The sequence below is a fragment of the Drosophila suzukii genome, unplaced genomic scaffold, assembly GCF_043229965.1.
Source record: "Drosophila suzukii unplaced genomic scaffold, CBGP_Dsuzu_IsoJpt1.0 scf_13, whole genome shotgun sequence".
Classification (NCBI taxonomy): Eukaryota; Metazoa; Arthropoda; class Insecta; order Diptera; family Drosophilidae; genus Drosophila; species Drosophila suzukii.
Genome location: NW_027255900.1, coordinates 572,473 through 644,561, shown reverse-complemented (window position 1 = coordinate 644,561; position 72,089 = coordinate 572,473). Strand labels below are relative to the sequence as shown.

At 41.1% G+C, this 72,089-nt stretch overlaps 5 protein-coding genes and 1 long non-coding RNA gene across 6 annotated transcripts; 1 reads left to right on the top strand and 5 right to left on the bottom strand.

Annotated features, from left to right (window-relative positions):
• Positions 1 to 16,794: 16,794 nt before the first annotated feature.
• LOC139354683 (uncharacterized) lies at positions 16,795 to 22,280 on the bottom strand. Its single transcript, XM_070998925.1, has 4 exons — positions 22,079 to 22,280; positions 19,967 to 22,012; positions 19,468 to 19,903; positions 16,795 to 16,951 (listed from the first exon to the last, which is right to left on the bottom strand). The coding sequence occupies exons 1-4, from the start codon at positions 22,278 to 22,280 to the stop codon at positions 16,795 to 16,797; spliced, it is 2,841 nt and encodes a 946-aa protein (XP_070855026.1).
• A 41-nt stretch (positions 22,281 to 22,321) lies between these two features.
• On the bottom strand, positions 22,322 to 23,191 carry LOC139354682 (uncharacterized). The gene has a single exon (XM_070998924.1). The coding sequence runs from the start codon at positions 23,189 to 23,191 to the stop codon at positions 22,322 to 22,324; it is 870 nt and encodes a 289-aa protein (XP_070855025.1).
• A 2,662-nt stretch (positions 23,192 to 25,853) lies between these two features.
• LOC139354681 (uncharacterized) lies at positions 25,854 to 30,675 on the bottom strand. Its single transcript, XM_070998923.1, has 3 exons — positions 30,586 to 30,675; positions 26,132 to 27,854; positions 25,854 to 26,068 (listed from the first exon to the last, which is right to left on the bottom strand). The coding sequence occupies exons 1-3, from the start codon at positions 30,673 to 30,675 to the stop codon at positions 25,854 to 25,856; spliced, it is 2,028 nt and encodes a 675-aa protein (XP_070855024.1).
• A 41-nt stretch (positions 30,676 to 30,716) lies between these two features.
• Positions 30,717 to 31,586, bottom strand: LOC139354680 (uncharacterized). The gene has a single exon (XM_070998922.1). The coding sequence runs from the start codon at positions 31,584 to 31,586 to the stop codon at positions 30,717 to 30,719; it is 870 nt and encodes a 289-aa protein (XP_070855023.1).
• A 19,978-nt stretch (positions 31,587 to 51,564) lies between these two features.
• LOC139354665 (uncharacterized) lies at positions 51,565 to 52,967 on the bottom strand. Its single transcript, XR_011605573.1, has 3 exons — positions 52,746 to 52,967; positions 52,029 to 52,176; positions 51,565 to 51,919 (listed from the first exon to the last, which is right to left on the bottom strand). It is a non-coding gene; the product is annotated as an uncharacterized lncRNA (long non-coding RNA).
• Positions 52,968 to 62,466: 9,499 nt separating this feature from the next.
• Positions 62,467 to 63,857, top strand: LOC139354679 (uncharacterized). The gene is made up of 2 exons (XM_070998921.1): positions 62,467 to 63,202; positions 63,274 to 63,857. Exons 1-2 carry the CDS (start codon positions 62,467 to 62,469, stop codon positions 63,855 to 63,857), a joined length of 1,320 nt encoding a protein of 439 aa, XP_070855022.1.
• Positions 63,858 to 72,089: the final 8,232 nt, after the last annotated feature.

Below are 72,089 nucleotides of genomic sequence, written 5' to 3'. Positions count from 1 at the left end.
TATGTATAATTCAATTCCAAATATTGATGAAAAAATAACCTCTTCCACATCGTAGACAAGGTTATTACAATTCCAACTGGATCATATGAATTGAATGATATCACCGATTTCATTTACAATAAACTAAAAGACTATAACCTTGAAAATACATTTAAAATTCAAAGCAATAATAATACACTTCAAGTTGAAATAACTACCATGCGAGAGTCAGTTTACTTTAATAAGGAAAGATCGGTTGGACAACTGTTTGGTTTTCATCAAAAAGTACTAGAACCACTTCCTACAAAAACCTATCGATCAGATCAGACCGTGAACATTTTAAAAATTAATACAATTCGTTTGGAATGTAATATAATCAGCGGTTCATGTGTAGATAATACACCGAATCATACATTACATGAGTTTGGCATTAATGTTCCGCCTGGGTATAAAATGACAGTGACACCACAACCTAATTTATTTACCAATCAACTGTGACGAAATAAGCACACTATCTATACGCAAAGTTGATCAAAACGGTGATTTGGTGAATTTACGTGGTGAAAACGTTTCGATTCGCATGCACATTCGGTTAATAGAATGATTTTTTATAATAAAAGACGTAGCTTAAGTCCTCAGCCAAGAATTATTAATTGTAAAGCTATAGAAAGAGGATCAACAGTAAAAAGAAGCTCACTTACTTTGAAAAATAAAATATTTTTAAAGTCGTTAGGCTTGAAGCTTCGAGTATAATATAAAAGGTGGAAAGAAAAACAATGAACGAAATTTTAAATGTTCGAGAAAAGGTTTACTCAGATGAGAGTATTTCGAAGGAAGAGTTTCATACTTATTCATCTATAGTCAAACATTTAAACCAAACGATGAAATTCGAATTACTATTCAAAATAAAGACTTTTACGTGCTTCCTCACGAAAGTTACCTTAATTTTCAAGGAATTATTAGAAAAGATTCACCGAACGGACCTACAACTGATAATGATACCATTTTTTAAAAATAATTGTATGGCCTTCTTTTTGATGAAATGAAGTACGAAATAAATGGATGTGAGATTGATAAAACACGATTTGTCGGTATGAAAACAACCCTAAAAAAAATTGGATAATAAAAGAGTTTTGTTAAATTGTAAACATGAATTAGTGTTGATGCTAACTAAGAATCTTGGTCATGTGTTTGAACAAACCAGAAATGAACAAACTTTAAAGCTGGATTTTGCAAAAATTAAGATGTACGATAATCAGTATGCTCACCTATATGAAATGTATACAAGATTTTAATCTAGTTACTATAATCGTGAATCACAACCATTTTTGACCCCAAATTAGTTTAAATTGAAGGCCCCTATTATTGTGGTTGATCTTTCATATCAAAACGAATCAGTGAAAACTGGTCCTATTGATGTAAGAATTTCAATAGAACTGAAGACACCAAGTCATGAAAATACCCAAGCTTACTGTCTCCTCATACATGACCGTTTAGTTGAAAATAACCCATTAAACGGACTAGTACAACGAGTTGTTTAACATTAGAGAAATGTTGAAAGATACTGTTTCGATTGATGTTTAAGGTATCTTTGATTATAATAATAATTTTATTCTAAAGGAAAATGGAATTGTATTCGAAAAAGACCCACAATAAACTTCTGACTTTTTATTTCGAGTTAAAATTACAGGTACGGAGATTGGAAAATATTTCCTTGACTGAGATATGTCGGCTACTTGCGAGTTGTTGCGCGGTGGTGATTTCAACCCCTATTATGGGAACGTATTAGAGCGAGCAGTCAGCCATGAGGTCGTTGGCTTGAGGCCCATGATCTTGTCAATAAGCGTGTGCCTTCTGGGTTGTGCATGTGTCCCTTTTATTGCGGTCAGGTAATTGACAGTTGCGCATGTTCTGATAGCTCTTGCTTGAATCCCTTTTATGACATGTTTATGACCCATTTGTGGAAAGGAGGGAATCTTAGACAATTTACCAGTTAAACGTTCTGGCGCGAAAACAAAAAAGTGTATTTGAAAATATTCCACCTCTGAGAATCATTAACTTGTGAGATTTTTTTTATTGGGGTTCTTTTGATTTCTAAATTAGTTTTACAATCATAGGAAACATTATTCCCCAACATGATCGGACATGTTCCTCTAAGATAACCATCTTTGAATACTTTGGGTGTGCGACCTTTCACACGTGCACAGCAACACCTGTGATAATGAGGCAAAAGGGTACGTGATTACACCTTTCCCCAACATGATCGGATATGTTCCTCTAAGATAACAACCTTTGGATACTATGGTTGTGCGACCTTTCTCACGTACACGTTTTTCACCTGACTATTAATTGCACATAATGAGGGGAAGGATACATGATCAATATTGTCACATGGGGATGTGGGGGCGAGGGGGGCAATTAATTTTACTTTTTATAGACATGATCGTGACATTTTTATGACTTCAAAGCCCATTAAAATCAGTTAATTTATTGGATTATGCTAATTGTCCCAGAACCCGCATACGTTAATGAGGGGGGAGGGGGGGGCCGGGGGCCATTAAAATGCTAATTGTCCCAGAACCCGTCTTTCCCTACTACTATGGCACCCCCGGACGGATCGTGGTCAACCCGAGACCAGTTCAAAAGGTACGCCCGCTACTCGCCACCGACGAATGGCGCTGGCGTTTCCGCCGGGATTCAGATAGCTCCGAGTCCGACACAATCGCCAATCGCCCAGGATTCCTGGACAAGGGACCGCGTCGACGACACGCCCCATGGCCAGCGGAGGAGGCCAGCACCAACGAGGAGGCACTCGAGACAGATCTCGAGGACGACCCCGAATTACTGGTCCGTGTTCCACCGGGATGGACGACCCCGGACGGATGGATGCCAGCCGCCCTCCTGGAACGCGTCCAGCAGCGTAGCCGCCACTCTCCAGGCCAAAACCTCCGTTTCTTGGAAGAGGTGGGTGACACACGCTTTCGAGTCCAGATCTCGCGGCAGGGTCACCGAGTGTTCATCTTTCCCCGTCCCCGAAGAAGGGATGGAGTGTGAGGAAGCCCCACGTTTTTGTAGACTTAAGTAGATATAAGGGTACATTAGTACATTAAGGATAGACATAAATGGTGTAGCCAAATAAGAGAAAGACAAAGACCCACGGAGGGCACTAACCCATAAGAAATCTACACACGCACAAATCACGCTCTGCAGGAGAGAGAGGGGAGAGAGGCCACGAAGGGCGCAATGATCGACAGCAGCTGAAGCTCAAAACGCAGCCGAAGCTAAAAACGCAGCCGAAGCTCAAAACACGTGGTTCTCTGCCCTGACGACGACAGCGCAGCAGCCGACACGGTCGTCGGCAGAGGACTGCAGTCGAAGCTTCCCGACTTGTCGAAAGGGACAGTCGCTAGTAAGCCGGCAAAGGTTCGCAGAAAGCGTGGAGATAGAACACCCCAGAGGATGCGGAAGGAGTAAACGTGGGTGAGCTGGCCGATGGCCCGAAATCCCATAAGTGGAAGTGGGAGTGGGAGTAAAATAAGAAGAAAATAAAGGGTTCGAGAGTGTCCGGGAATAGTGCCCTCGTGCTTACCGGGACGAAAAGGGGAAGAGGGCTCGCGGATGACGGGGCCCCTCCTTCCTCAGACCGCCGGAGAAGTGTTTTCCCTCACCTCCGGATCGGGGAACTGGCTCACGGGTGACGGGGCCAGCCTTCCTTCTCCGGAAGTTTTCCTTCGCCGAGATCGGAGAACGCGCCCCGTGTGACGGGGTCTGCTTTCCCATCTTCGGAATTCCTGCTGAGGCCGGATATCCGATTTCCGGGTGACGGGATCTAATTTTCCGGACCTCTGTCCTTGGGCTGGAGATCGACTCATGGTTGACGGGGTCCATCCTGTCCTTTTCCTTTTCCCCCTCCTTTAGAACGACCCGAAAGTAGTCTTCGTCCGTTATCTTGTCTGTCTTGAAATAGAAACATTTTCTGTGAAGACAAACAGGCGTGACCGAGTTTCACCCCAGCTCTAGAACTACTTTACAGCTTTAAAAACAACCCAACACCTAAGAAACATTAAATGGTGAGAATTATTTTACAATTATCTATGGGAACCAAGCGAAAATCTGCTTTTGGAATGAAGCTTAATAACCGATATATTTCTTACAGAGGGTGGAGTCAGAAAGTTAACTGTATACAAATATATATAATATATAATTAATTATGAATTTAAAGAAATATGTGTACAATAATAAAATAAATAAAACAAGGAAGAACGCTGTAGTCGAGTACCTGGACTATCAGATAGCCGTTACTCAGCTAATGGGATCAAAGGGAAATGGAGATATGCAAGCAGAAAAGCGAGATTGAAATGCGCCACCTACCGACGGTAGACAGATTTAAGCGTTATGGGCGTTAGAGTGGCCGTGGCGCTCTGCTGAAACAAACTTGCGCTGCGCAGGAATGTCAGGAATCTGTATTGTAGCTTGTACAGTTTCCGAGATCTCAGCGTTCATACGGACAGACGGACCGACGGACAGACGGACATGGCTAGATCGACACGGCTAGTGATCCTGATGAAGAATATATATATACTTTATGGGGTCGGAAACGCTTCCTTCTGCCTGTTACATACTTTCCGACGAATCTAGTATACCCTTTTACTCTACGAGTAACGATATCAATAAGAGACTATGACAATTTATAACACTTGTAACAGTTAGTTACCATCTAAAACCAAGTACTTTACAGATACTAGATACAGATACAATTACTGTACAGGTACTATACAAAGAGTATCCATCCAAAAACAAGACTAAACAGAAAGTAACCATCAAAATACTGCTAGGTAACAACTAAATACAACGTGTCCAACGTGTCAAATCCATGTCAGTTGACTACTACCCTAAAAAATGTTATATCTCTGGATAGTCTTCAAAGTCAATATCTATTAAATTCTGGATGGAGCAGTGAAAACGAAATTTCAACTGAACCCCACTTTAACTTTTATGTACCATTAAAAATATTTGTTGGGATTTGCTGAGGATTATAGAATTTTTTTGATAAAATGTAAACATTTATGCTGTCTAAGAATCTAAGCCACGTGTTAAAACAAATCATAAATGAACAAAACTTTTAAACTAAAAATGACGAATATAACTGGGAAAATTCCCTATGTAACTCCGAGCGATTTTGCAAAAATTTAGAAATACGATATTATTAAAAGTGGTGTAAAGCTACCAATCGCATTCCGGAGTTGGTATTATTATGCTAACCCCAAATTGGGGTATGGACGTCAACACAGCTGAAATGTGAAATTGTCGGCTAACCGCGAAAAACCAAGATTTGTAATAATTGGATTTACACTAAATGGAGAACTTATCAGAACTTATGTTGAAAGTTCACTTGAATTCAGAGTCATATCCATAAGATAATCTGAATGTTGATTTAAGTAAGAATCAGTATGTTCACCTATATCAAATGTATACAAGATTTTAATCTATTTACTAATATCGTGAATCACAACCATTTTTGACCCCAAATTAATTTAAAGTGAAGGCCCCTATTACTGATCTTTCATATATAACGAATCCGTGAAAACTGGTCCTATTGATGTGAGAATTTCAAAAGAACTGAAGACACCAAGTCATGAAAATACTCAAGCTTATTGTCTCCTCATAAATGACCGTTAAGACGGACTAGTACAACGAGTTCTTTAACATTAAAAAAATGTTGAAAGATTCTGTTTCGATTGATGTTCAAGGTTTCTTACATAATAATAATAATTTTATTCTAAAGGAAGTTGGAATTGAATTCGAAAAAGATCCAAACTTGAATAATAGTTTTTTAATAGAACCACCATATGATTTTACTTTGCTAAATACAAAATCTGAAAAGTCTGAAACAGTTTTCCACAAACTCGAAAGTATCTAAGGACAATTAGCAGCGGAAAACAAATTGTTTCTATAGGTGTGGTTAAGAAATAATTTCTACAGAGGTTTTTTGGGAGTCGTCAACTCATTAATATCGGGGAAATGGACTGTCCGTCATTAAACAGGTTTAAAGGAAACCGGATTCCCTATTGTGATACACACCCTAAGGGCGGGGTTTGTACTCCTAACAATGCATACATGTGGGGTTTTTAAAAGTTTTTTAGGATATTTAATTTAAGTTTAAGATTATTATTTACTGCTTCACAAAAATATAATGTCTAGAGGTTTTTATGAGTTTAATTAATTTCGCATCTTTTTTCAAACTCTGTGTCTCGTCCTTTTTGCTCTCGTCGTCGTCTTTTATTCGCTACCGTCTTTATTGCAATCCTCTTTATGTTTTCGTTTCGATTTTTATATTTTCGTTACTTATCCAAATAAACTCGTCGTTACTTTTCAAAATAAACTCTCGCATAGAGCAGACACTCAGTTCCCACATTCAGCCATCCTGCGAAAGCATTCGTCTCGAATGCTTAGTTGTTAGAGTCGTCAGATCTGCTTGCAATGTTGTTGTTTGTTCGCCAAGGTTTCATATATTCGGCAGAACTAGAAGACTTTCCATTACCGTAATTGTAGTTTCCCAGTTTCTGAACGTCATAGGACTTGTTGGATTTAACTTTCCTTACTTGATATGGACCCAAAAACTTTGATTTTAGTTTCAGGCCAGTACCGAATTGAGTTCGTTTAATGGCAACTAAGTCACCCTGCTTATACTGGGTTGTTTTTATGCGTCGTAAGTTGTACGTCTTTTTTCGTTTTCTTTCTGAAGTTTTAAAATTTGTAGCTTTGATTTTTCGCGGAGATCATCGCGACCATCTTTAAAAGCGTTCATTGTTTCCTTTTTAAGCTTCGGCCAAAGAGCTAGTGGGATGGCTCAGAGGGCGCCGAGCTGAAGGCTACTGGTTCTCCAGGGTAGCTACGAATAAGCGTGGAAGTTGGACACGTCCCGGCTACCGCCAAGCCCCCAACACGAAGCGTAAATAAGTAGCCCCGGAAAGTCAGCGGGTAACTGCGCCGTAGGAGTACCGTCGTCGCGCTTGTGCTGCCGCCTCCGACAAATAGCTCACACATACCCCCTTCCCACACTATTTGGACCTACCGTCTCCCTACCCACACAACTCATCTTACCCCGGGCTTGACTAAGGTGTCACTCGTACCGTGCCGAGAGTCAATCTGGCTGGGAGCCTGAGGTATCAAAAAATTCAGTCTCAAACGGTGAGCTCAGGCAAGTGGCGACCGCCTGTTCTAAGTCAGCTTTACCCGGGTACAGCGGATCTCTGCCCGGGTGGACCTGTCCCTTCTCCGCAGCTCGTGGGAATTAACATGGAGAATTCAATTAATAACAACAGGATAAGCCCAAGCCTCCCACCAGCGTAGGTGTGGCTAACCAGCTACTCCAACCTAAGGGGATCGCCAAAGCCGGTCTCGTGGTGAGTACCAGGGCAAAGGAATTTAAGAGGATACCACCTAACTAGGCAGGACCTCTTGAACATAAGAAAGCTTTCCGGATCCTCAAACGGCTGGCCAAAACCCGATACGTGAGAATCAGAAGTCAAAATTGGATTACCTAAAAATCCAAGGGGACATAGCCAGGGCAAAGGCGGTAATTTCAGACTTCGACATCGCTATGACTACCAGCAACAGCTGCAATCGAGAGAGGTCTATGGAGACAGCTCTTCCTTTGCGGAAGTAGTAAAGGATTGGAAGATCATTGGAGTCATTGACCAGAGCGATGAAGGCGGTAGGATCCCAAAGAACCAATGGGGTCTGGTTAGACGGGCCCTTGCGTCAGTGTCCTTGAAAGTGCTGGACGAAAACCCAGGTCCGCCACCCGATTGCACAGATGCAGAGTGGTACCAGGGCAATGTTAAATTGATCGCCTGCGAAGACGAGAGATCGGCAGCACTTTACACTGCTGCCATTAACAAGGTCGGCCGGGGCCATGTTGGCAGTTTGCGAGGCCGCAGACATCCCGTCTCGACCCTCGGAACCAAAGGCTATACTCAGCCTGCTGACCAGGTTCCACCAAAAGCTTATAACAGACGGTTGGCAGGTGGTCAAGGTGGAGAAAACCAAGCGCGTCACCATGAAAGTGGTAATTCTCTTCAACCACTCTCCAACTACTTGGAACCCCTCACCATGAAAGTGGTAATTCTCTTCAACCACTCTCCAACTACTTGGAACCCCTCGCAGCCCAACAATACCGGGTGAACTACGGTTTCGATAAGGTGCAACTACGCATCAACTACGACCCAGATATGCTAGTGGGAGACAACCTGGCTGCCTGTGCGTTATACGAACCCCCGAGCGATAACGAATTCGAGCATGAGGAGGCCACCCTCACTGGCTACGTGTGAACCGACTCGGAGCTGACAGAGAGCCTGAAGCAGCTGTGCACTCAGGACATAGTCCTGTGGTAGTTTTTATAGGTGTTATATTTTCCCCTTCGCGGCACCTCTATCAAAAATAATAAGGGAGGGATTGACAAAAATTGAGCTTTGCTGTGATAGTTTTACGATGGCGTCATTTGATGAGGTTGATTTGGTTGGGTACGGTACAGCCAACAGAATTTTGTGAATGAGTCAATAACGGCAAAAATGTGTGTATAGTCCTTACTTGTTGAATGAAGGGGTCCAAGAAAATTTACATGGAATGTGTGCAGCGGAGCTTCGTCCTTTTTTAACTTGTGTGGGAATCAATCTTGTTTCCGTTTTGGCGTGCAGATTCCTGAGCTTCTTACGCAGCGCAAGTTTGTTTCAGTAGAGTCCCACACCAACCCTAGCGCCCATAAACCGCCCACAAACTTCAAAGAATCGTAAATATGAACGTGGATATCTCGGAAACTATCAAAGATAGAGAATTGGGATTTCATATTTAGATTCCGTAGCCTTATACGCAGCGCAAGTTTGTTACGCGAATATGCCACGCCCACTCTAACGCCCACAAACCGCGAAAACCTGTGACGCCCACAATTTTTATGCTAGATACAAAATTTTAACTGAAATGTATTGGTCTCGACAATACCTATCGATTGTTCCAAAAATTTGCCACGCCCACTCTAACGCCCATAACGCTTAAATCTGTACACCGCCGGTAGGTGGCGCATTTTAATCTCTATTTAGCTGAGTAACGGGTATCTGATAGTCGAGGTACTCGACATAGCGCTCTTCCTTGTTTTGGAATGAAATAGTCCTTGCAAATATAGTCTTGGGTTTTCTTGATTGCAAAATGACCTCTGTCATGAGCACGGATTACTATTTGGCGTTGAATGTCCTTTGGGACAACGATCAATTCGATGTCATTGACGAGCTTGCAGATAATTCCTGATTTGCAAAAAAAGTCATCATGGAATATTGCGCCGTTGTCGAGTATCTGTTTAATTTATAGGTGTCATATTTTCCTCTTCGCGGCACCTCTATCAAAAATAATAAGGGAGGGATTGACAAAAATCGAGCTTTGCTGTGATAGTTTTACGATGGCGTCATTTGATGAGGTTGATTTGGTTGGGTACGGTACAGCCAACAGAATTTTGTGAATGAGTCAATAACGGCAAAAATGTGTGTATAGTCTTTAGTTGGTGAATCAAGGGGTCCAAGAAAATTTACATGGAGTGTGTGCAGCGGAGCTTCGTCCTTTTTTAACGGGTGTGGGAATCAATCTTGTTTCCGTGTTCCTCGTTTTATATTTGTGATAATGCAGGGAATGCAGCAGTTATTGTACTTTTCAATAAAATAGTTATACCCGTTACTCGTAGAGTAAAAGGGTATTTCTTCCTGAGCTTCTTACGCAGTGCAATTTTGTTTCAGTAGAGTGCCACACCCACCCTAACGCCTATAAACCGCCCACAAACTTCAAAAAATCGTAAATATGAACGTGGATATCTCGGAAACTATCAAAGATAGAGAATCGGTATTTCAGATTTAGATTCCGTAGCCTTATACGCAGCGCAAGTTTGTTACGCGAATACGCCACGACCACTCTAACGCCCACAAACCGCGAAAACCTGTGACGCCCACAATTTTTATGCTAGATAAAAAATTTTAACTGAAATGTATTGGTCTCGATAATACCTATCGATTGGTCCAAAATAAAATTTGCTCGCTTTGCTACTTGCATATTTCTATTTAGCTGAGTAACGGGTATCTGATAGTCGAGGTACTCGACTATAGCGTTCTTCCTTGTTTTGGAATGAAATAGTGCTTGCAAATATAGTCTTTGGTTTTCTTGATTGCAAAATGACCTCTGTCATGAGCACGGATTACTATTTGGCGTTGCATGTCCTTTGGGACAACGATCAATTCGATGTCATTGACGAGCTTGCATATAATTGCTGATTTGCCCACTTATTCTTTACCAAGAAACACTTGCAGGATTGGCAAAACAGATTTTGGTTATTCATTTTATTTTATTCGTTTTGTTTAAATTCTTTTTTCACGATCACTTTTTCACTTTTACTTAAGTTGTGTTTGACGTAGCAGAGTATCCCACTTCAAGACTATTTTTGGAAGACTAACTATTGTCCTCGATCATTTATAGTGTTTGAAGTGGGCGTGAACGATAATATTGAAGATGAGAGATGCATACTTAAGATTTTTTTAAATTCGAAAACAATATAGGCAATTCTAGTCGGTTACATTGACTATTCATTGGTTAGAAGAGATGAGAAGTATTGATTTTGAAAAATATTTGATACAAGTGTAACCAATAGGACACCATCAAATCGATAAAGGAGACACAAAATCATAGAATAAAGGAGAGTGTTGGTTAGAAGAGGTCGCACATACTTTGCTGCAGGTGGGAAAGGAAAGGTCATTTTTTAGACACACCATCATACTCAGGTAGCCAATAGGGGACAGTTTGGAAAAAATCATTTCGAGTTTGGGAAAAAACAAAGATTTTCATTTGTTGAATTTCGAGAATGCACATTTTTGGGTAAAAGAAGAGGAAAAATCAAAGATTTTAATTTGTTGAATTTCGAGAATGCATATTTTTGGGTAAAAGAAGAAGATGAAAACCTGTATAAACTTTTCTTATAAATTGTGTAAGCATATATTGTATTGCAGCAGTTATTGTACTTTTCAATGAAATAGTTATACCCGTTACTCGTAGAGTAAAAGGGTATACTAGATTCGTCGGAAAGTATGTAACAGGCAGAAGGAAGCGTTTTCGACATTATAAAGAATATATATTCTTGATCAGGATCACTAGCCGAGTCGATCTAGCCATGTCCGTCTGTACGTCTGTCTGTCCGGATGAACGCTGAGATCTCGGAAACTATGGGAGCTAGGCTATTGAGATTTGGCGTGCAGATTCCTGAGCTTCTTACGCAGCGCAAGTTTGTTTCAGTAGAGTGCCACACCCACCCTAACGCCCATAAACCGCCCACAAACTTCAAAGAATCGTAAATATGAACGTGGATATCTCGGAAACTATCAAAGATAGAGAATTGGGATTTCAGATTTAGATTCCGTAGCCTTAAACGCAGCGCAAGTTTGTTACGCGAATATGCCACGCCCACTCTAACGCCCACAAACCGCGAAAACCTGTGACGCCCACAATTTTTATGCTAGATACAAAATTTTAACTGAAATGTATTGGTCTCGACAATACCTATCGATTGTTCCAAAAATTTGCCACGCCCACTCTAACGCCCATAACGCTTAAATCTGTACACCGCCGGTAGGTGGCGCATTTTAATCTCTATTTAGCTGAGTAACGGGTATCTGATAGTCGAGGTACTCGACATAGCGCTCTTCCTTGTTTTGGAATGAAATAGTCCTTGCAAATATAGTCTTTGGTTTTCTTGATTGCAAAATGACCTCTGTCATGAGCACGGATTACTATTTGGCGTTGAATGTCCTTTGGGACAACGATCAATTCGATGTCATTGACGAGCTTGCAGATAATTCCTGATTTGCAAAAAAAGTCATCATGGAATATTGCGCCGTTGTCGAGTATCTGTTTAATTTATAGGTGTTATATTTTCCTCTTCGCGGCACCTCTATCAAAAATAATAAGGGAGGGATTGACAAAAATCGAGCTTTGCTGTGATAGTTTTACGATGGCGTCATTTGATGAGGTTGATTTGGTTGGGTACGGTACAGCCAACAGAATTTTGTGAATGAGTCAATAACGGCAAAAATGTGTGTATAGTCTTTAGTTGGTGAATCAAGGGGTCCAAGAAAATTTACATGGAGTGTGTGCAGCGGAGCTTCGTCCTTTTTTAACGGGTGTGGGAATCAATCTTGTTTCCGTGTTCCTCGTTTTATATTTGTGATAATGCAGGGAATGCAGCAGTTATTGTACTTTTCAATAAAATAGTTATACCCGTTACTCGTAGAGTAAAAGGGTATTTCTTCCTGAGCTTCTTACGCAGTGCAATTTTGTTTCAGTAGAGTGCCACACCCACCCTAACGCCTATAAACCGCCCACAAACTTCAAAAAATCGTAAATATGAACGTGGATATCTCGGAAACTATCAAAGATAGAGAATTGGGATTTCAGATTTAGATTCCGTAGCCTTATACGCAGCGCAAGTTTGTTACGCGAATACGCCACGACCACTCTAACGCCCACAAACCGCGAAAACCTGTGACGCCCACAATTTTTATGCTAGATAAAAAATTTTAACTGAAATGTATTGGTCTCGATAATACCTATCGATTGGTCCAAAATAAAATTTGCTCGCTTTGCTACTTGCATATCTCTATTTAGCTGAGTAACGGGTATCTGATAGTCGAGGTACTCGACTATAGCGTTCTTCCTTGTTTTGGAATAAAATAGTGCTTGCAAATATAGTCTTTGGTTTTCTTGATTGCAAAATGACCTCTGTCATGAGCACGGATTACTATTTGGCGTTGCATGTCCTTTGGGACAACGATCAATTCGATGTCATTGACGAGCTTGCATATAATTGCTGATTTGCCCACTTATTCTTTACCAAGAAACACTTGCAGGATTGGCAAAACAGATTTTGGTTATTCATTTTATTTTATTCGTTTTGTTTAAATTCTTTTTTCACGATCACTTTTTCACTTTTACTTAAGTTGTGTTTGACGTAGCAGAGTATCCCACTTCAAGACTATTTTTGGAAGACTAACTATTGTCCTCGATCATTTATAGTGTTTGAAGTGGGCGTGAACGATAATATTGAAGATGAGAGATGCATACTTAAGATTTTTTTAAATTCGAAAACAATATAGGCAATTCTAGTCGGTTACATTGACTATTCATTGGTTAGAAGAGATGAGAAGTATTGATTTTGAAAAATATTTGATACAAGTGTAACCAATAGGACACCATCAAATCGATAAAGGAGACACAAAATCATAGAATAAAGGAGAGTGTTGGTTAGAAGAGGTCGCACATACTTTGCTGCAGGTGGGAAAGGAAAGGTCATTTTTTAGACACACCATCATACTCAGGTAGCCAATAGGGGACAGTTTGGAAAAAATCATTTCGAGTTTGGGAAAAAACAAAGATTTTCATTTGTTGAATTTCGAGAATGCACATTTTTGGGTAAAAGAAGAGGAAAAATCAAAGATTTTAATATGTTGAATTTCGAGAATGCATATTTTTGGGTAAAAGAAGAAGATGAAAACCTGTATAATTTTTTCTTATAAATTGTGTAAGCATATTTAAAAGGGTAAGACGAGATTAATGACTTAGATAGACAACATGCATTCAGTTAAAATAAATAATTTTCTGATCGCATTTGACGGAATTCTGTTCAATGCGCACTATGTACGGTTCCAGTTCATACAATCAAAACTCATTGAATGTGATGGAGGCAATATGAAAGTATCTGTTCATGGAAATCATATGAACACCTGCGTGTGGAGCAATGATGCAGCCACTGAGGGAGTTGATACTTGTGTATGCCATCGAATTTCTGATTACGAAAAGGAACATTATGAATATATACTATAATCTAGAAAAAAGAATGAAAATGATTAAATAACAGTACCAAAATAAACTTCTGACTTTTTATTTCGAGTTAAAATTACAGGTACGGAGAATGGAAAATATTTCCTTGACTGAGATATGTCGGCTACTGCGAGTTGTTGCCCGGTCGTGATTTCAACCCCTATTATGGGAACGTCGTATGAGCTCGTATGAGGTCGTTGGCGTGAGGCCCATGATCTTGTCAATGAGCGTGCGCCTTCTGGGTTGTGCATGTGTCCCTTTTATTGCGGTCAGGTAATTGACAGGTGCGCAGGTTCGGGTAGCTCTTGCTTGAATCCCTTTTATGACATGTTTATAACCCATTTGTGGAAAGGAGAGAATCTTAGACAATTTACCACTTAAACGTTCTGGGGCGGAAACAAAACAAATATTCCACATCTGAGAATCATTGACTTGTGAGATTTATTTTATTGGGGTTCTTTTGATTTCTAAATTAGTTTTACAATCATAGGAAACATTATTCCCCAACATGATCGGACATGTTCCTCTAAGATAACCATCTTTGAATACTTTGGGTGTGCGACCTTTCACACGTGCACAGCAACACCTGTTTTAATGAGGCAAAAGGGTACGTGATCAAACCTTCCCCCAACATGATCGGATATGTTCCTCTAAGATAACAACCTTTGGATACTATTGGATACTATACTATGACTATTAATTGCACATAATGAGGCGAAGGATACATGATGATGATACATGGGGATGTGGGGGCGTGGGGGCAATTAAGTATACTCTTTATGGCATTTTTATGACCATTAAGCCCATTAAAATCAGTTAATTTATTGAATTATGCTAGTTGTCCCGCATATGTTAGTAAGGGGGGAGGGGGGCCGGGGGCCATTAACATGCTAATTGTCCCAGAGCCCGTCTTTCCCTACTACTGTCTCGGCTTTGTGCTGACTTAGTGGCAAGAGTGACTGTTTGTGCCTAACCGAAGTAGACACTTCCGGGTCACACCGCGGGACAAGGGGGTAATGAGCACTTGTCGCTGGCACGGGGACGCTTTGATGGCAGGACGATCGCGTCGCGGCAATGGTAACGATGGTTACTACGATGCCGGACCACAGGCGATGCTGGAGCTGCGCTGAGGGTGAGCTAACGTGGTTAGCTGTTAGTTGAGATAGTGTATTACGAGCCCTATTCCCAGATGTAGGAAGTAGAACCGCGGAGTTAAGAGGTGTGTTGATAACTGATTTATTCTTCATTTGGTACATGTTTATATACTACTTGGACGACGAAAGTTTAGTGTAATGATTAGTGAAGTGCGCTGTATTCTAAAGTAGGTAGGTAGGTCAGGGAGTTTTGATTATGGTAGCAGTTTGTGTGGTTAGCTCGGCAGACACTGCAAAATGTGCTGACTGCATTGGCCGGTCAGTGTGCCGTTGAGTCGGTGAGACGGTGAGTTAGTGAGACATATAATATGCTGATCAGCCATTCTCATATGCAGTGGGTGCTACTGAGCGCCTGGTACTGTTCCCAACTTGGCTACTGCTTGATTTGTTGGGTGTGGTCATGTTGAGTACCTTTGGGTACGAACAGTGACGTTGTCCGTGCATGGCGACTCAGCGCTTCCACGTGCTTCATTTGTACTCCTGGACGATGAAAAACTGTGCAGTTGTACTCTGCAAGTGCCATTACCTAGCGACTGATTTTTTTTTTATTCAAGTCCTTCATCTGCACGGTCTTGTTTAGAGAGTCGCAGTCTGTATAAATTTTAAAGAATGTGCCCAAAAGATAGACTCGAAACTTAGAGGCAGCTTCTACAACGGTTAAGACTTCTAGTTTATAGCTAGGATATTCTCTTTGAGCCGGCGTCGTCTTCCTGCTCATGTAGTAAACGGGATGCACATGACCATCTTCCGGAGATTTCTGCATCAGAACTGCGCAGAATACGTCCTGGGAAGCGTCCGTATGAGTTCCTGTGTCCTAATCTTGGTTATAAATACTTAGGACTGGTCCCTCCGTAAACTTTCTCCTCAGAGAATCAATCGCCACCTGCTCATGTATTCATGTTTCAATTTTGGTGTCCTTCCTAGTCATATCTGTGAGCGGGTTCGCAATTCTGGCATATTTGGGAATAAGTTTTCGAAAGTACCCAGAAAGCCCTACAAAACTTTGAAGTTGCTTCAGAGTTTGAGGGTTTGGAAACATCACAACTGCGTCAATTTTTTCAGTGCTAGGGTATAATTTCCTGTTTTCAATAATGTGACCCAGAAATTTTATGCGTGTTTGAAGAAATGCACATTTTTTCATATTTAACTCTAGGCCATACTCCTCGCATGTTTTGATTACTTCTTTAAGGTTCAGCAACGCCTCTCTTTTGTCGCTCGAAGGGATGACTACATCGTCTAAATAAGGCAAGGCGATGTCTCTTTGAGTTAGAGGCCGAAAAATGACATTGATATCGCCGGGGGGTGAGGTGTATTTGCGACTCGACTCAGCAACGGCCCCATGAAAAAATACATTTTTCAGGTCAATTGTGCCGAATATATTTACGTTCTGGAGTCGATCTAATTGTTCGTCTATAAGAGGTAGTGGGAAGTGGTCCTTAATAATTACCATATATATGCGTCTGTAGTTGATTTTACCTTCAGTTTGTTATTAGTTTAAGAACTTCCGTTTGTGTACCCTTACTGACAACTTTGCTTATATTGAGTTCATTTTGAGACAATACATCGATTTTCATTAAATGGAATGCACTTTTCGAACGCTTGAACCATTACGACCAAATAAATTATAAATATAAATAAAAATAAATTCCCCGATTTTTAATTTTATATTGACACAGTTGTTTTGCACCACGTAAAAGTTCAGAAAATATTCATTTTCGTCGATTTCAATTGAACGCATGAAATGACCTAAAGGGCAAATTTAGCTGTCACTATTACCGACTCCGATTATAAAAATGGCACAGCTTTCGAGTTTTGGCCTCTTTATCTCGTTGTACACATCTTCGCGTATTATGTTAAACTTGCTGCCCGTATCGAAGAGAGCTACACACTTTTTGCCGCCAGATGAAGCCTCCTTGCTGGTGATGTCGTTATACACGATTCAAATTGGATTTCTTTTCAGCCGGCTTTGCAGTGACAGCACTTAGGGCATTTCTTTTTGTTGTTGAAGACGTTGAAAACGTGACCCTTTTCTCCACAATTGTAACAAACGCGTTCTTTTTTGTAACTTTTTACTGGACCGTTTTGGTTTTTTATTAAACTAACAGATTTCGGTTTTTGTTTTTTACCTTCCGTTTGGTAGTCCTTCCTTTCGATGACGTTTTGCATTTGGGCACTGTTAGAAACTTGCGAGTTAAAGAGGTTACTTCTTTGAGGATTTTCCTTATCTGCTGACTCCTCGCCAAACGATAACAAATCACGGTTATTTAGGCTTTCGTTAATATAAGCAATTTTTCGCATGTATTCATCACTCTCTTTGGTAATGGAAAAACCACTAAATTCGCGAAGCCGCTTTCGGGTGCTTTTGTCTTCTTCACTTTCAAACACGAACTTGTGTAAAGCAACAATGCTAGATTTGCGTCTCGATCTGAGAGCTCCGGCTATAATTTCACTAAGTTGCGGCGTTTTGGCTCAGAAATATTTTTAATTTTCTTTCACTGATCAGAAAATTTGACTCGTTCTTTCTGACCTCACGGGAAATCTTGACTTTTTTCCGGGAAGCCCTAAAAATGTGGGGTTTTGTTAAAATTTATTAGGATATTTAGTTTAAGTTTTAGATTATTATTTACAGCTTCACAAAAATATAATGTCTATAGGTTTTTATGAGTTATTTTAATTCGCGAACGTCGTTGCTCCCGTCTGTTGCGTCGTCTTCGGCTTCTTCTTTCAAACTCTGTGGCTCGTCCGTTGCCGCTCGATATAGTTGTCTCGTCCTTTTTGCTGTCGTCGTCGTCTTTTATACGCTACCGTCGTTATTGCAATCCTTTTTAAGTTTTCGTTTCACTGTTTGACCGGTCAAAATAAACTCGTCGTTACTTTTCAAAAAAAACTCGCCGTTACTTTTCAAAATAAGCACTCGCATAGAGCAGACACATAGTTCCCACATACTGTCGTGACGATTCGCACCCGATCGTCAAAGTTGAGCAGAAGTCTACTCTGGGGGTCTTTCACACACTTTGTAATAAAAACTCGAAAATATGTTGAGCTTCACCAGTTGTATTCATTTGTATACATTCAATCTTTGACTTTTTGCTAACTTTGATTTACAAATTAGGAAATATAAAAGCTCGGTTATAAACGCGACCAGCATCTCCTTATGTCTTCTTCGTAATGTTGTGCTGCTAACATTAGCAGCAGAAATCTAACATTCGCTGTTAAAACTGCTGTTGTCCACTGCATCTCAGAGTCGCCAGAAAACAGCTGTCCAGCTTCTCCTAATCGACAGAAACACCCGTTCATGCCGCCCCCAATACTGGACCCAGTATTCAAAGCCTTAAACCATGCTTAACTCTGAAAAGGTAAAAGTGTGTTATGGAGTGAATGCGGGTATATTCAAAGGTGCATGGGTTGTGTACTTGGGCTAGACTCTTCAGTAAATCTTGGCAAGGGCAAACGACAAATCTTTGACACAGACCTCATGTAAATACCCGTTGAGGTCTTAATTGTAGCTACTCGAACGAGCCCGTCGGCCCCAGAATGTAAGTCGATGATTCGCCCTAATTTCCAGTCAGAAGGACCAGTTCGATCATCCTTGATGATGATCATGTCGTTACGCTGAAGATTGTCAGTTTCGTGGCGCCACTTGGGGCGCGCCTGCAGATGAGATAGCCAATCTGCACTCCATTTTCTCCAAAAGAGGCGAAACATCCTTTGACCATTCAGGAACTCTGTGTTTAATGAAGAATCCTTAAGACTAGGCTCAGGGAGTGACATCATCGAATCCCCGATTAAAAAATGTGCAGGGGTGAGAGCTTGCAAATCATCTAAATCAGACGTTAAGGGGCATAATGGCCGAGAGTTCAAGCACGCTACTATCTGGACAAGAATGGTAGACAGCTGCTCGTACGTCATTCGAATCCCATTAAACGATCGATAAAGATGGGTTTTAACAGCTTTTACGTTGGATTCCCAGAGTCCTCCAAAGTTTGGACTATGTGGAGGATTGAAATGCCACTGAATGTTTCGACGAGTAAGTTCAGGAACTACTGTCTCTTCAATTACTTTATAGAATTCATTGGTCCACAGCTTTAGAGACTTGTCGGATGAGATAAAGTTGGTTCCACAGTCGCTGTATAGATGTTGACAAAAACCCCTACGTCCGATAAAACGCTGCAGCGCCCACAGAAAATGCTGTGCCGACATTCCCGTGACTGCTTCCAAATGAATCGCTTTGCTCGCTAAGCAAATGAAAACTGCAATGTATGCTTTATAGCAAGTGTGACCTCTGAATCTGGATGACTTTATCTCAATCGCACGAGTGTAATCAACTCCAGTTGCTTCGAACGCCCGTTTGGGCGGATTGACACGGTGTGCTGGTAAATCTCCCATCAGTTGGCTTGATGGTGACGGCCGGTGTTTGAAACAGGTTACGCACTGTCGCAGAATCCTTTTTACTGCCTGTTTACCGTTGACGATCCAGAAAACTTGATGAATTGTAGATAAAGTTAGTTGCACACCGCCATGTAAGGTGTTGTGATGAGCGTTCCTTATAACCAAAATCGTCAAGTGGTGGACCTTTGGAAGGATTATTGGTGTGCGTTGAGACATGGAGAGCTGCAAAGCATTCTTAAGTCTGCCTTTAACTCTCATGAGCCCCTCATCGTCGAGAAACGGTGATAGCTGACTGAGTTTGTTGTGTTTGGATAGAAATTTGTTGGATCGTAGTCTTGATAATTCTTCCGAATAGACTTCTTGTTGAACCATCCGCACCAGTGCGAACCAAGCCTGTTGAAATTCAGATACCTGAATAGGGCCGGTGAGTCTATCCGCTTTTTTGTGACGAGTATTATAAATGAATCGTTTGACGTGGTCTGTAACGAATAAGAGTTTATTATAGGAGGAATATGATTCGATAAATGGTTGCACTTCTATACAAATGTGGGCTCCGATGTGCTTTAAGGATTGCTCTCCTAAAACAAGTTCTGATTTTGGGGACTGAACTGGATTGACTGGCCAATGCTCCTCTGAAAGATGCAGCCAATGTGGTCCGTTCCACCAAAGCGTGTGGTGTTTCAGCTGGGAAGGGGTGAGTCCGCGTGTAGCACAATGTGCTGGGTTTTCTTGCGTAAGAACATGTCTCCACTGCGATGGCGAGCTTGCCTCCAGGATTGCTCCAATTCTATTCGACACAAATGTCTTCCAACGCCTAGGGTCGCCGCTGATCCAATACAGCACTATCATTGCATCCGACCAGTAGTGTACGGATATGGTGTGATGTGATGCTTGAAGTTGATTGACAATCCAATCGGCTAATTGTGTACACAGCAGGGCTCCGGATAACTCAACTCTCGGAATTGTTAGCGGCTTAACAGGTGTGACTCGACTGCGGGCGGCTAATAAGTTAACCTGCACGGAACCATCCGTACAACTAGCTCGAAGATAAGCGCATGCTGCATACGCCGTGGATGATCCATCACAAAACATGTGTAGTTGCAGCGTCGAGACATGCCTTAAATCGAAGCCTAACCACCTAGGGATGTGTATCTCTTCAATGTCGGGGAGCTCTTGAATGAGCTGTCGCCACCGCTCGGCGAGTTGATCTGGCAATGGGTCGTCCCAATCTAATGATGCGGGGGGCTCATCCTTGCGCTCGATGCGAAAACTCCAAACTTCCTTCAACAGGATTTTCGCAGCGATGATCACTGGTGCCAGGTATCCCAACGGATCGAATAAGCGTGCTACTGTGGATAGTATAGAATGTTTGGTGAATATAGGATTGAGAGAAAACTTAAGATTAAAACCAAAACCATCTTTGTTTGGATGCCAATACAACCCTAAAGTTTTAATGGAGTCCTTATTGTCTATCTCAAAAATGCTACTGTTAAAGAGATCTGTAGTTGGGATGCTTTCTAAGATATCTGGATGGTTGGATGCCCACTTCTTGAGCTCCATGCCTGCTGATTGCAGAGCTGCGATGACATCATTGCGAATTTTTAGAGCTCCGTCGATGGTCTCGTGTCCTGTTTGAACATCGTCCACATAGATTTCTTTTTTAAGGACATGCTCGGCCAGAGGATAGCGTTCGCGCTCGTCGGACGCAATCTGATGTATGACTCGAATCGCCGTGAAGGGTGCCGAAGCAGTGCCAAACGTTACTGTAGACAAAAAATATTCCTTGATGAGTCCCTTTTCATCGCGCCAGAAAATTCGCTGATACTGGGCATCTTCTTCATGCATATCTATGCAGCGATACATTTTCGTTATATCGGCCACGAAGACGTACCGATGGAGACGCCAGTTGAGTATAACTCCTCCAAGATCGTTTTGTAGGGCGGGACCCGTGCATAAAATATCATTCAAAGACCTCCCGTTAGACGTTTTGCACGAAGCGTCGTATACGACGCGCATCTTTGTAGTTAAACTGTCGTCTTTGATCACAGCATGATGTGGAACGGTGCACGCAGAGATTGAGAGTTGCCTTTGAGCGTTGATCCTAGTGTGTTCTTCCTCACTACCTTTTACCTCTTTTATCTGCTTTAGATCAAAGTACTCTTGAATAGTGCTGGCATACTGTTGACTGAAATCTGGCCGATGATTAAGTTTCCTTTCTAGGGCGTGGAAACGGTTTAACGTTTTTAAAGGCAAACGAACTAGATATTTCCCATTCGGCTGACGGATATGAGTTTGTTGAAAATGGTCTTCACACCATTTTTCCTCTGCGTTGAGTTGTCGTGTTGTGGAGACCTGATCCATTTCGAAAAACCTCTGTACCATGTTGTTTAGGTTTGCCAAATTACAACGGATGGAGATTGATGTCGTCTGGGCTGCTTCAGCTGGTCCAAAAACTATCCAGCCCAGCTGTGTGTTTTGTGCAATTGGTTCTGCAACCGTCCCTTTGCGTATGTCCGGAAGCATTAATTGTGGGATAATGTCGACACCGATAAAAAGGTCAATGCGACCCGACTTGAAGAAATTAGGATCTGCAAAGGATAACCCTTGGAGATGTTTACAGGACTTAATGTTTACATTTTGTTTTGGTAAATGACCTGTTAGTGATCGAAGGATGAAGGCTGAGGATACGTAGGCATTAAAATCCGATCCTGAACATGAGATTATGGTGAAGTCGGTGCTGTGCCTGCACTGATTATGCGAAGTATTACCAATTCCCGTGATCTCAGCTCGAACAGGATGCCGTTTGAGTCTAAGCGCTTGAACGATGTTTTCCGTGATGAGGGTGCATCGAGCCATGGTCGATGAGAGCTCGAACTAAAGCTGACTGCCCAGTGGAGTTATTTACGATCCGAACCAGTGCAGTAGCAAGAAGTTGAGTTCAGATGGGAGGCAACTGCGCTGAAGAGTTGCGTTGATGGTGCATTTTGTACAGCGTCTGCGCTCCGACCAGAGTCGGAAGTATGCTGTCGGGATACTCCAGGAGTCAGTGAAGGACTTTGTTGAGCATTCGGGAAATGTAACAAAGTGTGGTGCCGTTGACCACATTGCGAGCAGTTTCGGTTGCTGCTGCATTGACTGAGAGAATGGGAAGCACTAAGGCAGTTGATGCATGCCTTCGAGCGGTCGACTATAACCTTTCGCGCGAAACAATCCTTGGCAAGGAAGTCCGGGCACCGTCTTAGAACGTGGTTCTGTTGGCAGAGCGAGCACCTGATGGATCCAGACTCAAGAGTACTGTGGAAGCTGTGTCCCCTAACAGTGGAGTTTCCCGATGGTCTGGTTGTCTGGCGATGGTTGGTCGATTGTATAGATGATCTAACTGGAACGGCTGGTTTCCTACTCTCAATTAGGTCGATGCTGACCAGTCGATTGTGAAGAAACACCTCCAGCTTTGTGAAGGTGGGGATTTCCACGTTGTTGCCCAGGGAATGTTCCCAGGCCTGTGTTCTGCTGATAGGCAGCTTTGTGAGTAAGTGATGTACCAACCAATGATCACAGGAATCAATGGCAATGTGTAGTCGTCGGAATTCACTAATATATACATTTGCCAAGTTTAACAAATTCCTAAGGTCCACCGCGATCTCCTTAGACAGTGGCTCGATTCCGTACAGTGCATTCATATTGTACATGAACTGCAGTCGCGTGTTGTTGTATCGTTTTACCACAAGGTTCCATGCCACTGAATAGTTGGTTTCTGTTAATGCCATATGGTTTATATCCTGGTCTCGTCCGTGCGGTAGTGCTTGCTTCAAGAAATGAAATTTTTGAATGTTTGAAAGAGATTGATTTTCATGTATTAGCTGCGTAAAGCTGTCATAAAAAGATGGCCAATCCACAAAATTTCCTGAAAAGTGGGGTACGGGCAATTTGGGCAGCTGAATTGTGGAAACAGGAAGGGGCACAAGGGTGTTGTTTATGGATTGATCACCTGATACCTGTATTGGGACTGGAAACTTGGTTTCGTTTTCATCGGCGAAAGAACAATAAATGTGGCTGTATGCTTGCTCAAAATTGTCTTCAACAGCATCCGCAAAATATGGATGCGATCGTGGACATTGCTGTAAAATGAGTGCTTGATGATTTGTGTAAAATTGTTTTGAAAGCTCGTTGAGCTTGTTGAGGCGAAACTCATAGTAGGATTTAGTTTTCTTTATTTGACCGTCCTTTTTAGCATTTTTAATTAGTTGGGTCAACCTGGAAGATAACTCCATCTGCATTGCGTACATGTCTGCAAAAGGCTCGACCACAGCCAAAGGTGCCGAGTTCTGTTGTGCCAAATCACTACCATTACTTTCATTTTTACCCATTTTAATGTTTTTCTATTGCACTCTGCTTTGAAAAACCATGCACAAATACTCTCACAAACACACTCACCTGTTTCAGTCGTTCCGCTCGTGTTGCGATCAAGCTTTGAAGGAAGGGGACGGCAAACTTCACGAGACTAGTGTGTCGCATGAGATGGCAATAGGCATGGGTTGAATCCGCTATTCTCCTCGACTTCTTGATTCCTCCGTTATTCGAGGCTCCGTTATGGCGATGTACGTTGCAAAGGTTGCGTAACTTTGCTGGTTTAAATTAATAATAGATTTGCAAACAAGTAAGGACAAAGATTGAAGTATGTTTACAAATATTGGAAGCTGATGAAGTTATGAGTGTATGTTCCCCTCATGGGCCACCAAAATGTTGATTCGCACCCGATCGTCAAAGTTGAGCAGAAGTCTACTCTGGGGGTCTTTCATACACTTTGTAATAAAAACTCGGAAATATGTTGAACTTCACCAGTTGTATTCATTTGTATACATTCAATCTTTGACTTATTGCTAACTTTGATTTACAAATTAGGAAATATAAAAGCTCGGTTATAAACGCGACCAGCTTCTCCTTATGTGTTCTTCGTAATGTTGTGCTGCTAACATTAGCAGCAGAAATCTAACATTCGCTGTTAAAACTGCTGTTGTCCACTGCATCTCAGAGTCGCCAGAAAACAGCTGTCCAGCTTCTCCTAATCGGCAGAAACACCCGTTCAAGGACCCAGTATTCAAAGCCTTAAACCATGCTTAACTCTGAAAAGGTAAAAGTGTGTTATGGAGTGAATGCGGGTATATTCAAAGGTGCATGGGTTGTGTACTTGGGCTAGACTCTTCAGTAAATCTTGGCAAGGGCAAACGACAAATCTTTGACACAGACCTCTTGTAAATACCCGTTGAGGTCTTAATTGTAGCTACTCGAACGAGCCCGTCGGCCCCAGGATGTAAGTCGATGATTCGCCCTAATTTCCAGTCAGAAGGACCAGTTCGATCATCCTTGATGATGATCATGTCGTTACTCTGAAGATTGTCAGTTTCGTGGCGCCACTTGGGGCGCGCCTGCAGATGAGATAGCCAATCTGCACTCCATTTTCTCCAAAAGAGGCGAAACATCCTTTGACCATTCAGGAAATCTGTGTTTAATGAAGAATCCTTAAGACTAGGCTCAGGGAGTGACATCATCGAATCCCCGATTAAAAAATGTGCAGGGGTGAGAGCTTGCAAATCATCTAAATCAGACGTTAAGGGGCATAATGGCCGAGAGTTCAAGCACGCTACTATCTGGACAAGAATGGTAGACAGCTGCTCGTACGTCATTCGAATCCCATTAAACGATCGATAAAGATGGGTTTTAACAGCTTTTACGTTGGATTCCCAGAGTCCTCCAAAGTTTGGACTATGTGGAGGATTGAAATGCCACTGAATGTTTCGACGAGTAAGTTCAGGAACTACTGTCTCTTCAATTACTTTATAGAATTCATTGGTCCACAGCTTTAGAGACTTGTCGGATGAGATAAAGTTGGTTCCACAGTCGCTGTATAGATGTTGACAAAAACCCCTACGTCCGATAAAACGCTGCAGCGCCCACAGAAAATGCTGTGCCGACATTCCCGTGACTGCTTCCAAATGAATCGCTTTGCTCGCTAAGCAAATGAAAACTGCAATGTATGCTTTATAGCAAGTGTGACCTCTGAATCTGGATGACTTTATCTCAATCGCACGAGTGTAATCAACTCCAGTTGCTTCGAACGCCCGTTTGGGCGGATTGACACGGTGTGCTGGTAAATCTCCCATCAGTTGGCTTGATGGTGACGGCCGGTGTTTGAAACAGGTTACGCACTGTCGCAGAATCCTTTTTACTGCCTGTTTACCGTTGACGATCCAGAAAACTTGATGAATTGTAGATAAAGTTAGTTGCACACCGCCATGTAAGGTGTTGTGATGAGCGTTCCTTATAACCAAAATCGTCAAGTGGTGGACCTTTGGAAGGATTATTGGTGTGCGTTGAGACATGGAGAGCTGCAAAGCATTCTTAAGTCTGCCTTTAACTCTCATGAGCCCCTCATAGTCGAGAAACGGTAATAGCTGACTGAGTTTTGTTGTGTTTGGATAGAAATTTGTTGGATCGTAGTCTTGATAATTCTTCCGAATAGACTTCTTGTTGAACCATCCGCACCAGTGCGAACCAAGCCTGTTGAAATTCAGATACCTGAATAGGGCCGGTGAGTCTATCCGCTTTTTTGTGACGAGTATTATAAATGAATCGTTTGACGTGGGCTGTAACGAATAAGAGTTTATTATAGGAGGAATATGATTCGATAAATGGTTGCACTTCTATACAAATGTGGGCTCCGATGTGCTTTAAGGATTGCTCTCCTAAAACAAGTTCTGATTTTGGGGACTGAACTGGATTGACTGGCCAATGCTCCTCTGAAAGATGCAGCCAATGTGGTCCGTTCCACCAAAGCGTGTGGTGTTTCAGCTGGGAAGGGGTGAGTCCGCGTGTAGCACAATCTGCTGGGTTTTCTTGCGTAAGAACATGTCTCCACTGCGATGGCGAGCTTGCCTCCAGGATTGCTCCAATTCTATTCGACACAAATGTCTTCCAACGCCTAGGGTCGCCGCTGATCCAATACAGCACTATCATTGCATCCGACCAGTAGTGTACGGATATGGTGTGATGTGATGCTTGAAGTTGATTGACAATCCAATCGGCTAATTGTGTACACAGCAGGGCTCCGGATAACTCAACTCTCGGAATTGTTAGCGGCTTAACAGGTGTGACTCGACTGCGGGCGGCTAATAAGTTAACCTGCACGGAACCATCCGTACAACTAGCTCGAAGATAAGCGCATGCTGCATACGCCGTGGATGATCCATCACAAAACATGTGTAGTTGCAGCGTCGAGACATGCCTTAAATCGAAGCCTAACCACCTAGGGATGTGTATCTCTTCAATGTCGGGGAGCTCTTGAATGAGCTGTCGCCACCGCTCGGCGAGTTGATCTGGCAATGGGTCGTCCCAATCTAATGATGCGGGGGGCTCATCCTTGCGCTCGATACGAAAACTCCAAACTTCCTTCAACAGGATTTTCGCAGCGATGATCACTGGTGCCAGGTATCCCAACGGATCGAATAAGCGTGCTACTGTGGATAGTATAGAATGTTTGGTGAATATAGGATTGAGAGAAAACTTAAGATTAAAACCAAAACCATCTTTGTTTGGATGCCAATACAACCCTAAAGTTTTAATGGAGTCCTTATTGTCTATCTCAAAAATGCTACTGTTAGAGAGATCTGTAGTTGGGATGCTTTCTAAGATATCTGGATGGTTGGATGCCCACTTCTTGAGCTCCATGCCTGCTGATTGCAGAGCTGCGATGACATCATTGCGAATTTTTAGAGCTCCGTCGATGGTCTCGTGTCCTGTTTGAACATCGTCCACATAGATTTCTTTTTTAAGGACATGCTCGGCCAGAGGATAGCGTTCGCGCTCGTCGGACGCAATCTGATGTATGACTCGAATCGCCGTGAAGGGTGCCGAAGCAGTGCCAAACGTTACTGTAGTCAAAAAATATTCCTTGATGAGTCCCTTTTCATCGCGCCAGAAAATTCGCTGATACTGGGCATCTTCTTCATGCATATCTATGCAGCGATACATTTTCGTTATATCGGCCACGAAGACGTACCGATGGAGACGCCAGTTGAGTATAACTCCTCCAAGATCGTTTTGTAGGGCGGGACCCCTGCATAAAATATCATTCAAAGACCTCCCGTTAGACGTTTTGCACGAAGCGTCGTATACGACGCGCATCTTTGTAGTTAAACTGTCGTCTTTGATCACAGCATGATGTGGAATGGTGCACGCAGAGATTGAGAGTTGCCTTTGAGCGTTGATCCTAGTGTGTTCTTCCTCACTACCTTTTACCTCTTTTATCTGCTTTAGATCAAAGTACTCTTGAATAGTGCTGGCATACTGTTGACTGAAATCTGGCCGATGATTAAGTTTCCTTTCCAGGGCGTGGAAACGGTTTAATGCGATTTGTCTTGACCGGCCGATCACCTGTGTGGGGTCAAACAACGTTTTTAAAGGCAAACGAACTAGATATTTCCCATTCGGCTGACGGATGTGAGTTTGTTGAAAATGGTCTTCACACCATTTTTCCTCTGCGTTGAGTTGTCGTGTTGTGGAGACCTGATCCAATTCGAAAAACCTCTGTACCATGTTGTTTAGGTTTGCCAAATTACAACGGATGGAGATTGATGTCGTCTGGGCTGCTTCAGCTGGTCCAAAAACTATCCAGCCCAGCTGTGTGTTTTGTGCAATTGGTTCTGCAACCGTCCCTTTGCGTATGTCCGGAAGCATTAATTGTGGGATAATGTCGACACCGATAAGTAGGTCAATGCGACCCGACTTGAAGAAATTAGGATCTGCAAAGCATAACCCTTGGAGATGTTTACAGGACTTAATGTTTACATTTTGTTTTGGTAAATGACCTGTTAGTGATCGAAGGATAAAGGCTGAGGATACGTAGGCATTAAAATCCGATCCTGAACATGAGATTTCGGAAACATCTCACTTTAGTTTGAGAAACTAAAGGAGAGAGGGTATCAACGCATGGGAGGCAGATTGTCAATTCCATTGTTGGATGATATCGGTCTTCAGGTACAACAAGAGCGTCAATTCTAGATACCGTGACTTCAGACGGGTCTGAAACAAACACAAGATCTAGTTGTCTATTTAATGAATTCCGTATAAAGCTTACTTGCTGTAACGATAATTCTAGAAGACCATCTACAAAATCATGGGCGGATAGAGGTATAGCGACTAGTGAGTCAGTAGGAGGAGACCAAGAAATATCAGGGAGATTAAAGTCACCCAAAACAATCAAAAGGTCACTGTTAGAAAGAAGGGATAGAACAGATTTTATCGCAGACAGGTGGTGCTCATAAATTATTAAATCAGAGCCAGGTGGAATATAGGAACATGTAACAAATATTGAGAATGATTGCAAGGAAACTTTCACACTAACAAATTCAATTTCATTAGGAGTATCAGAGTGAATTCTCTCGGATGTTAGGCTAGTGCTAACGGCAATCAGCACACCACCTCCCCTACGTGATGAGCGATCGGTCCTATAGGCATTAAAATTGTTTGACAGAACTTCATTGTCAGATATCTCTGGTTTCAGCCAAGTTTCCGTAAAAGCCAAAATATCAGCAGTAAATGCAGAGGAGTCAGCATAAAGCTTGGGTAGCTTCATATTTAGTCCCCTAACATTTTGATAAGCCAAAAATAAACTTTTTAGTTTTTTGGCGCAGTGGAAGGTCTGTTATTTGTTCTCGGTTTATTGGGAACAAATTCTTTTATTACTAAATCATCATTAAGCCAAAAGTTTTCAGAGAGTAGTACCTTAAACACATCAGGCGGAGCAAATATTTTAAACGACGATATACTACGAGCATATGAAAATCTAAATTGCTCAACTGAAATATTCTCGGATGGGAATTTTTCACGAATAAATTCCAAAACATCCTCAGATGTGGTATCTGGGGTGAACCTCGAAACAAATAATTGTTTTCTTTGTGGAACAACTGATAATTTCTTACGTCCCCCAGCAGCAGATTGCACCTCACTAAGCTGAGAGCCAGAAACGGTAACTTCTGTACCTATAGATACGGTCGGCACCGTAGCCGGCACTGAAGGTTTTTTTACCGCCCGACCTCGAGAAGCAGTGACTTCACCTAAAACAGCTGTATCCATAGGCGCAGTGGGTTCACTTACCACAGTGTCAACAGAGACTGCTGCAGCTACCAAGTTCGGATTTGGGGTGGATACCGTGACCGTATTAACTGCCGCTAAGCTGGTTTTTTTACGTTTAGGCGACTCAGTTAGTAATTTTTTATTATTAAATTGGGCACAAACGGTATTGAACCCCTCATTGAGCTGTTTAAAAGCACCAGAGAGATTCAAAAGGCTGTCTCGAGTCTGCTTCATAAAGCCGCTCATCTCAACAACCATTTCCTTGCATGATCCACATGACCACATGAGTCCAGAATTCTGATCAATGAAGTCTTTGACTCTACCAGTAAATCCTGCACATTTAACGTGCATTATCGACTCGCAGAGCCAGCAGAAAATAAAAGGGTCTTTAGTTGAAGACGAAAGATTACAATTTTTCTTAGAGCAGACAAGAGCCATTTTAAGGAAGTTAAATAAAATAAAATAATATATGAAAATACGTCGAGTAAATTTGGCACTGGGATCAAATTCCAAAACCACAAAGGCACAAAACACGAAAAAAATAAGAGCGCGAGATCGCGTAATAATTTAAATGTAAGAGAGCACGAGAGAAAAAAATCTATCGATTGAGCGTTGCTTGTGGGACACTGACAACTTTACGCAGGAACAGTTACAATGTAAAGCAAGCAGGAGAGAGAGAGAGAGAGACAAGAGAATAGCACACCAAAAGTCTACCAGAAATTTGGCAGGTTCAGAGAGAGTTACAGTTATAATATAGAGCGGGAGAGAGAGTGAGAAGTTTAGTGAGTATAAGAATTACACTAACAAAGCTAGGAGATTAAACAAATCTAATATAAATGTTAAAATAACTATAATCACTGGGAGAACTAGTAAAAAACACTAAACACACTAACCCAGCGGTTAGACTAAGCTTTGTTAATAAACAAACACAAAACACTCGCAAAAGAATCACAGAATAGACAAAAATTCAGAGCACAAGAGTAAACACAACCGTTCACAAGCGACGCTAAATCGTTTTGCGAAGTATTACCAATTCCCGTGATCTCAGCTCGAACAGGATGCCGTTTGAGTCTAAGCGCTTGAACGATGTTTTCCGTGATGAGGGTGCCTTCCGAGCCATGGTCGATGAGAGCTCGAACTAAAGCTGACTGCCCAGTGGAGTTATTTACGATCCGAACCAGTGCAGTAGCAAGAAGTTGAGTTCAGATGGGAGGCAACTGCGCTGAAGAGTTGCGTTGATGGTGCATTTTGTACAGCGTCAGCGCTCCGACCAGAGTCTGAAGTATGCTGTCGGGATACTCCAGGAGTCAATGAAGGACTTTGTTGAGCATTCGGGAAATGTAACAAAGTGTGGTGCCGTTGACCACATTGCGAGCAGTTTCGGTTGCTGCTGCATTGACTGAGAGAATGGGAAGCACTAAGGCAGTTGATGCATGCCTTCGAGCGGTCGACTATAACCTTTCGCGCGAAACAATCCTTGGCAAGGAAGTCCGGGCACCGTCTTAGAACGTGGTTCTGTTGGCAGAGCGAGCACCTGATGGATCCAGACTCAAGAGTACTGTGGAAGCTGTGTCCCCTAACAGTGAAGTTTCCCGATGGTCTGGTTGTCTGGCGATGGTTGGTCGATTGTATAGATGATCTAACTGGAACGGCTGGTTTCCTACTCTCAATTAGGTCGATGCTGACCAATCGATTGTGAAGAAACACCTCCAGCTTTGTGAAGGTGGGGATTTCCACGTTGTTGCCCAGGGAATGTTCCCAGGCCTGTGTTGTGCTGATAGGCAGCTTTGTGAGTAAGTGATGTACCAACCAATGATCACAGGAATCAATGGCAATGTGTAGTCGTCGGAATTCACTAATACATACATTTGCCAAGTTTAACAAATTCCTAAGGTCCACCGCGATCTCCTTAGACAGTGGCTCGATTCCGTATAGTGCATTCATATTGTACATGAACTGCAGTCGAGGGTTGTTGTATCGTTTTACCACAAGGTTCCATGCCACTGAATAGTTGGTTTCTGTTAATGCCATATGGTTTATATCCTGGTCTCGTCCGTGCGGTAGTGCTTGCTTCAAGAAATGAAATTTTTGAATCTTTGAAAGAGATTGATTTTCATGTATTAGCTGCGTAAAGCTGTCATAAAAAGATGGCCAATCCACAAAATTTCCTGAAAAGTGGGGTACGGGCAATTTGGGCAGCTGAATTGTGGAAACAGGAATGGGCACAAGGGTGTTGTTTATGGATTGATCACCTGATACCTGTATTGGGACTGGAAACTTGGTTTCGTATTCATCGGCGAAAGAACAATAAATGTGGCTGTATGCTTGCTCAAAATTGTCTTCAACAGCATCCGCAAAATATGGATGCGATCGTGGACATTGCTGTAAAATGAGTGCTTGATGATTTGTGTAAAATTGTTTTGAAAGCTCGTTGAGCTTGTTGAGGCGAAACTCATAGTAGGATTTAGTTTTCTTTATTTGACCGTCCTTTTTAGCATTTTTAATTAGTTGGGTCAACCTGGAAGATAACTCCATCTGCATTGCGTACGTCTGCAAAAGGCTCGACCACAGCCAAAGGTGCCGAGTTCTGTTGTGCCAAATCACTACCATTACTTTCATTTTTACCCATTTTAATGTTTTTCTATTGTACTCTGCTTTGAAAAACCATGCACAAATACTCTCACAAACACACTCACCTGTTTCAGTCGTTCCGCTCGTGTTGCGATCAAGATTTGAAGGAAGGGGACGGCAAACTTCACGAGACTAGTGTGTCGCATGAGATGGCAATAGGCATGGGTTGAATCCGCTATTCTCCTCGACTTCTTGATTCCTCCGTTATTCGAGGCTCCGTTATGGCGATGTACGTTGCAAAGGTTGCGTAACTTTGCTGGTTTAAATTAATAATAGATTTGCAAACAAGTAAGGACAAAGATTGAAGTATGTTTACAAATATTGGAAGCTGATGAAGTTATGAGTGTATGTTCCCCTCATGGGCCACCAAAATGTTGTGACGATTCGCACCCGATCGTCAAAGTTGAGCAGAAGTCTACTCTGGGGGTCTTTCACACACTTTGTAATAAAAACTCGGAAATATGTTGAACTTCACCAGTTGTATTCATTTGTATACATTCAATCTTTGACTTATTGCTAACTTTGATTTACAAATTAGGAAATATAAAAGCTCGGATATAATCGCGACCAGCTTCTCCTTATGGCTTCTTCGTAGTGTTGTGCTGCTAACATTAGCAGCAGAAATCTAACATTCGCTGTTAAAACTGCTGTTGTCCACTGCATCTCAGAGTCGCCAGAAAACAGCTGTCCAGCTTCTCCTAATCGACAGAAACACCCGTTCACATACATTATTTTGACATTGATATTCTAAACACAAAAACTATGTTCAAGAAACGAGGTGGATATGATCTCAAAACTACGACTTTTTGTAAACACACCGCATAATTCTGCGATTCTTCTTCCTACCTCTGGGAATAGGGCTCGTAATACACTAACTCAACTAACAGCTAACCATGTTAGCTCAACCTCAGCGCAGCTCAGCATCGCCTGTGGTCCGGCATCGCAGTAACCATCGTTACCATTGCCGCGAAGCGATCGTCCTGCCAGCAAAGCGTCCCCGTGCCAGCTACAAGTTCTCATCACTCCCTTGTCCCGCGGTGTGACCCAGAAGTGTCTACTTCGGTTAGGCACAAACAAATGCATTATTATGCTACAAAGTAAACTTCTGATATTTTATTTCCAGATAAAATTACAGTTACGGTGAATTGAAAATATTTCCTTGACTGAGATATGTCGGCTACTTGCGAGTTGTTGCGCGGTCGTTATTTCAACCCCTATTATGGGACGTATTAAAGCTAGCAGTCAGCCGTGAGGTCGTTGGCGTGAGGCCCTTGATCTTGTCAATGAGCGAGCGCCTTCAGGCTTGTGCTTGTGTCCCTCTTTTTGCGGACAGGTGCACATGTTCGGGTAGCTCTTGCTTGAATACCTTTTATGACATGTTTATGACCCATTTCTGGAAGTAAAAGAAAGGAGAGAATCTTAGACCATTTACCAGTTAAACGTTCTGTGGCGGAAACAAAAATGTATGTTTGAAAATATTCCACATCAACAACCACAATCATAGAAAACATTATTTCCCAACATGATCGGACATGTTCCTCTTAGATAAGCATATTTGGTTACTTTGGGTGTGCGACCTTTCTCACGTTCACAGCAACACCTGTGATAATGAGGCAAAAGGGTATGTGATCATACCTTTCCCCAACATGTTCGGATATGTTCCTCTAAGATAACCACTTTTGGATACTATGGTTGTGCGACCTTTCTCACGTGCACCTTTCTCACGTGACTATTAATTGCACATAATGACGGGAAGGACACATGATTAATATTGTCCCATGGAGATGTGGAGCTGATTGGGGCAATTAAGTATACTTATGGACATGATCGCGACATTTTTATGATCAGTTTATTTATTGGATTATGCTAATTGTCCTAGAACGTATACGGGCGTTAATATGTGGGTGGAGGGAAGCCGGGGGCCATTATTATGCTAATTGTCCCAGAAGCCGCGTTTCCATACTAATTACTGGCGGAATATACTTCGACACCGTCAACAATTGTATTCTATGCACCAAACTAAAGAACCTCTTCAATTTTTCAGACTCTGCAGTCATGCTCTTCTGGGTCGCGTACTTCACGCTTTGTTTCGGTGACTAGAGGTGTTCCCCAAGGTTCTGTGTTAGGGCCCTTATTGTTTTCAATCTATGTTAATGACTTACCTAATGTTCTGTCCATTTATACGCTGATGATGTGCCATCGAAAACGAACTATGTCTAATCACACAAAAAAGAAAGTGTATTGTTATTTACACAAACCCCTTCGACACTACGCAACTCCCGAATTTAATGATTTGCAATAGCCCAATCAAATATTAAGAATCCTGGGTATCACCTTTAATAACACGTTAACATGGATCAGACATATTTCCAAAGCAGATGAGCGAACACATGGAACATCAGATACCCGTTGTACGCGGGGGGTAGCGGGGTAGCTAGCGCTAGCTGTTTGGGAGAAACCACACGACACGCGAAGTGCCCCGTTGACCGAAAGAAAGTTACGCAAATTGTTCACTTTACAAAATTAAGCGGGGGAGCGACCGTGGTTTATTCAATTGACTGACAAAACCGAACTGCTTAAGTCTAAGCTGAGTTCTCCAAAGCGCAGCGGAGACTTCACGGAGGGGAGACGAGATGGCCAGGGATGCATCGATGGAGCTTGTCGGGGTGCACGGATCGATGAGTGCGGAGGTGTCGAATGTCTTCTCCCCGGTCTCGACGATCACCAAAGCAGTCGGGAGGACGTTGACGATATGACGTTGGAGAAGTGCCGCGAGCGACGGAGCTGGTGTCGAGGAGCTGGTGTCGAGCGCGGTGGAGGGGCAAGCGTTTGGCGAGTTGGCGGATCTTGCGGCGCGAACGCTGCTGGGAGCCGGAATTTTTCCGGGAAACAAGTTAGTGCATGTGGAGCAGCGTGTGATGGTTTCAGTCGCACGTTCTGCACCGGTCACCGCTACGACAGCTCCCAGTGGAGTGCTCGTGTGCTAGACAGTTTGCGCAGTACTTGCTTATAAGAACTGCTCGCAGTCGCTTCTCTGCGCTCAGCTTTAGGAACCTCTGACACTTCCGAAGAGGATAGATTCCGCGGCAGACTCGGCATCGGTAGGATTGAGTACCTCTCGTACGTCTGCTATCCAATGCCTGAGCGCTACGTGGACGGGGAGCCATTTTCTTGGTTAGAGTGTGGATAAGAAAAAACAAACAGGGCTTCTGAGACAGCTTTCTATTTCTCAGTGCTAGTGCCAAAACAATTTTATTTCCCACCCTGTTTTATGGTGTTGAGATTTTTGGGCACTGCGACACTCAGGATACGCAAAAATTTACTGTTGCTTGTAATTCAATCGTCCGTTATGTGTTTAATCTTCGTCGCACTGAACACACTTCCTACCTAGTTAGTAGTATTCTTGACCTTAGCCTTAGTCAGTGGATTGACCTTTAGACATTAATTTATTTTTAAAAGATTGTGTGCACCCGCGAACCGTGTTACTTGTTTCAGAATCATCTCAATCTCAAAGAACACAAAACTTTATTATCCCTAGATATAAAACCTTATGCTCGAAAAAGTACATTATATGTTAATGCTATTCGCCTATGGAACCATCTATCTTATGGTCTTAAAACCATTAGAAGCGCGTCTCAGTTTATCTTTAAAATCAAAGAATTTATGCATGCTTAAAGATGGTTTCACACTTAAACTTATAATTTAACTAAAACTTATACTTAAACTAATACTCAAATTGTAAAAACAACTATTAGTTTTTAACTAGAACATTTAAATTATTTTTTTTATTTTAACATTCTTTACTCAATCCGATGTGACTAACGCAATAAATGTAAGTCTTTACTTGTAGCGTTAGGATATAAATTAATAAATAAATGAATGAAGACATTCGGCGTTCCCGAAACTGCTTTGACCAACAACGGCTCACAGTTCAAAGGAGGCTACTTTAAAGCTTTCTTGATCCGATTTGGGGTATCTCACACTTGTATGCCAATGCAAGCGAACGTTTGAGCAGATCCATCTTGTCAGCCATTAAAGCTTATATACGTACTGAACACTCTAATTGGGATATGCACCTGGGAGAAACAAGCGGTTTGCTGAGAGCTTCGATACAGAGAAGTACTGGATATTCGCCCTATTTCTTGTGTTTCGCTCAGAACAAAATTTTCAACGGTTGAGATTTAAAGCTTTTCCTCAAACTGAGTTTGATAAGCGGTGACGTATTCCCTAGCCAACCCGACACTCTACAACTAGACTTAAGCCAGACAACGCAAGAAGGTAAAACCTGCGGAGCCGATTAAAGGAAATGAAGGTCGGACACGAAATCTGCTCCAGAAACTTCGCACAGAGCAACGCCCAGAAATGTTTTAACAGTAAGCTAATGTAGTTAGGAAGCTAGGTCCTTCCTATTACGGACTATATAACGAGAATGGAAAGTGCAACACTTAAGGGATGATAAATCCTTATCCATCCATCATTTCCATCTAAATCTGTTACCGATTAAGTAGTCAGAAAAGTTGAAGAGATAGATAAAAGTCTTGTGACTAGCCGTCAATTGTGCCAAACTCTGGAAGAGGTTGAAAGGGCAAAGGCAACCGAATTAAATACTTCCGGCCGAGTCCTACGAGAGGGTGAGATAGAAAGAAAAGATAAACTAAAGGGTTTCTGATCAGCAGCACATTATGTGACTTTTAGGTGCTCGGCTATCAGAAAACCAAATTACGATATTCGATTACAGCGGGACTTCAGCCAGCTGAGCGCACGAGAAATTCACATTGGAGTAATATTCGGAAGAGGGCGGCCAGTGTCGCCGCGACTTATGATCCTATTGGAAATGCAATTGGCACCGTATTTATCTACATTCACATATTGTATACCGAACAATCGATAGTAAAGTCATCGTATAATGTAACTTCTCTAACGATTGTCTTCTTCCCTTTTCTCTGCCCACCGCTATCGTCAACGAATGTGTAAAACTTAATCTCTGTATCAATTATTCTAAATAAAGCTATTATTCAATACTCAAGCTAAATTACAACAGGTTATGGGCCCAGCACGCTTCCACTGCGCCAGAAAATAGTTAGCAGAAAGATATTGAACAAACAGAGAGATTAAAAGGCAAAAATTTTAATTTGTGGTGAAATTGCCGACGCGCACATACATATGCATGTGCAAGAATTTGAGACTTCTGGGGACAAGACTGAATGCGTCTAATTGGCGATCGAGAAGAAGAAGAGTATTCGTTGCTTGTGTAGCTTCGTGAAAAAAGTTTGCTTGTGTAGCAAAACTAAACGCAACCAGAAGGCGTCAAATTGGTGATAGAAAAATAAAAAGAAGAAGAAGAGTGTTCGTTGCTTGTGTAGCTTCGTGAAATAGTTGCTTGTGTAGCAAAACTAAACGCAAATTATAAAGAAAAACAAGGAAGAACGCTATAGTCGAGTACCTCGACTATCAGATACCCGTTACTCAAAGGGAAATAGAGATATGCAAGCAGCAAAACGAGATTAAAATGCGCCACCTACCGGCGGTAGACAGATTTAAGCGTTATGGGCGTTAGAGTGGGCGTGGCAAATTTATTTTTGGATCAATCGATAGGTATTGACGACACCAATACATTTCAGTTACAATTTTTTATCTAGCATGCAAATTGTGGGCGTCACAGGTTTTCGCGGTTTGTGGGCGTTTAAATGGTTGTGGCAAACTTTTTTTAAGTCAATCGATAGGTATTGATGAGAACAATACATTTCAGTTAAAATTTTCTTTCTAACATCAAAACTGTAGGAGTTACAGTTTTGGGCGGTTTGTGGGCGTTAGAGTGGGCGTGGCAGTCTACTGAAACAAACTTGCGCTGCGTAAGAAGCTCAGGAATCTGTACGCCAAATCTCAATAGCCTAGCTCTCATAGTTTCCGAGATCTCAGCGTTCATCCGGACAGACAGACGGACAGACGGACAGACGGACATGGCTAGATCGACTCGGCTAGTGATCCTGATCAAGAATATATATACTTTATGGGGTCGGAAACGCTTCCTTCTGCCTGTTACATACTTTTCGACGAATCTAGTATACCCTTTTACTCTACGAGTAACGGGTATAATGAGTATTGCTAGTATACGCATAGAGCCCTTGGGCAAAGATAATTTCGACACCTGGAAAATACAAATGCAGGCCTTGTTAGTCAAGAACGACTCGTGGAAATATGTGAACGGGACTCATTTAAAACCCGAAGCAAACGACACGCAGTGGATAAACGAAGATGCAAAGGCTAAGTCCGATCTCATTTTGGACATGTCAACATCGGAACTAAGACATACAAAAAACTGCGAGACTTCAAACGATGTCTGGAAGAAGCTGCATAGCACTTACCAATCTACAGGGCCAGCCCGTAAAGCCGCACTGTTGAAATCCCTGATCCTACTAAAAATGAATGCAGGCGGAGACATGGGAAGCCACATAGATATGTTTTCCGATTTAGTAGACAAAATAAACGAAGTTGATCTCATGAATATTGACGATCTGTTAACCATTTTGCTACTGTATAGTATCCCTGAGGAATATGAACAGTTTCGAATCGCGATTGAAACGCAGGAAAACCTAATCTCAACGGAGGCACTTAAAATAAAGTTATTAGACGAATACGAGACGAGAAACAGAAATCAAAGCGAGTCGACGCCCGGAGCATTGTTGGCACACACGAAGTATAATAACAGCAAACCGAAAGAATTAAGCACTAATCAAAAGTTTAAGTTTAAATGTTACAGCTGCGGAAAAGTCGGTCACCGTGCAGCTGAGTGCAGGTCGAAGCCAATAAAGAACCAGAATGATAGCATGTACATCAACGCAGCTTATCATACAAGCAGTGATTGCAGTAACTGGTGTCTAGACTCTGGAGCAACGTCACACATGTGCTCACAACAAAATATGTTCGTGAATCTTGAGCCTGCAGAAGGCCCGAAGCTCAAACTGGCAAATGATGCGGCTACAGATATAAAAGGATATGGATCCGTGCAGTTCTCGCCAAACAACAAGTTCACCGCCAGCCTGAAGAACACGCTCTATGTGCCGGATTTAAGGACCAATCTCTTATCGGTCTCAAAAATATGTGGTCACGTCTTCAATATTGTTTTTAAGAAGGAGAAAGCTGAAATAATTAGAGCTACAGGAGGAGAAATAGTGTTCACCGCTCCTCGCAAATTGGACTTATACCACATAGAAGAAAAACACGAATGCAGCCAGATCGCTGCAGGTAAGCAAAATAGCATCAAAGAATGGCATGAACGTTTCGGCCATCTTAATGAGCCGGACCTAAGAGAACTAATAAGAAAAGGTAAAGTACAAGGAGCCAAAGTAAACCTCAAGGAGACTCTTCCAATTTGTGAAGTATGTATCAAGGGGAAGCAGTCCAGTATCAAATTCAAGGGCAAGAGACGTACTAGAACTAATCCACAGCGATGTATGCGGTCCCATGCGTGTAAATAGCCACGGCGGCAGCCGCTATTTTTTGACATTCATCGATGATTGCTCAAAATGGTGCGAGCTCTACACTATCAAAAGCAAGTCTGAAGTGTTCCAGAAATTTAAGGAATTCAAAAACTATGTTGAACGGCGAACTGGAAAGAAGATAAAAACAATCAGGTCAGATAACGGTACAGAATACACTAATAATGACTTCAAAAGTTATCTTGCAGCCCAGGGAATAAAGCACCAGTATTCCGTAGAATATACTCCTCAACAAAATGGTACAGCCGAACGTAAGAACCGGACCCTTGTGGAAATGGCTCGCTGCCTGATGTTGTAGGCCGCACTTCCTGCGAGCTACTGGGCTGAAGCAGTAAACACAGCAAACTACATAAGAAACAGATGTCCTTTTAGAAGCCTATGTGGAGAAACGCCTTTTAAGCTATGGAACAATCGAATCCCAATTGTAAGGCATATGCAAAAATTCGGTCAAATTGCATATTCACTGGACAAACGATCAAAGAGTAAGTTCAGCCCAAAGTCCAAGAAATGCGTATTCGTTGGATACTGCACCGACGACAAAGATTATAGGCTGTACGATGTGAAAAAACCAAATGTTAATTAAAAGCCGAGACGTCGTTTTCACAAATCTATTTGGGCACGAGTATAAGTTCGAAGAGTTCATTGAACCCCAGATCGATGTCAACATTGAGGCGGTAGCAGACAATCAATCGGAAAATGACCAAGATGACAACGAAAGCATCCAACCAGAAGATCCTGAGTCAGAGGACAATGAGCCAGACGATAGACAGCCTGTAAAACGTGGTCGTGGAAGGCCAAGGAAGCTGTTAACAGGTAAACCAGGAAGACCCAGATTAATTTACAATCAAATACTTGCAGACCAGATCGACACACCCAATCAGCAGTTTGATTCCGACTCAGAAGATGTGTTTCACGAAGCCACTTCACTTGCAACGAACCCAAAGGAACTAACTGCGAGCGCAGCACTTAAAGGTTCAAATGCCATCGAATGGAAGGAGGCGTTAATAAACGAGTACAGGTCATTGAAAATGAACAATACCTGGGAAGTTGTTGATCGGCAGAAGAAACATAGGGTTATCGAAACGAAATGGGTACTTCGAACAAAGTACTTACCCGACGGAAGGGTAAATTGCCGTAAAGCTCGCCTGGTTGCTAAAGGATTCACCCAACGCGAAGGACTTGACTATGATGAGACCTTCTCCCCAGTGTCCAGAATGAGCTCGATTCGAATTGTAATAGCTCTAGCTGCGGAACTCGGACTGGATCTTCATCAATTCGACTTCAATAGCGCCTATTTGAATGGAGATATTGAGGAAGAACTTTACATCACCGTCCCACCTGAATTCCAAGAAATCTTGACAGCTAAAGAAAAAAAATGTATGGACCCGAAAAAGTGTGTAAGTTAAAAAGGGCTCTATATGGCCTAAAGCAGAGTGGACGACAGTGGTACAAAAAGCTAGATAGTAAACTCAAAGAACTGAACCTTAAGCCACTCGCCGCCGACAAATGCGTGTACATGAAAAATGAGCAAAACGGAATCCCGATTGTATCGCTTTATGTAAACGACCTCATAATTGCGACCAATAACACCCAAATGCTTTTACAATTGAAGCGCGAATTATCCAACAAGTTCCAGATGAAAGATTTGGGTAAGCTATCGTATTGCTTGTCATCGAGTTTAAACAAAACAAAGACAAAACAGAGTTTACCATGGGCCAGCAAAAATATATCGCAGATATTCTCAAACGGTTCAATATGGAGAATTGTAAGCCCGTGAATACACCAATCAACACGAATGAGAAATTGTCAACTGAAATGTGTCCAAAAACCGAAGACGAGAAAGAAGCCCTAATGTGGTTGGCAGGATCAACGCGCCCTGATATTGCATTTGCAGTGAGTGCACTGAGTCAATACAATACTAACTTTGGAAAGCAACATTGGATTGCTGCGAAAAGGGTATTACGTTACCTAAAAGGCACTCAGAACTGTTGCCTGGTTTACAAACGAAGTGGCAAAGAACTTGTAGGCTACGCCGATGCTGACTGGGCCGCCAACATTGATGATCGCAGATCTTTTTCAGGTTTTGCTTTTACGTTTGCAGGTGCAGCAATATCCTGGGAATGCCGAAAGCAACGGACGGTTGCATTAGCAAGCACAGAAGCAGAGTATATGGCACTGTCTGACTCCTCAAAGGAAGCTGTTCATCTTAGAAGCTTTCTACAAGAAGTTTTGGGCAAACTGAAGACGACCATCATCTACAACGACAATCAAGGAGCTGGCCAACTTACACGCAACCCCGTGTTCCACAAACGCACCAAGCATGTTGACATCCGCCACCATTTCATCCGAGAACTGGTTGAAGAAGGGACTGTTTCAGTAAACTACATTCCAACAACCGAGATGCCAGCAGACATATTGACAAAGGGACTGGGTGCTTCAAAACACAATACCTGCAAGACAGCCTTGGGTATAAGTTCAGTCGATCAACGCCTTACCAATTGAGGGGAAGTATTGGAAATACAATTGGAACCGTATTTATCTACATTCACATATCGTATACCGAACTATCGATAGTAAAGTCATCGTATAATGTAACTTCTCTAACGATTGTCTTCTTCCCTTTTCTCTGCCCACCGCTATCGCCAACGAATGTGTAAAACTTAATCTCTGTATCAATTATTCTAAATAAAGCTATTATTCAATACTCAAGCTAAATTACAACAGATCCGCTCAGAAAAACCGCAGGCGTGATGTGTTAATTTAACCCTGTCCCTAACTTCGATTTAAGGCTGGGAAACAATCTGCAAAGACTCCCATTAAATTGGGTCAGTGAGGGATGAGAAATTCATTGCTGAAAAACCAGTGGAAAAAACATTTAACCTCACATATTAGCGAAAAGAAGAGGGAAGAAAAGAACAGCCAAAATGTCGGATAGAGCCGAAAATTTTTTTTTTTTTTTATCATAAGTCATGTTTTTTTTTAATATGTTCTTTTATAGTGTATTTTGTGTATTGCGAAAAGTGTTTGAGGTTCGCGATAAGCTGCCAAAACTCCGGCATTATTTCCCCATTATCAAAAAAACAAAGGGAATGAAAGTTTAACAAAATTAGCCTGGCGACTTACCGCATTTAATAAAAACGAAAATTTGATGAAAATGAATAAGTGAAAAGCCCCCAAAACGAAGAATATTAGCGGGTAGCGGGAGGCAGCGGCGGGAACTGCTGTGCTGGGCTTTGGTGGTTTGCTGCTGGTGCGGCTGGCATACGTTGGATGCGGCGGATTGCGTCGAGCTGTTGGGGAGAAACCACACGATACGCGAAGTGCCCCGTTGACCGAAAGAAAGTTGCGCAAATTGTTCACTTTCAATCGCTAGCGTTCCAAAAAGAGACGGAGCCTCAGCCAGTCGCCTACGCCTTAAGCCTGCGTACAGGCGCCAAAGAGAATTTACCCGAACACCGTTTTCTGGGCTACTGGCAGTCCCTCATCGACCATGTGGAAGCCGGGCTGTATCACCTTCGGGTAGACGTCCGCGCCCAGGATTAAGGAAATGGTGGCTGGCCGATGGAACCGCTCATCATGGATAGAAGAGTTCCACCGACAAGAAAGTGCCCTGGTGTCAACGCTAAGAGATCAGTTGGATCCTCGGACATTGGAGATAGCGGCTCGCTTGGAGGGTGGACAGCTCTTCAAAGGTGTACTTCCGTGTAGCGGTGGACTTGTTAAACAAGGTCTTGAAGCTCTTGACACCAGCTTCCTATAGGCCGCCCATATGGGGTGCCCCAGGAGGAATGAATGGCCAGGTGAGCTGCTGATGACTATACGCATCGGTCACAGACTCTTTATCGGCTGCAGGAAGTCTCGGGAAGCACGGTGGAAGCGCCGACGAAGGTCTTTCCATTGTCGGACTGGACTTGGCGAGGACACCCTCTTCTATATACGAAACGAGCGAAGGCGGCAAGAAACTTTTCAGTCGTGAAGTCGGATGTAGGCTCTAGATGGATGGCCTATGTAGAAAAACAGATATAAACCAACACATACCCTTTTGTAATGAGACAAGCTTTTCCGGTATAATTTTTTATAGCCACCATAGCGGGCTATGCACTAGCACTTGAAGGGGAACTCCTCGACCAGCCAAATCAGCTGGATTGTGTTAGGATTGAACGTGTGACCAATTGGCTGCCTCTGTGGACTCGGTTATCTTCGTCACCCTGTTGACTAACCATGGAGTTTTGAGGTCAGCCTCGGCATATTAGGAAGAATGGCTTCGGCCATCTCGGACAAAAGGAGATCCCCACATAACTCCGGCCTGGGAAGGACACCGTTTTGACTGGCGCCACACGCGTCTTGGCCGTGAGCCAGTTCACCATCGTCTTATGGCCCTTTTCTACGCGCACATAATCGCAGCTCCGTATGCCTTTTGCGAGGCGTCACAGAATTCGTGATGCTCTACGCGGAACTCCGGACGGAAGGAAATCCATCTGGGTATTCTGACCTGGTCTGGGACCGAATAGCTCTGGAGAAAGCTATTCCACCTTTGGCACAGCTCAATTGGAAGTTTATCGCCCCAATCTAGATCCTGAAGCCAAATCTCTTACATAAAGATTTTGGCACACACAACAAATGGAGCGAGCCAGCCTGCTGGATCAAAGAGCTTGGCAATTTGTGAAAGGACTTGGCGTTTCGTGGGGGAGATTTCCGTTGCTAAATCTGGTAGGACGAAAAAGAACTCATCGGACGTCGCCTTCCATCCTACGCCGAGAGCCTTGGCTGTGCTCTCAGTGTCGATCTCGAGGAAGTCTGTTGTCAGAAGATGATCGCTTTGGATATGAGCTAATATTTCTTTGTGGTTCGGGGTCCATTTTCTCAATGGAAAGCCCGTGGAATATAGAGCACTTTGTAGCTCACGAACATTGAGCTTAGCGTCCATTGCGGAGTCAGCTCCCGAAAAGACATCGTCTACATACATATGATTTTAAATGACGTTGCTCGCTCTTGGATGGCGGAGCTGCACGTCAGTTGCCAGCTGTTGCATGACTCGAATGGCCAGGAATGGTGCGCAATTGACTCCAAAAGTTACCGTCTCTAGTTCTAGATCTCGAATGTGCTCCTCGATGTTGCGGAACAAGATACGCTGGAACGAGGAATGCTTCGGTTCTACCCATATTTGTCGACACATTTTCTCGATAGCGGCACTGTAGACGTATTGGAAATATCGCCACTTTAGGATCTGGATAGTAAGCTCGTCGGACTGTAAGACTGGGCTTTAAACGCAGAAGGGATGCGGCCCTTTCGGGACCCTTTCGTGGTAGGGAAGATGGGGAGATGATGTGTTGGGTATGGGTTTGTGTAACACGAATATATAGGTGCGGCTGAACAATTCGCATCGTCGGTATTGCTTCGTTGCAGGATACCCGCTGGCTGTCCCGGACTTTTTATTTACTGGGGTTTCCGTTCACGGTTCCGTGGAGAGAATAATATAGAGAGGAAACGCCAGGGTGAAGATTTACTCGGTGCTCGTGTTCCACGACCTGCGCTGAGATTCGGTGCGTTTTTGGTAGCAAAACTGGGTGTTTTGCCTCTCGTGACAATTGCGATTGGTCAGTCATCCGGCTACCCTTTGCAAGTAGTTTTCGTCTATCATTGGTGCAAGTTTGATCAGCTGCGATCGGTTCCTTAGGGGTTTCTTGGCAAGGAGTAATTTATAGTCCTCGTGAAAACAGCGTTGTTTGTGCCTATCTAAAGTAGACACTTGCAAGACGATCACGTCGCGGCAATGGTAACGATGGTTACAATAATGCCCGACCACAGGCAATGCGGGAACTGCGATGAGGTTGAGCTAACGTGGTTAGCTGCTCGTTGAGATAGTGTATTACGAACTATATTCCCAGAGGTAGGAAGTAGAACCGCGGAGTTAAGAGGTGTGTTGATAACTGATTTATTCTTCATTTGGTACATGTTTATATACTACTTGGAACACGGAAGTTTAGTGTAGTGATTAGTGAATGAGCTATATTCTAAAGTAGGTAGGTAGGTCAGGGAGTTTTGATTATGGTAGCAGTTTGTGTGGTTAGCTCGGCAGACACTGCAAAATGTGCTGACTGCATTGGCCGGTCAGTGTGCCGTTGAGTCGGTGAGACGGTGAGTTAGTGAGACATATAATATGCTGATCAGCCATTCTCATATGCAGTGGGTGCTACTGAGCGCCTTTTACTGTTCCCAACTTGGCTACTGCTTGATTTGTTGGGTGTGGTCATGTTGAGTACCTTTGGGTACGAACATTCTCCCCCCCATTGAGGGGTACCCTTAATTAAGTCGTGATGTCGGTCAGCCCTTGACCGAATTGTATAGGAAGCACCTAACAAATCATTGACCAAGGTGGATCTTTCCTTCATCTGCGGCTCATGTTTGTGATTCAGGTCCTTCTCCTCTTCTTGATGCTGCTTAACACTCCCCTTTGCGATAAAATTGACATTACCGTGGGGACTGAAATTGTGCTCTCGTAGAACTTGATCATTTGGCACGTCTATGGTATGTGGACATTCTGCAACAAAACTAAGATATTTCTTATATATGATGGACGTTGATGCACTACGAGCAGTACAAACAAGTGGCCCAACGACACCAAGCACATTCTTGTTACGCGCGGGGCCCTTTTATCAATTTGGGCAAAAAATACGAGTTCGCGAGGAAGATACAAAAAACAAAATAGAGACGGGACACAAATGAAAATAAAAGAAGCATCTAAGAATGAAGAAAATGAGTTAAAATATTAGTTTTTAATACCGGGATAGAAGTTGAAGTGCAAACTAAATGATAAAGGTTGTTATAATTATTACATAGAACGGGAAAGGGCTCGTGCAGACAAAAATTAGATGTACATCGTGGCAAATTTAGGGGATAATAATTTCGTGTTAGTCTAACAGGAACATTGAAAGTTAGGCGGTTTACAAGTTCTACAGAATCAATATCACCTCTTATAAGATTTTGCATAAAAATAGTACCAAGCATTGTTCTACGATTTGCAAGGGTAGGTAAATTAAGCAATAGTAATCTACTCTGATAGGAAGGTAGCCTTATGTTTTGATCCCAGTTCAAACTACGAAGGGCAAAGAGAAGAAATTTTTTTTGTACCGACTCAATACGGTCAATATGCACTTGATATTGTGGACTCCAAACCGAAGAACAATATTCCAAAATAGGACGGACAAGGGAGGTAAATAATAATTTGGTTGTATAAGGGTCATCAAATTCTTTTGACCAACGCTTTATAAACCCAAGAACACTCATGGCCTTGCTGACAGTGGACATTATGTGGCAGTCAAATTTAAGTTTTGGGTCCAGAAGAACGCCTAAGTCATTAGCTGAATATATACGGTCGAGTGGCGTATTTTGAAGAGAGTAACTAACAAAAGTAGGAGTACCCCTGTGAAAAGTCATAACGTTGCATTTAAGGCAGTTCAAATTTACAAGGTTATACTCACACCATCCCTGAAAACAATCAATATCTGACTGTAAGTTGAAACCCGACGCTATATCATTATGTGATAAACAAAGCTTAACATCATCAGCATACATTAGTACACGAGAGTGTGTTATGATAGAGGGAAGATCGTTAATAAACAAAGTAAACAGCAAAGGGCCCAAATGAACTACCCTGAGGCACTCCAGATGTCACATAGATCAGTTTTGAGGCAGCGTTCTTGAATATAACCCTCTGAGTCCTACCATTCAAATAACTTGAAATCCAAGTTAATAGATTACATGGAAACCCAAGCCGATTTAATTTGAATAAGAGAAGAGAGTGGTTGACAGAGTCAAAGGCCTTACTAAAATCTGTGTATATAACGTCAGTCTGCATTTTATTCTTAAATCCATTTATTACAATAGATGACAATTCCAGAAGGTTGGTGGTGGTCGATCTTCGCTTAACAAAACCATGCTGACACGGTGATATTAGCGAGGAACATAAATGTTGCAAATGAGAAGTAATAATACGTTCAAATGCTTTAGGAATTGCCGACAATTTAGAAATACCTCTGTAATTCTGGGCATCCGCCTTCGCACCCTTTTTGTGAAGTGGAATGAAAAAAGAGTCCTTCCAGATAGTAGGAAAAACTGACGATAAAATAGACAAATTAAAAAGTTTAAGAATCGGTTTACATATGGTTGACGCACAAAACTTAAGCAAACACCCGGGGAGTCCATCAGGGCCGGGAGAATAAGTTGGCGTTGTTTTTTCTAAGTCTCTTACGAGAGAAATTTAGGGTAGTTAGAATTTGACCAAGCAGCCGAACTATAAGTAGTTTGGAAAAACTCGGCAAATAAATCAGCAATTTCAGAATCCGTCGATGCCTCCATTGAGTTAAAACGTACCGATGAAGGCAATGCTGACGACTTACGCTTGGCATTGACAAAGTTATAAAACTGCTTCGGATCATTTGAAAATTCAAATTTACATCGACTTAAATACATAGAATAGCAATGACTATTGAGAACATTAAAATCCGATCGAGCCACCACATATTTCGAAAAATCAGATGGCTTACCCGATTTCTTATACTTTTTATAAGTGTTTGTCTTAAGGTTTTTAAGTCTTTGAAGCGCATTGGTAAACCAAGGTGGCCTGTTTGTCTTTGAAGGAAACTTATCAGGAACGCATTCATTAAAAAAGGTATTTAACACTATATAGAAGTGTTCAGTGGCACTTTCAATATCCATGCAATTGTACAATTCTGTCCAATTATATTGAGAAATCATGCCGTTAAGTTTTTTATAGTTACATGTTCGGAAACATCTCACTTTAGTTTGAGAAACTAAAGGAGAGAGGGAACGCATGGGAGGCAGATTGTCAATTCCATTGTTGGATGATATCGGTCTTCAGGTACAACAAGAGCGTCAATTCTAGACACCGTGACTTCAGACGGGTCTGAAACAAACACAAGATCTAGTTGTCTATTTAATTAATCCCGTATAAAGCTTACTTGCTGTAACGATAATTCTAGAAGACCATCTACAAAATCATGGGCGGATTGAGGTATAGCGACTAGTGAGTCAGTAGGAGGAGACCAGGGAGATTAAAGTCACCCAAAACAATCAAAAGGTCACTGTTAGAAAGAAGGGATAGAACAGATTTTATCGCAGACAGGTGGTGCTCATAAATTATTAAATCAGAGCCAGGTGGAATATAGGAACATGTAACAAATATTAAGAATGATTCCAAGGAAACTTTCACAATAACAAATTCAATTTCATTAGGAGTATCAGAGTGAATTCTCTCGGATGTTAGGCTAGTGCTAACGGCAATCAGCACACCGCCTCCCCTACGTGAGGAGCGATCGGTCCTATAGGCATTAAAATTGTTTGACAGAACTTCATTGTCAGATATCTCTGGTTTCAGCCAAGTTTCCGTAAAAGCCAAAATATCAGCAGTAAATGCAGAGGAGTCAGCATAAAGCTTGGGTAGCTTCATATTTAGTCCCCTAACATTTTGATAAGCCAAAAATAAACTTTTTAGTTTTTTGGCGCAGTGGAAGGTCTGTTATTTGTTCTCGGTTTATTGGGAACAAATTCTTTTATTACTAAATCTTCATTAAGCCAAAAGCTTTCAGAAAGTAGTACCTTAAACACATCAGGCGAAGCAAATATTTTAAAAGACGATATACTACGGGCATATGAAAATCTAAATTGTTCAACTCAAATATTCTCGGATAGGAATTTTTCACGAATAAATTCCAAAACATCCTCAGATGTGGTATCTGGGGTGAATCTCGAAACAATTAATTGTTTTCTATGTAGAACAACTGATAATTTCTTACGTCCCCCAGCAGCAGATTGCACCTCACTAAGCTGAGAGCCAGAAACGGTAACTTCTGTACCTATAGATACGGTCGGCACCGTAGCCGGCACTGAAGGTTTTTTTACCGCCCGACCTCGAGAAGCAGTGACTTCACCTAAAACAGCTGTATCCATAGGCGCAGTGGGTTCACTTACCACAGTGTCAACAGAGACTGCTGCAGCCACCAAGTTCGGATTTGGGGTGGATACCGTGACCGTATTAACTGCCGCTAAGCTGGTTTTTTTACGTTTAGGCGACTCAGTTAGTAATTTTTTATTATTAAATTGGGCACAAACGGTATTGAACCCCTCATTGAGCTGTTTAAAAGCACCAGAGAGATTCAAAAGGCTGTCTCGAGTCTGCTTCATAAAGCCGCTCATCTCAACAACCATTTCCTTGCCGGATCCACATGACCACATGAGTCCAGAATTCCGATCAATGAAGTCTTTGACTCTACCAGTAAATCCTGCGGATTTAACGTTCATCATCGATTCGCAGAGCCAGCAGAAAATAAAAGGGTCTTTAGTTGAAGACGAAAGAGAACAATTTTTCTTAGAGCAGATAAGAGCCATTTAAGGGAAATGAAATAAAATAAAATAATATATGAAAAATACCTCAAGTAAATTTGGCACTGGGATCAAATTCCACAAAGGCACAAAACACGAAAAAATAAGAGCGCGAGATCGCGTATTAATTTAAATGTAAGAGAGCACGAGAGAATAAATCTTCTATCGATTGAGCGTTGCTTGTGGGACACTGACAACTTTACGCAGGAACAGTTACAATGTAAAGCAAGCAAGAGAGAGAGAGAGAGAGAGAGACTAGAGAATAGCACACCAAAAGTCTACCAGAAATTTGGCAGGTTCAGAGAGAGTTTAAGTTACAGTTGTAATATAGAGCGGGAGAGAGAGTGAGAATCAAAGAGTTTTAGCAAATTTAGTGAGTATAAAAATTACACTAACAAAGCTAGGAGATTAAACAAATCTAATATAAATGTTAAAATAACTATAATCACTGGGAGATCTAGTAAAAAACACTAAACACACTAACCCAGCGGTTAGACTAAGCTTTGTTAATAAACAAATAAACAAAACACTCGCAAAAAATCACAGAATAGACAAAAATTCAGAGCACAAGAGAAAACACAACCGTTCACAAGCGACGCTAAATCGATGCTTTTGGACCGTGCAAAACGCTTTATTAAAGCAGAAGGAGACTATTTTGAATAAAATAAATTGATTTTGCCGAAAAAAATATTTGTTCTGTCTTTTTTTTAAAAGTCCTGTTTACTTTTGAACTCACCTTTTGTATAAGACGAGTCATCGCTTGGGACGCATTCGTCAACCCGAACGGCATCACTTTGTACTGGTAGAGTGGCTTTCCAGGAATGGTAAAAGAAAGCTTTTCGCGAGAACTTGGCTCAAAAGGAATTTGCCAATAAGCATCTTTTAAATCCAAGATCGATATATATACTTGTTTGGGTTGCCTACACTGGTAGAAAAAACATCGTAAATGTCACTATTTCGCCAACGTTTCAACTATTTTTCCCTGCGGTTTAGATCCTAACATGAAAATCGTAAAAACGAAAACGTTAAATAGTTAATTATTTTTTGAATAATCATGTAGTAAATCCAACGATTTTTTAATTTCGATCAAATATGTTAAAATAGTACAAAATAATTAAATTAAATATGTTCCATAGTAAAAAGTATTATATTTTTATATTTATTTTAAATATTTTCATATTTAGTTCCAGTAAATAGAATATTTCATTTGAATGGTTTTAATAGTTAAAATAATTATATCCCGCCCTCAAACTCAGCATATTTTTATTTGGATTAAATAATTCTCATATTTAAATCAGACTGGGATGAACTTTAATATAAATACAAATTGTATATAAATTAAATATAATTCCCGTTAAAAGAACTGTACTTTATTTTTGATTTAAATATAGTATTTAAGCCATACTATTATGGTGCATATTCAATTTAAACCAATTTGTAGTTTAAAACAAGCGTGATTTATATTTAATAAACCAAAATAAGTATGTGCTTTTATTGAAAATAAACGTAAACATATAATCCAAACAATTGTTCTGCTTAAACTATATTTTTTACCATGCTAACACGTCATCATTACTTTTGTTTTAAATACATTTGTACTTAACGGAACTCTTAGAATTTATATGATACATATGTATGTAAAGCGTTCAATGTTTTCTATATTCACACATTTTTGTGTTTTGCCACATTCGTACGCATGCATGTGCGTACAAAACTTTCCTGCGAGTCCCAGTAGTGAAAATTTCTTTCGCTTGTTGGTTCCTTTAATGACGGTCCACGAATTATTTAAGATGACAGATGTGAGCAATACAGTTTAAATGTAGTCCTTGTAATCTGTGAATAAGAAAATGTTATTAGATTTTTGGTAATGGCATAATTTAGAAAAAGTAATGCTTATCATAAGAAGATAAAATTTAGAAATGTAAAAAATATTATACATTACCAAGTGATACAGTTTTCTGAACTGTCTTTAATAGTTTAAGTCGCTCTTTGTTTTGTGTTTGCTCTTCGTAAAAGCAAAAAACCTTTTCCTTAAATGTGTCCCATTTACTAGATAAAATTGCTTGAAATATGTTGAAATAAATTTGTATCTATAAAGAAAAAGTTTAGTAGATTTATAATAAGTTTCGAGTAGGTTTTTTTATATAAAGGGATTTAAATAAAACCAAAATATTGTTTAATTTATTTCATTTTTATTTTTTAAAAATTTCAAAACTAGTTAGATTTAGAGAAAAATCACGTGAAAAATCAAAAAAATATTATAAAGAAATAGGTGAAACGACTGCGACGCCACAGAGCCGAATGCAACGGCAGCAAAGCGTCTTTTTTGCGCCTTTTTAGTATTTTCCTTCTCGTGCATTCTACTCCTTTTATCTAGTTTGCGCGGCTTTTCACTTAATTTCCTTTCATATTCTTCATTTCTTTCGCATATTTTTTATTCACTTCATGTTTATTACCCAATCGTATATATTTTATTGTTTTTAAATGTAATTTTCTTTTGAGCTTTGTTTATTTCGTTCAATGTATTATCTAAATTTTCATGAAAAAATAACAACGCGCACAACAAAGAAGAAACACAAAAAGGAAAAATGCGAGAAAAAGAACGTGGACATGCACATGCCTTAATATTAAGTAATTATTGTATTTTTATTTGACTCACATTTTTTCTGTACTTTTCACTTTTTTATTACACTTAAATGAACACTTGTCTATCGAGCTCTTTTAATCACTTTTACATCCGATCAGGAGAACCGCTTGCTTCGAAGTGATCGCGGGATTCGCTACAAAGCGGAGTGTCAAACTATTTCGTATATACATACATACATATGCATGTGTGCAAAAAGGACGGACAAAATCTGTCGCGTGCCGTTACTTTACAATAGAGGTCAAAGTAATGGGGAAGAAAATAAGAAAATATGTACAAATAAGTCCTTAAGTTTAATAACTTTTATATGTCAATTTAGTAATATTCATTTTATTTTATTATATTTATATATTATAAGAACATATCTTATTGTCAAATCATCGGTACACAAGAAATATATATGTTCTTATGCACATACATATTTTCTTGACCGCCAATGTACAAATGCGAATGGAAGAAGAAGACGCGCTTGCGTTTGCCGTTTTGCTTGTTCATATTTGTCTCTAATTTGTCTGAATGTATGTAAGTTTGCACATTGAGCCGTTGGTTTTAATTTTTGGTTACGGCCCAGCGTTTATAATGCACGCACATTTTTCTTTGGCTAAACATGTTTTTGTACTTTTAATAGTAAATTACAAAGCCAAATCTTATGACATTTGTCATGGAAATAGAAAGAGGCTGCCGGTGGTTGGGCAGCCGTAACTAAAACCCTTTTCTATAAATATTAAAGCTGTTTTTCTTTTGCAAATTACTAATAATTTAAATTATGTTGTGTATATGGGTCACAAACTTAATACATATACATACATATGTAATTTGATTTATAATTTACAATTATTTGGTCAAATACAAATTTCGAAAACGTTCTATATTCAAAATAAAAGAGTTCATATTCCGATCAAATGGAAAAAGTATTTACTCGAAATACAAAGAACCATCAGATATACTATTAATTGAACTACTTTTTATAATAGTTAAAATCAAGATGGCAACTCACTTTGATTTGAATGTTTACATATTTGACATAAGGCTTAAATATGTTTTTTATTTAAATGAAAGAGATTTATATTTAGTAAGACTATGCAGGGAAGTAAAAAAAAATCAAATAAAAATATATTTGATTTCACTACGCGTTTTTTCTACCAGTGTACCTAATATACCGTCAATCTTTTCTGCTATCGAGATAGAGTCTCACTATTCCAGGCATCTAAACTAACACTATAGGAGACGATCGGGGACTATTCGATTCCTCATTGGCTGGGGACAACGGGAAATGCCGTCGTTTCACTGGCTTAGCATCTCCTGTGTCTATTGTGGACGGTAGCAGACCAAAACTGGACCAAAAGTCAATTCGCAAGTAGAGGTTTTGGCTCAACGATGGTATTATGTGTAGATCTATGTCTTTGACGACCCCCTTATATTGGACTTGAGTACGACAAACGACTTCTTGTCTTTGACCATCAGCTGTGCAAGCTGCTGTAGCGACTGGTTTAAACGGATGTTTGCTCTGCCAAACTTCTCCTATCACATTGATCCTATCTAAAAGTCGAGCCTCATCATAGGGTCGCTTATCGTTTCTTTAAACCGAATTTTATATACTGTTTTTACCGATTTCCAATAAGATCTCATACGTTTTTATATGTCTTGTACGTCTCGCATGTCTTGGTATGAACATTAGAAATATTGAGAAGCTGCCGCTTAGAAAGTTGAGGCCAAAAATTCGGATGAATTCTTTCCTCGCCTTAGCCTACTGGCTCAGCTCTGTGTTCTTGGCTTTGCTTTTCTGAGCACCCAGTTGCTGACGACTGTGTGCCATGTATTAAGTTATTTTTCGCGGCAATCTTGGTGGCGATGGCCTCATCATCATCCAAAAACATAACACGCCCATCGAAATTCCTTTTCTTTTACCAGCTCAGCCACCTGTCTCCGAAAAGGAACTTCCCTTTGGTACACTTGATTTTTTCTTTCATCGTCTAGGCAAATTTCCCTCAAGCTATAACACGCCCATCGAAATTCCTTTTCTTTTACCAGCTCAGCCACCTGTCTCCGTAAAGGAACTACCCTTTGGTACACTTGATTTTTTCTTTCAGCGTCTAGGCAAATTTCCCTCAAGCTATCTTCAGAATAAATGGTTACATTTAGCAATTTGAGCCTTGTTTTTGGACTCAACTTTCTCTTCAGAATATCGACCACAGTGAACTCCTCCAAAAGCACCTCAACCAAATAAAAGCTGTCGAAATTCTTCTTCTCTTTTTGCTTGGTATCACGAATAGCTTCCCTAATGTCAACATTATTAAGGGTGTCTCCAAATTGCTTCCTAAAGGCTTGGCAAAGGAGATCCCATCTCAGTGTTTGAGTCGTTTTATGGAACCGCCAATAAAAATCTCTCGATTTGCCTTCAAAAAGCTTGCTTGCGTTACTGCATACAATGGTAAAATTTTCTTCAAGTGTCTGACGAGTGAGAGCTTCAACCCTGTAAATAAAATTCTTGATTTCTTCTAAAACGAATCTTCCAACCGTTCAAGATATGCGCAACCTTATCTGGCCTTTGCTCTAAGTCAGAGGCAAAACTTCGCTGTGTCCCTGGTCCAGGATTGTGGCTTTTTGGCATAAATTGCTAAGTATGAGTTGTGAAATTCGTGAGCGCATTTTGGTTTAAAAACGGTTGATGCTGTCAATGCTTTTCCACACAGTACGCATTCTGGTAGTGGCGAAACACTATCGTTTTCTTCGTCTCCCATTTTCCAATCACAGTATATAAGGCAATTTATAATAATTAAATTGAACAATAATAAACTCTACACAAAAAGATCCTTATAAGAGAACACAATTAATAAATAGATATATTTTAATTATTTTATTTTATTAACTAGAATTTATTCCATACATATCAAATATCAAGCCCAATACAAAGAATTCTTAATTTCCTTTGACTCGGATTCTTATTTCAAGAGGTCAATGCCCTCAAACGCAAAACCATGCTTCTCGCTCAGCTTGAAGTTTTGGAGCGCTTGATGCGCCGTATTCGACGTGTTCGGCCCGAATATCGCGAAGATGGAAGTTCGCGTTTGTTGCACGATAATGCGCCGTCTCATCGATCGACGCTTGTGTCCGACTATTCAACCAAAAATCACATTTTAACCATCAACCACTCCCCGTATTCACCTGATATGGCACCGTGCGACTTCTAACTTTTCGGAAAAATGCATTTGCCGATGAAAGGAAAGCGTTATGCAGACGTAGAGGCCATTCAAAAGGCTTGCACCGGCATACTGGCGGCCTTACCGGGCAACGAGCTAAAACACTCGTTCGACATACTTTTGGACCGTGCAAAACGCTTTATTAAAGCAGAAGGAGACTATTTTGAATAAAATAAATTGTTTTTGACGAAGAAACTATTTGCTCTGTCTTTTTTTTAAAAGTCCTGTTTACTTTGGAACTCACCTTGTATATAAGACGAGTCATCGCTTGGGACGCATTCGTCAACCCGAACGGCATCACTTTGTACTGGTAGAGTGGCTTTCCAGGAATGGTAAAAGAAAGCTTTTCGCGAGAACTTGGCTCAAAAGGAATTTGCCAATAAGCATCTTTTAAATCCAAGATCGATATATATACTTCTTTGGGTTGCCTACCTAATATACCGTCAATCTTTTCTGCTATCGAGATAGAGTTTCACTTTTCCAGGCTTCTAATCTAACACTATAGGAGACGATCGAGGACTATTCGATTCCTCAATAACTTTCAACGGCTGGGGACAACGGGAAATGCCGTTGTTTCACTGGCTTAGCATCTCCTGTGTCTATTGTGGACGGTAGCAGACCAAACCTGGACCAAAAGTCAATTCGCAAGTAGAGGTTTTGGCTCAACGATGGTATTATGTTTAGATCCATGTCTTTGACGACCCCCTTATATTTGACTTCTTGTCTTGGACCATCAGCTGTGCAAGCTGCTGTAGCGACTGGTTTAAACGGATGTTTGCTTTGCCAAACTTCTCCTATCACATTGATCCTATCTAAAGGTCGAGCCTCATCATAGGGTCGCTTATCGTTTCTTTAAACCGAATTTTATATACTGTTTTTACCGATTTCCAATAAGATCTCATACGTTTTTATATGTCTTGTTCGTCTCGCATGTCTTGGTATGAACATTAGAAATATTGGGAAGCTGCCGCTTAGAAAGTTGAGGCCAAAAATTCGGATGAATTCTTTCCTCGCCTTAGCCTACTGGCTCAGCTCTGTGTTCTTGGCTTTGCTTTTCTGAGCACCCAGTTGCTGACGACTGTGTGCCATGTACTAAGTTATTTTTCGCGGCAATCTTGGTGGCGATGGCCTCATCATCATCCAAAAACATAACACGCCCATCGAAATTCCTTTTCTTTTACCAGCTCAGCCACCTGTCTCCGAAAAGGAACTACCCTTTGGTACACTTGATTTTTTCTTTCATCGTCTAGGCAAATTTCCCTCAAGCTATAACACGCCCATCGAAATTCCTTTTCTTTTACCAGCTCAGCCACCTGTCTCCGAAAAGGAACTACCCTTTGGTACACTTGATTTTTTCTTTCAGCGTCTAGGCAAATTTCCCTCAAGCTATCTTCAAAAAAAATTGTTACATTTAGCAATTCGAGCCTTGTTTCTGGCCTCAAATTTCTCTTCAGAATATCGACCAGTGAACTCCTCCAAAAGCACCTCAACCAAATAAAACCTGTCGAAATTCTTCTTCTCTTTTTGCTTGGTATCACGAATAGCTTCCCTAATGTCAACATTACTAAGGGTGTCTCCAAATTGCTTCCCAAAGGCTTGGCAAAGCAGATCCCATCTCAGTGTTTGAGACGTTTTATGGAACCGCCAATAAAAATCTCTCGATTTGCCTTCAAAAAGCATGCTTGCGTTACTGCATACAATGGTAAAATTCCCTTCAAGTGTCTGACGAGTGAGAGCTTCAACCCTGTAAATAAAATTCTTGATTTCTTCTAAAACGAATCTTCCAACCGTTCACGATATGCGCAACCTTATCTGGCCTTTGCTCTAAGTCAGAGGCAAAACTTCGCTGTGTCCCTGGTCCTGGTTGATGCTGTCAATGCTTATCCACACAGCACGCATTCTGGTAGTGGCGAAACACTATCGTTTTCTTCATCTCCCATTTTCCAATCACAATATATAAGGCAATTTATAATAATTAAATTGAACAATAATAAACTCTACACAAAAAGATCCTAATAAGAGAACACAATTAATAAATAGATATATTTTAATTATTTTATTAACTAGAATTTATTCTATACATAACAAATATCAAGCCCAATACAAAGAATTCTTAATTTCCTTTGACTCGGATTCTTATTTCAAGAGATCAATGCCCTCAAACGCAAAACCATGCTTTTCGCTCAGCTTGAATAGTAAGTGCATGTAAGCGAATGTATGTGTTAGAACCGAACAAAAACACTGAGAATAAAATAGTATTCAACTAAAATCGAAAATAAAATTTTAAAACAAGCAAGAACGCTATAGTTGAGTACCTCGACTACCAGATACCCGTTACTCAGCTAAGTAGAGATCTGCAAGTAGCAAAGCGAGATTAAAATGCGCCACCTATCGGCGGTATACAGATTTAAGCGTTATGGGCGTTAGAGTGGGCGTGGCAAATCGATAGGTATTGTCGAGACCAATACATTTCAGTTAAAATTTTTTATCTAGCATAAAAATTGTGGTCGTCACAGGTTTTCGCGGTTTGTGGGCGTTAGAGTGGGCGTGGCATATTCGCGTAACAAACTTGCGCTGCGTATAAGGCTACGAAATTTAAATCTGAAATCCAAATTCTCTATCTTTGATAGTTTCCGAGGTATCCACATTCATATTTACGATTTTTTGAAGTTGGTGGGCGGCTTATGGGCGTTAGGGTGGGCGTGGCAAACTTTTTTTTGGATCAATCGATAGGTATTGACGAGAAGATTACATTTCAGTTCATTTTTCTAGCATCAAAACAGTAGGAGCCACAGTTTTGGGCGGTTTGTGGGCGTTATAGTGGGCGTGGCACTCTACTGAAACAAACTTGCGCTGCGTAAGAAGCTCAGGAATCTGCACGCCAAATCTCAATAGCCTAGCTCCCATAGTTTCCGAGAACTCAGCGTTCATCCGGACAGACAGTCGGACAGACGGACATGGCTAGATCGACTCGGCTAGTGATCCTGATCAAGAATATATGTACTTTATGGGGTCGGAAACGCTTCCTTCTGCCTGTTACATACTTTCCGACGAATCTAGTATACCCTTTTACTCTACGAGTAACGGGTATAAAAAATAAGGAAGAACGCTATAGTCCAGTACCTCGACTATCAGATACCCGTTACTCAGCTGAAGGAACAAAAGGGAAATGGAGATATGCAAGCAGCAAAGCGAGACTGAAATGCGCCACAATATATGGTTATGTGGGCGGTAGACAGATTTAAGCGATATGGGCGTTACAGTGGGCGTGGCAAACTTTTTTTTTTGATCAATCGATAGGTATTGACGAGGCAAATACCTTTCAGTCAAAATTTTTTCTGTAGTATAAAAATAATGGGCGCCACAGGTTTGGGCGGATTGTGGGCGTTAGAGTGGGCGTGGCTAAGCGTGGCTATGCTCAAGGCTACGTAATCTAAATCTGAAATATTAATTCTCTATCTTTGATAGTTTCCGAGATATCCGCGTTCATATTTACTATTTTTTGAAGTTTGTGGGCGTTAAAGTGGGCGTGGCAAACTTTTTTTGGGTCAATCGATAGGTATTGATGAGAAAAATACATTTCAGTTAAAATTTTTATTTTGCATCAAAACTGTAGGAGCCAAGGTTTTGGGCGGTTTGTGGGCGTTAGAGTGGGCATGGGACACTGCTGAAACAAGCTTGAGCTGCGCAAGAAGCTCAGGAATTTTTTTTTGGCAGAAGGAAGCGTTTCCGACCCCATAAAAAATATATATTCTTGATCCGGATGACTAGCCGAGTCGATCTTGTCATGTCCGTCTGTCCGTAGGAACGCTGAAATCTCGGAAACTTTAAAAGCTACGCAAATATGCCACGCCCACTTTAACGCCCACAAACCGCCCAAACCTGTGGCGCCCACAATTTTCATGCTGTATAAAAATTTTAACTGAAATGTATTGGTCTCATCAATACCTATCTATTGACCCCAAAAAAAGTTTGCGCACGCCCACTCTAACGCATATAGCGCCTAAATCTGTATACCGACCACATAGCCATATACACTTGGCCCTTGCTTTACTCGGGGGCTACGTTCCTAGAAATACTCGTGTTAAGCAAAATCGAGTTAAACGAAACTTAAACTCAGTACAAAATAAGGGGTTTCGTTCATAAAATTCAAAATTGGCAGCAAAAGAAATTTTTTTTGTTCAAACTTGGTCTGTTTTTATTAAAGTTTCATACATTTGTTTAAAATTAGCCAAAAGTTATTATGTATTTGCCTTTAATAAATACATTACATTGAAATTCATTCATTCTTCAAATAATTAACTAACAGGTTAAACTTTATAGAAACTTAAAAATGTTAAAAAGTAAGGAGATTATATGTTTCTATTCATATCAAATTTGAAATGCATTTGGTGGCATTTATAGTTTAAGCCTTATCAAAAAAATCAGTTATACCCGTTACTCGTAGAGTAAAAGGGTACACTAGATTCGTCGGAAAGTATGTAACAGGCAGAAGGAAGCGTTTCCGACCATATAAAGTATATATATTCTTGATCAGGATCACTAGCCGAGTCGATCTGTCCGTCCGGATGAACGCTGAGATCTAGGAAACTGTAAGAGCTAGGCTTATGAGATTTGGCGAGCAGACTCCTGAGCTTCTTACGCAGCGCAAGTTTGTTTCAGCAATGTGCCACGCCCACTCTAACGCCCACAAACCGCCCAAAACTGTGGGTCCTCCAGTTTTCATGCTAGAATAATGCATTGTTCTTATCAAGACCTATCGACTGACCTAAAAAAATGTTTGCCACGCCCACCTTAACGCCCACAAACCGCCCAAACCTGTGACGCCCACAACTTGCATGCTAGATAACAAATTTGAACTGAAATGTATTGGTCTCGTAAATACCTATCGATAGATTAAAAAAAAAATTTGCCACGCCCACTCTAACGCCCATCACGCTTAAACCTGTTTACATTTCAATCTCGCTTTGCTGCTTGCATATCTCCATTTCCTGTTGGTCCCATTAGCAGAGTAACGGGTATCTGATAGTCGAGGTACTGGACTATAGCGTTCTTCCTTGTTTTTTTTATTAAATTCTTTATACACCTGTCTGGTCGCTGACGCTTTATCTCGTAGAGATGGGAATTACATTAAAGAATTTGTCATTGATCGGGACCTATCGTAGATTTACAGTCGGGTGAATATTGAATCGGCAGAGTACTGAGAACGAACATCGACCACCAGGCTTTAAGCTTTCCGATAAATTGATATATAAACGTGCAGAGCATGCAAGCGGGGATCAAATTTAAGAATCAAACTCTTAGAAGCTCTTTATCTAACTTTTGTCCGAATTTGCGAGTATTTAGAAAATTATTTATTTTACACATACGGCGTTCCCGAAACTGCTTTGGCCGACAACGGCTCACAGTTCAAAGGAGGCTACTTTAAAGCATTCTTGATTGCAATTAGGGTATCTCACACATGCACGGCAATATATTCGCCTCAGAACAATGCAAGCGAGCGTCTGAACAGTTCCATCTTGTCAGCCATTAAATCTTATATTGGTACGGAATTTGGAATATGCACCTAAACGAAATAAGCGGTTCGCTGAGAGCTTCGATACATAGAAGTACTGGGTCTTTGCCCTGTTTCATGTGTGTCGGTCAGAACAAAGTTTTCAACGGCCGATATTTCCAGCTTCGTATTCCTTAGCCAACCCGACACTCTACGACGTTCAAAAGAAAAGATAGCAGAAACACATGAGTAAAACCAGTTTTCAACAAGGCTAAAGTAGTTAGGAAGCTAGGTCCTTCCTATTACGGTCTATATAACGAGAAGGGAAAGTGCAACACTTAAAGAATGGTAAGTCCTAATCCACCTATCTTTTCCTCAGTTACCGTCCTTATCAGGAAGCCTTTGAATGACGTAACTGTGGTGTATTAGCGAGCTCGAATAACGAAAACATCAATGCGTTCCACTGTACTTACAAACAAAACTGAAAGCAAAAAGCACGTTAAACTGCCAGCGGTTTTTTTTCAAGAAGATACACGCAGTGCGAAGCGTGAGAACGAACCGCAATTAAAATAAAAAGCACAAAGTAATAACAAAACCCGGCTTACGAATTTCGCTGCAAAACCATGCACTTGGCACACCCTTTTCGGACCGGCTGTAGCGCTGGTAGTCAAATGAGAACATGTGGCAACCTAATATGGCAGCAGCGCCAACAGAAGCTTGCCAGATGACTAGAAAGAATGGTGCGGCAACACTCGGAGATTTATCGGCAAGGATCAGCGAGCGACACACGTGTCTTGATAATATTAATAAACTTTGTAGTTCTTCATCTGAATAAAACTTTAACGGCAAACATACTTCGCCATAGTGGTGACCCCGGAAAGTAAAATCTTAGTAAAAGTTACTTGTTGTACGAAATTGACACACACGTTCACAATTAAGAATTTGCGCACTGAATGAACAGACGCCAATACGATTTGCGAAAATAAAAGGTAGGCGGCTAAATTTCGACGAAGAAAGCGATCGCTCCGATTTTCTATTCATAATGTCGGATTCAAATCCTGATTTAACTGCTCAAGTCCGAGATCTGCAGCAGCAACTCGAGGCACTTCGGACAAATGCACCTTGCAACCGGGATGAGACTACTCGCACACACACACGTGCGACTGTCCACTTGCCAAAATTCGCACATAGCAACCCTCAACTAAGGTTTGCGCAAGTGGAGCGGTCGTTTCGATTGCACCAGATTATCGACGACACCGACAAGTTCGACCTTGTGACTCTTCACCTGGAGGAGGATGTAGTTTTGGCAGTGAAAGACTTAGTCATTCGACCACTTAACGAAAACAAGTACGTAGCAATTAAAAATCTCTTACTACAAAAATTTGCGGAATCTCCAGAGTCGAAACTACGCCGACTTCTGCAGGGTGGAGGTACATCTGGTCTAAAACCATCTGAGATCCTGGCCAACATGCGACGACTATTTCCGGACCCGAGCAGCGAGAACATCATTCTTACTCTTTTCCTGGCAGAGATGCCGGCGTCAATTCGCCCCACTCTTACAGTCTGGGAAGAGACGGACTTGGATAAGCTCGCTAAGATCGCAGACAAGATGCTCGAAGCGGTAAACCACAACGCCACTTTTGCGATCAGCACGAATAACTCGACTGCAGCGGCCCCACCTGTTTGCGCAACTTCCACCGAAGACCCCTGGAAAAAGATCAAAGACAACTTGCGTTCGCTGTCACAGAAGTTTGACGTATTGCAAAAGGATGTCAAACGTCTCCAATTCCAAGGACGCTCACGCAGTTCATCGCGTGGCCACGTACAAACTGGAAATTCGAATCAACAGGCATCTGTGCCTCAAGAGAAGCTTTGCTTCTACCACGATCGATTTGGGGAAAACGCTCAAAAGTGCCGCCCTCCATGTTCCCGCTCCTCGTCGTTAAACTAAAGGAGCTGTCGCCCGACACGCTGGTCGGCGGCAGCACGAATATAACCAGCGAGCCTACAGTTCAGCCAGCTGTTCCACAGGAGCAGCGCCTACACGTCACCGATCGCACATCTCACATCCGCTTCCTCGTTGATTCTGGATATGTGGTTTCCGTCATACCACGAACGCTGGTTAGACTAAAAACTACTCTGAGCGATTTGACATTGTACGCAGCGAACCAGACAGTCATTCATACTTATGGAAAATACGTCACTCAGGTGAACTTGGATCTTCGCCGAAACTTTACATGGCCGTTCATTATCGCTGACGTGGACACAGCTATTATTGGGGCGGACTTTTTAAGCAAATTCCAATTGCTCATTGATCTTAAAAAACAACGCTCGACTCAGTTACTGGACTATCGACACCAGCATGTCTTGCACAAGCGAAACACATATCAGTTTCCACAGTGCAGTGTATGTCCAAATTTCAAAAACTCCTAAGCGAATTTGTCGACGTGACAAAGCCATCGATAAAAGCAGCTACGCAACACGACGTGCGTCACTACATTGAAACAAATGAAATACCTGTTGCTGATAGAACACGACGCCTCTCCGGTGAAAAACTTGTCACTGCCAAGAGAGAAATAAACTTCTTGATGGATCAATGCATATGTCGCCCGTCAAAAAGTCCTTGGTCCAGCCCGTTACATATGGTTACCAAAAAAGACGGTGGCTTGCGGGCATGTGGAGATTATCGAAAACTAAATTCAATTACCATACCAGATCGCTACCCAATCGCCCATATACACGACTTCACGGAGCAACTGCAAGGAAAGAAGATTTTTTCAACCCTCGATTTGGTTAAAGCATACTACCAAATTCCCATGGCAGAAAACGATATTTAAAAAACAGCGATGTGCACTCCTTTTGGACTCATTGAGTTTCAATACATGCCGTTTGGGTTAAAAAACGCGACTCAAACATTTCAACGCTTTATGGACAACACCTTTCGCGGCATGGACTTCGTTTATTGCTACATAGACGACATACTTATAACGTCGCATTCCATCGCTGAACACGAAGAACATCTTCGGGCTGTCTTGCAAGTACTTCAGAAACATGGCCTAAGCATCAATCTGACCAAATGCCAGTTTGCGCTCAGCTATACGATCAACGAATTTGAAATTAAACCACCCACCACCCAACCACACGTCCTGAAACCATAAGCCAACTATCGCAGATGTTTGACTCGATCATCACACATACAAGCACCACTCACTGAGTTGCTAAAGGATGTTAAAAAAAATGATCAACGTAAAATTGAATGGACATCAGAGCTCCATGCAGCTTTTGAAGCTTGCAAACAAAGCATAGCAGACGCAGCCCTCTTGTCTTTTCCCGCACCAAAATCTCAACTTCAGCTGGTTTGCGATGCTTCCGATTTCGCAATTGGAGCAGTTTTGGAGCAGCGTACACACGGAAATTGGCAACCTCTAGGACTTTTCTCAAAGAAGCTGAGCAACACGGAGAAAAATTACTCAACCTACGACCGAGACCTGCTCGCTGTCTTCGAATCCATTAAATATTTCAAACATCTTGTTGACGGGCGCATTTTTGTAATCAGAACGGATCACAGGCCGCTCGTGTACGCATTTCAGCAGCGACCAGAGAAAGCATCACCGAGACAGCTAATACATTTGGCTTACATCTCTCAATTCTGCACGACTATTATGCATGTGAAAGGATCCGAGAATGCAGTCGCAGACGCTTTTTCAAGATTATGCTCTATAACAATGCCGACTGGCATAAAATTATCGCAAATTGAAGAGAAGCAAGCGTCAGATCCTGAACTGGTACACCTTTTAAAAGGAACCACATCTTTAAAACTTCAAAGAGTTCGATTTGATGACAACATCTCACTCTACTGCGATGTTTCTACAGGAAGCGTTCGTCCTTATGTACCCAAATCTTTGCGCAATGCTGTCTTTTCGTTCGTTCACGGTTTGTCTCATCCCAGTGGTCGGTCAACAGTTCGTCAAGAGCGCCAAAAGTTTGTATGGCCCTCGATGAATAAAAATGTCCTCGAATGGTGCAGAGTTTGTCTACCTTGTCAGCGCTATAAGATCCACAAACACAACCACCTCTCACCAGAAAATATCGAAGTGCCAAATGGTAGATTTGACCACGTTCACCTTGACATTGTAGTTATGCCATTACAACAAAACTATCAGTACTGTCTGACGATGATTGATAGATTTACGCGATGGCCAGAAGCTGTACCTCTCTCAAATATTACTGCTGAGTCTGGATATCTCGATTTTGTTCTCCAAAAACGGTAACTACGGACCAAGGAACACAATTTGAGTCAGCAGTTTTCAAACATCTTGCTAATCTGGTTGGAAGTAAACACATACACACGACGGCCTACGATCCTCAGTCAAACGGACTTATAGAGAGGTGGCACAGATCCTTTAAGTCATCTTTGATGTGCAACAGAGGTACTCCGTGGCCGGAGTTACTGCCAACAGTTTTGCTTGGACTTCGTACGTGTTTCAAGGAGAACATCAAATCTTCAGCCTCAGAAATGGTATACGGAACACCTATTCGACTGCCAAATGAGTTTTTTACCGACTTGGACGACACGGTTGACCCCACCTCTTTTTTGAGTATCTTTCGAGAGCACATGCAAATAGTGCGACCGACATCAACAGCACATCATATCAAGCAGAAGATGTTCGTATTGAAAGGGATCGATAAATGTACTCATGTATTTCTCCGCACTGACGCCGTAAAAAAGCCTCTGGAAGCCCCTTACACTGGTCCTCATGAGATTGTCAGACGCGAAAACGATCGTGTTTTCACTATCAGACTCAATGACCCTGAGACTGCAGTATCAGTTGATCGCCTCAAACCAGCATTTTTAGTAAAGGACGACTGCCAGTTGGATTCAGAAGAAGGTACCCCTAGACTGACCAGGACTTATGAGAGAAAACATGGAGTTCAATTTTCAAACCAGGACTCGTGACGCATTCACTGGAGGGGGAGTACTGTGGCATCCTAATATTGATAGTATTAATAAACTTTGCAGTTCTTCATCTGAATAAAACTTTAATGGCAAACATACTTCGCCATAAACAAATCGGAGCTAGCGCCATCTGTGGATGGGTTTTCGAACTGGCTTTGGGGGTAAGAGAAAGCAAAATAGGTCAAAGGGACGAAATGTCAGTTGGTTTCTGCTGAGAGCGGTTGTCATTTCGGCTGTTAAAAGGGTTGCCGCCATTGGCAAGCGGCATCAGTAGTAGGGAAACGTGGATTCTGGGACAATTAGCATATTAGTGGCCCCCGCCCCCTTACTAATTAGCATATTAATGATCCCCGCCTCTCACTTATTAACATATTAATGGCCCCCGCCTCTTCATTAAAATATGCGGGTTCTGGGACAATTAGCATAATCCATAAATTATCTGATCTGATGTCATAAAAATGTCACGATCATATCCAAAAAGAGTATACTAAATTGCCCCCCAACCCCACACCACCATGTGACAATACTGATCACGGGACCTTTTTGCCTCATTATCAGCAATTAATATTCAGCAGGTGTTGCTGTACACGGGAGGAAGGTCGCACACTTTCCCCACATCCCCATGTGACAATACTGATCATGTATCCTTTTCCTCATTATCAGCAATTAATATTCAGCAGGTGTTGCTGTGCACGTGAGAAAGGTCGCAAACCCAAAACATCTAAAGCTGGTTTCCTTAGAGGGACATGTCCGATCATGTTGGGGAATAACGTTTCCTATGATTGTAAAACTAATTTAGAAATCAAAAGAACCCCAATAAAATAAATCCCACAAGTTAATGATTCTCAGATGTCGAATATTTTCAAACAAACATTTTTTTTCGCCCCAGAATGTTTAACTGGTAAATTTTTTCAAGATCTCTCCTTTCTACAAACGGGTCATAAACATATCATAAAAGGGATTCAAGCAAGAGCTACCCGAACATGCGCACCTGTCTATTACCTGACCGGAATAAAATCATGAGCCTCACGCCAACGACCTCACGGCTGAGTGCTAGCTCTAATACGTTCCCATATCTCAGTCAAGGAAATATTTTCCATTCTCCGTACCTGTAGTTTTAACTCGAAATAAAATGTCAGAAGTTTATTTTGTACCATAATAATACATTTATTCATTTATTTTGGTATTGCGAACATTTTTGTTATATATAGAAATTAATTTTCTGCTTTGATTCCGGCGATTTGCATAGAAGAAGCAGGCGCACGTTTCCGACGTCATTTCTGGATTACAAAATGTAAAGTGTTCACCATAATTCGTAGTTTTGAGGTCATGTCCACCTCGATTCATGAACATAAACATTTCCATTTTTCATGTTCTTTAATCATATGTATGTATAATAAATGTAATCTTAACTAGGATAGCTAGCCTTACATCCCATAACTATAGTTATTAGCTACAATAAAATGTCTAGAAAGAACAAAATATATAAATGTCAAAAAACGATTTAAAACTAACTATAATTGGGAAAGTAATTGAAACCGCTACGGCGTAATACAGTAAAAAACAAAAAACACTGTGATTATCCCATTTTCTATCACCATAATAAATGTGTATACCCACACCTAAATGACCAATTGTATCCTTTGTCCAAAAATGTCTGTAACTTTCACTTATAAATTTGTCACCGATAATTTAAATCTTATTAAGCAAACCACCCATTGCTAACCGTACCATAACCCCAGAGTCAAGTTGGTTACCTACAATAAACATAGGTGGTGGTGTAAAGGATTGCTAAAATGCCCGATGCAGGCGCAAATGTCATAAAAAATGATCACGATGCGGGAATCGAAAATAATCCGCTGTCACAACTGCTACTGGAAGTAAAGGAGATGATTTATGATAATATTGATATATTATGAATGTTATTTGAATGTGATTAATGAATATTTTTTCTAAAATAAATAATTTTGAAAATATACAAATAAGAATTATGTATTATTCATGGGATACTATCACAAAAACATTATTATCTCTGTTAGCTTAATAATTATACCCGTTACTCGTAGAGTAAAAGGGTATACTAGATTCGTCGGAAAGTATGTAACAGGCAGAAGGAAGCGTTTCCGACCCCACAAAGTATATATATTCTTGATCAGGATCACTAGCCGAGTCGATCTAGCCATGTCCGTCTGTCCGTCTGTCCGTCTGTCCGTCTGTCCGTATGAACGCTGAGATCTCGGAAACTATGAGAGTTACAATACTGGGATTAGGCACGCAGATTCCTGAGATTCCTGCGCAGCGCAAGTTTGTTTCAGCACAGTGCCACGCCCACTCTAACGCCCACAAACCGCCCAAAACTGTGGCTCCTACAGTTTTGATGCTAGAATAAAAATTTTAACTGAAATGTATTGTTCTCATCAATACCTATCGATTGACCCAAAAAAAAGTTTGCCACGCCCACTTTAACGCCCACAAACCGCGAAAACCTGTGACGCCCACAATTTTCATGATAGATAAAAAATTTTAACTGAAATGTATTGGTCTCGTCGATACCTATCGATTGATCCAAAAAAAAAATTTGCCACGCCCACTCTAACGCCCATAACGCTTAAATCTGTATACCGCCGGTAGGTGGCGCATTTTAATCTCGCTTTGCTGCTTGCATATCTCCATATAGCTGAGTAACGGGTATCTGATAGTCGAGGTACTCGACTATAGCGTTCTTCCTTGTTTTTAATTTAATTCTAAGAATAAAATGAACTCCAAAACCAGTTTTTGAAATTTTTTAATATTGATTAGAAGAAAAGAGACAGAAATATATTGTGCATTACAGATACCTTGAGAGTCAGTTCTGAGGTTGTAAACCAGTGTCAGTGTCACTATTAGGGAATCTGTGAAATCAATAAATTTGAAAATTAAACTGCAAATACTAAACTCTTCTTTAGGGATTGTAGATGGTAAATTGAATTGTAGGTACATCTAGTCTTTTTAGAGTCTGATATCTTTTACTATATTCTGCAAGTTACATATTGTGAGTTTATATCTGGGATTTCGGGTGCTCAATAATCCCATAAAATGATAAAAGTTTAACAACCTACTGTTAGGAAAACATCAGAAATATAACGAAAATAAAGTAGAGGATGCCATTAAAGAGGGAGGTCAAAACCAGTTTAAAAATTGTGTACATTGCTTAGAAAGGAAAAGAGATTATCATAAGAAATGTACAGTTTAGGTAGCTGGGGCAGCCATTGGAAAAGTCAAATCTGTTACAGTGGTGGGTGTGGCTAGGGGTTGAAGCACGCAATACAATTCTAAACCTGTTTAATATTAGTTAGAGAAGGGTGGAAATGTCTTAAATATGAGTTACAAGTACCCATCTATGTTGCGGAGGTTGGTCGGGGTTGACAAACCACCATTATTAAGTATGAGCAACATATATTTCACCTGTGGGGAATTAAAGGGATCCAAAAGATCAATTTTATGAGAGAAGACTAATACTGTTTTTTGGTAAACTAAATAGGCACATGAAATCATATTACTCAATTAGTTACAGAATATCAAACAACTAAATTTATAAAGCATTTTGATGGAAAAATCAAAGTATTGAATTAATATATATTTTTTTATTATCCAAATAGAAGAAATTTTCGTTTTTGGTCAAGGGATAATATTCCATGAATTTTCCCATTACCTTGACCTTTGCGCCTGCATCAAGGTATTTTAGCAATCCTTTGTAACAACTATTTGTGTTGTTGGTAACATTAATAAATTGTTCGCAAATAAAAATACAAATAAAATTATATATTTTATGACCTCTTTTATGAAGGGATAATATTCCATGATTTTTTTTCCAATACCTTGACCTTTGCGCCTGCGTCGAGGCATTTAAGCAAATCCTTTGTAACATAACTATTTGTGTTGTTGGTAACAGTTATAAATGGTTCGCAAATAAAAAATACTTTCCTAATTATATCATTTTTTATGACATTTGCGCCTGCGTCGAGGCATTTTAGCAATCCTTTACACCACACCCTATGTTTATTGTAGGTAACCAACTTGACTCTGGGGTTATGGTACGGTTAGCAATGGGTTGTTTGCTTAATAGGATTTAAATTATTGGTGACAAATTTATAAGTGAAAGTCACATACATTTTTGGACAAAGTATACAATTGGTCATTTAGGTGTGGGTATACACATTTGTTATGGTGATAGAAAATGGGATAGTCACATTTTTTTTGGTTTTTATTTTATTACGCCGTAGCGATTTCAATTACTTTCCCAATTATATATAGTTTTAAATCGTTTTTTGACATTCATATATTTTGTTCTTTCTAGACATTTTATTGTAGCTAATAACTATAGTTATGGGATGTAAGGCTAGCTATCGTAGTTAAGATTACATTTATTATACCTACATAAGATGAAAGAACATGAAAAATGGAAATGTTTTATTTTAGCAATGTACTAGTTAAAGTGGATGATATTATTATTATATATTCTTAATATCTGTAATTATGAATCAAAATTGTGTATCAAAGCAGCTTCTACACTGCTTTTAGACAACTTGTGAACAATTTATTTCTTAATTAGTTTTACAATCACAGGATACATCTTCCCCCAACATAATAGGACATGTTCCTCTAAGATTAATATATCAACCTTGAGCTATTTTGGCTTTGGATTCTTTCTTACGTACATAGCAAACACATTGAAAATCAGAGTGTAAGTTTTTACTTTGATGTGAAGCCGTCTAGTGATCAAGAATTTTTGATCATTCTTAACAAAAGACTATAAGAGCTGGTAGACGTTAATAACAACTAGTAACCAGCTTATAATAATAATTAGTAAACATCAAGTATACATCTACTAAACATATATGTAGGATATGGATACATTGAGGGATTTACAGCAACCTATTTAATTTCACATGGGGACACACTGTTCAGAGTTCCGCAACCTCAAGCATTCTTCATCAGCCAAAATCGCAAAAGAGTTCCTATCCCTTTCCATCAAAGTAATCTATATCCATCACCCTCTTTCATTAAAAATTACGCCTTATAAATGTAAGCTAGTCAGTTGATGTGGAAATTTTGTCAGAGGAAGTCGTGTCATCCATAGAGTGCGAAAGTCGTGAAGTTTAAATAAAATACCTTTGTTTCTTTAATTTACTTACTATACCCGAAATAAACATTTAAATTTGTAATACCCTACAAATTATTGGGGGCTCGTCCGGGATAAAGTAAAAGAACAAAGAGAAAACTGTGCGTTAACACATCGAAAAACTGCCGCGTCAAAGAACGAAGTAAAAGCTGAAAAGAAACAGTTTAAAGCGGGGGAAGTACCTGTTATAGAAACAATTGAAGCCGAGAAAAATCTGAACAGTTAAACAAATCGACTAGCAGATTTGTGTATTAGAGGACGAAGACCACGAAAAAATTTCCAAAATTTATGCAAAACTTGATTGTGTGAGTGCCCACAAAACTAACGCGCTAAAACCCGCAACGAAGTAATGTACGCAGTATAGAAAGAAAAGCAATTCTGATGAAACACGACGAAAAAAATTTCGACGACAATTTGATGCAGTGCCTGTGATCGAATTTTGACGACACGGTCGCAGGTGAAAACGAAGGTAGCCTATGAGAGGAGGACAACGAGAGGTGATCCTTGCAACGAAGGCGAGGGTGTTATTGGCGAGAGAAGAGAAGGA

Bases quoted from the DNA above. Each gene is read 5' to 3' on its own strand.
- LOC139354680 (XM_070998922.1), bottom strand. From the start codon at position 31,586: ATGGCATTAACAGAAACCAACTATTCAGTGGCATGGAACCTTGTGGTA.
- LOC139354679 (XM_070998921.1), top strand. From the start codon at position 62,467: ATGTCGGATTCAAATCCTGATTTAACTGCTCAAGTCCGAGATCTGCAG. The intron at 63,203-63,273 runs GTCTCCAATTCC...TCGAATCAACAG, and splicing joins ATTGCAAAAGGATGTCAAAC to GCATCTGTGCCTCAAGAGAA.
- LOC139354681 (XM_070998923.1), bottom strand. From the start codon at position 30,675: ATGGCTCGGAAGGCACCCTCATCACGGAAAACATCGTTCAAGCGCTTA. The intron at 27,855-30,585 runs GTAATACTTCGC...GACCCCACACAG, and splicing joins AGCTGAGATCACGGGAATTG to GTGATCGGCCGGTCAAGACA. The intron at 26,069-26,131 runs GTATAGAAGTGC...TATTCGTTACAG, and splicing joins GCACATCGGAGCCCACATTT to CCCACGTCAAACGATTCATT.
- LOC139354682 (XM_070998924.1), bottom strand. From the start codon at position 23,191: ATGGCATTAACAGAAACCAACTATTCAGTGGCATGGAACCTTGTGGTA.
- LOC139354683 (XM_070998925.1), bottom strand. From the start codon at position 22,280: ATGGCTCGATGCACCCTCATCACGGAAAACATCGTTCAAGCGCTTAGA. The intron at 19,904-19,966 runs GTATAGAAGTGC...TATTCGTTACAG, and splicing joins GCACATCGGAGCCCACATTT to ACCACGTCAAACGATTCATT. The intron at 16,952-19,467 runs GTGCGTAACCTG...CGACATCACCAG, and splicing joins GTAAAAAGGATTCTGCGACA to CAAGGAGGCTTCATCTGGCG.